At 42.5% G+C, this 71,587-nt stretch overlaps 4 protein-coding genes across 6 annotated transcripts in view; 1 reads left to right on the top strand and 3 right to left on the bottom strand.

Moving 5' to 3' along the window:
* Nucleotides 1-18,681: 18,681 nt before the first annotated feature.
* On the bottom strand, nt 18,682-20,133 carry CH25H (cholesterol 25-hydroxylase). Its single transcript, XM_082308916.1, has one exon. The coding sequence runs from the start codon at nt 19,925-19,927 to the stop codon at nt 19,103-19,105; it is 825 nt and encodes a 274-aa protein (XP_082165042.1). The 5' UTR covers nt 19,928-20,133; the 3' UTR covers nt 18,682-19,102.
* Nucleotides 20,134-23,409: 3,276 nt separating this feature from the next.
* On the bottom strand, nt 23,410-39,822 carry LOC309588699 (putative lysosomal acid lipase/cholesteryl ester hydrolase). The gene is made up of 9 exons (XM_082308330.1): nt 39,604-39,822; nt 37,715-37,835; nt 33,684-33,882; nt 33,178-33,287; nt 32,405-32,541; nt 30,779-30,925; nt 29,834-29,905; nt 28,694-28,765; nt 23,410-27,929 (listed from the first exon to the last, which is right to left on the bottom strand). The coding sequence occupies exons 1-9, from the start codon at nt 39,706-39,708 to the stop codon at nt 27,696-27,698; spliced, it is 1,197 nt and encodes a 398-aa protein (XP_082164456.1). The 5' UTR covers nt 39,709-39,822; the 3' UTR covers nt 23,410-27,695.
* Nucleotides 39,823-44,939: 5,117 nt separating this feature from the next.
* On the top strand, nt 44,940-49,091 carry LOC309589087 (interferon-induced protein with tetratricopeptide repeats 5-like). The gene is made up of 2 exons (XM_082308947.1): nt 44,940-45,041; nt 47,075-49,091. Exons 1-2 carry the CDS (start codon nt 45,037-45,039, stop codon nt 48,510-48,512), a joined length of 1,443 nt encoding a protein of 480 aa, XP_082165073.1. The 5' UTR covers nt 44,940-45,036; the 3' UTR covers nt 48,513-49,091.
* A 6,376-nt stretch (nt 49,092-55,467) lies between these two features.
* SLC16A12 (solute carrier family 16 member 12) overlaps nt 55,468-71,587 on the bottom strand; it is a 35,866-nt gene continuing 19,746 nt past the window's right edge. Inside the window, exons 3-10 of one of the 3 annotated variants that reach the window (XM_082310613.1) lie at nt 68,520-68,684; nt 67,485-67,716; nt 65,092-65,303; nt 62,903-63,006; nt 61,563-61,706; nt 58,552-59,143; nt 57,163-57,422; nt 55,468-56,043 (exon numbers count right to left, since the gene is read on the bottom strand). In XM_082310613.1, coding sequence (XP_082166739.1) covers nt 55,781-56,043; nt 57,163-57,422; nt 58,552-59,143; nt 61,563-61,706; nt 62,903-63,006; nt 65,092-65,192 — 1,464 coding nt within the window. In that variant the 5' untranslated portion in view covers nt 65,193-65,303; nt 67,485-67,716; nt 68,520-68,684 and the 3' untranslated portion in view covers nt 55,468-55,780. Of the gene's footprint in view, nt 56,044-57,162; nt 57,423-58,551; nt 59,144-61,562; nt 61,707-62,902; nt 63,007-65,091; nt 65,304-65,623; nt 65,831-67,484; nt 67,717-68,519; nt 68,685-71,587 lie in introns of those variants that run through there. The other 2 variants (XM_082310614.1, XM_082310615.1) reach the window with 2 other exon arrangements.

Here is a 71,587-nt window from a genome sequence, read left to right as displayed (position 1 = left end):
CCAACTAACCCCATGTAAACACTCCAACTCATCAGTCATACAATAGATGTCACAGAAAGTCTTTACTTCCACACTACAAACTGGCAGCTTCAGTAAAACTAACTAGAACACGTACATTAATTAATGGACTTCTGCTTTTGACAACAAAGAGAAGAAACCTTCACTAAGTAGCTCTCCAAATGGCTTGTTTATGTTCAAAAATAACAAAGGGTCTACTGTGAAAGGAATAATGAAGTTCAGATGTCTGTTGCAAAGTGTTCCCAAAAAAGCAAAAAGAATATTACTATATTTGCATCCTCAATAAAGCTTTTAATTCCTCTTATTCTCCTGTCTCCTCACTTGAAGCTATGCCTTTTGTCTATCCAAAACCAAGGGAAGTTGGTTCAAGTCTTCAAGTTGAGCCCACAGCTAAATCACAGCAGTTCTTTCTGTCTACGACATTTCCTACCCAAGCCAGCCAGCCAAAAATTCTATCCATGTTCTCATCATGTTGGGTATTGCAACATCCTTTTCTCGGGAATTACCAAGCACAGTCTTGTCCTGCTCCAGTCCACCTAGAAAGCAGCTGAAAATATCAGCTCTCTCATCTTTTTCCCATTGCATCTTTCCACTGTTGGCCCCCACATGAAATTGAAGCTCTTTATCTTCTCCTTCAAGGCCTTTCTGATTTCTGCCTATCCGTCTATAGAGAAAGATTAACTCCCAGCACCAATCAGCCTATTCATCACCACTGTTTGTCTCAGGAAGGCACCTCTTGCAAAAAATTACACTCACAAGAAGCTCCCATTAAATAAAAGCAAAGGCATTTTGCTATCCTTTTCCAAGGATACACAATCCCTTTTGCCATGGTACACAGATGAGAGTGGTGACGAAAATCACCTCCCTGTCTCCTTCCAACTGCTTGGACCTGTTATCCCAGGCTTCATACTCAGTGCAAACACTGTATTGGAGGGGGTGTGAGAAGAGGAAGGGAGGATGTTGTAGGTACCATATGTTTACACAGTTCCAGTCACAATAGAGGTCTTCATCCATAAGTGCAGTTCCTAGACACTGATAATAAACAAAGAGTAACAGCATGCCTGGCAGAGACAGGCTTCTCGATCCAGGCTGTGAGCATCAAATCCCTCTCCAGCACAGTGCAGATTTCACACACAATTGCTAGCTGCTCTCTTTCCAGCCTGGTTCCCCTGAAGAGGCCATTCCTGGTGTCTCCAGCACTCAGCCCTGCCTGGGTCTCACAGCCCCGCTCCCACCCGTCACACGGGAGCAGCCAAAGCCATGACAAAGCTCCCCGAGCAGCTGGGGACTTGGAGCAGACCCGTACACTGATGCGCTCCAGCTGCTGGCAGGGCCCCTTCCTGGCTGAGTGGGTGGCAGGAGCTCCAGCGCTTGTGGTGAAGAAGTGAAAGCATGCCAGCAGCCCCGCAAAGTGATTCACAGCTCCCCCGTAAGCATTTTCCTGTTGAGATGACTGTGCTCCCTGCCTTACACATGCTCTGCTGACAGGCTGCAAGCAAGTTCAAAGGGTCAGCAATCCTGCAGCAGATGCTGGGGGAAGACAACCAGCAGAGCCAACTTCAGCTACATCACCAAACAGGAGGAAGAGTGGTGCCACTGCATCACATCGCAACAGGAGCGGGAAGAAGGGGGTCAGGACTCCTCTCAGGGAACATCACCAGCCAGTTTTCCAGTTTTGTAGCTCCGTGAACAACATTGTCAAGGTTAAAAAAAAAAAGGTCATCTACCTGCTAGCAAAAAGTAATGCATAAGTCTCTGCACTTGGGAGGGGGTCCTGCTGGGGTTCCTTGCTCCTCTTCCAACTGTGAAGGCTGAGCATGGGTAAGGGTGAGAAATACTGGGGGGGGGGGGCATCAGAGAACTGGAGAAAATTCAGAAGCCACTCGTGTCCCCGAGGGACCAGCAGTGCCTAGCACAGACCAGCACTAAGCTGGCTGGTTCAGGCCCATCTGGAAACAGAGGAAACCACATAATTCTGGAGGCTGACAGGGACTCCTGAAGATCACCTAGTCCAACCTCCTGCTCACAGCAGGGCTAGCTTCAAACAGCACCCATAGACCTCAGGGAGTTCTTGTTTCCATACCAACCTCAGACAGCTCATGGGTTTCAGGGCCTGAGCTGAAGTCAAAAGTTTGTGGTAATAGAAAGTGGCTTAAATCAGGCTGAGCACACCATGTGAATGCCCAAGGTGCCATAATCACAGGGACTGGGGATACCGCCACCATATACACGCATTTGTCCTCCACCCTTCTGCTTTCTCTGCATCTTCGGCCAGATGCAGTTCACTATTTGCTGGAAAGCCAAGCAGCCTCTTCATCTATGTGTGAGAATAAAAGGACAAAGAGCCAAGAGTCATGTGCACAATGAAGACATTATGTTCCAGTCTTCTTCATTATCTGCGCTGCTCGTGAAGGAACTGGGGGCGGGGAGGACATCAAAACCCTCGGTATGGGAAGCATTTGAGTTGACATTCAAGTACAAACAGCTTTGGTCTATTAGACTTTCTGCCACCAGAAGTGATTACATCAGTCAGAATTTGAATACACTCTGACCTAGATTTTCAGAAGCCCATAAAGAAGATGGTTGTCCCAATCCACTTTCACAGGTATGTACTGATTAATTTAGGATTTGCTGTTCTATTTGTTGAAAAATAAAATAAAATAAATTTTTAAAAAATCAATGTATACAGACAGTGGGTTGAGAGTTGGAGTTTGGGTGAGGACGCAAATGATCTGGCTAGGGAGTGGGAGCAGTAGGATTTTTTTTTTCCCCAGAAAAGCCTGGGAATTTATATCTTGTGTCACTGTTTAAGTATCGGCAGGAATGTTGTAAGCAGATTGATCTGACAAAGTCAATTAATTTCCTGGTCCTGCTGCTATGTTTGTTATTAGCCAGTGTCAGCTGACTTTTGGACAATGAGTCATGTCATACTTATTATCAGCAATATGTCATTTTTCCTTGTCAACATTTCTAAGCTCACCTGGAAAGCAGAGTACACTGGGAACCTTACAGGAATCTTCTGCTGCTTCTTTTGGGAATTTACCTGGCAGATCTGGGCCTTGTGCCCACCATCAAAGATCTGCTGTTGTCTTACAGTGATTTTATGTAACAACACATTAGTGAGGAGCCATAAAAAGCCATACTTCTCATAACATGAAGATTGAAAAGTATCAGAAGTTTTCTCCAAGAAGTATTAAATCAGAGTTCTAGGGTGGATTACATGAACTTAAAATTTTTAGTGGGGAGGACAAGTGAGATGATGGTGCTGATCTGTTTTCTTTGACAATTTTTTAGTATCCCCTTTTAAGTTTTTAATATATAAGAGGAATGTTTCTAATTAAACTGAGTTGATGGGGAACACATCTCTAACCTCCATGTGAGAAAATGCTTCTATGAGCACTCAAAAATTACCCACCATTGCAGTCTGCTTTTATTTTCCTTCTTGTGGGTGTCCATGTCATAATGACAAGTTAGCTTAGGCAATTTAGCAGTAAGCAATTGTAGCCGACTGTTACAAGCCTCCTTCCCAGCCTCACTGGTGATCCAGCAGCTCACCTTAAACCATCTTCCTCCTCCTCCATAAATCACACCCTACAGCCCTGCTATTCCAACCTCCTTTCCTTCTGCACTGTGCTCAGTTCCACTCCCTGTTTGTGATTTCCTTCAGCTCCACATGCCCCATGGCTCAGCTGGTTTCCCAATCAAAATAATCCATCAGGATTTTGTCTCACTCCTCCCTAAGGAAAATGGTAGCATCTAAAGCTACTAAATCTTCCTTCACAGAAGCTTGCTTTTTTTTTTTTTTTTTCCCTTTTTTGGTTTTGGTGGGTTTTTTGGTTTTGTTTGTAAAGAAAATAAAAGACAACAATGCCAGGGCACAGTTTTCCTTCAGTCTCACATTCAAAATGTCTTTAAAAGTTGTGGAGCATTGTTAGGAGTCTCAGCTCTGATTCTGACCACACTTTTTGCAGAAAGCAGTGTCCCAGGCTGCTGAACTCTACGTGACTTTTAAGTTCTTTGAAATATAGGCCACCCTCCCCTTCAGCCCATTTCCAACAGGCTGATGCTCTACATCTCTCTAATCGAGCTCTGCCCAGCATGTTACTGGGAGTTTCTTTGCTCAGTCTCGCCCTCGTTCATGCGATAAACAGTTAGAGATTACACTGGCCTTCAGAAAAGAACAGAGTTCAACAAAAGAGCTTTGTAGACCAAAATCATACAAGATTTAGTGAGCTCTTCAGTAAAGAACTAATGATTAGTTTCAATTCTGAATTATATGTGATATTTTCTATGGGATCTAGCACGTATGGTTATGACTCTTGTCAAATTAGAAGACATGTAATCAGAACAGATTAAGCAAGCAGGAATGAAATTGCTTTGTATGTGGCAAAATAATTCTTGGGTACAAAAAAACCACAGCAATTAGGGTAAAAAAAACCTCAGAGTGTATGTAAAATAAACACACAGGGATGATTCAGCTGCAAAATGCAGAATGATCAACTGCTTTTAGGAGTGGTGGGATGCAGGTTTTTGCTCTCGCCATTAGAAAACAGAAGCAGCATTTACAGGCTTTACTTCTAGATAATCCCCAAACTCAAAATAAGTCTCAAGCAAAATGAGAGCCCAGTAGTAGGAATGTCATTATTTTCAGCATCTGGTTTATGTAAATTCAATGTACAAACTGTGCACAGCACCTTCAAAATAGACTGCATTTTTCGTTCTCTCCTGACATCAAATCGTCCATCCAAATAAATTAAAGGATTAAAATATCCAGTAAACCATAATACACACTGTCAGTAGCCCAACTAGGAAGAGCTTTTCATTAATGAGGTTATTAGATGAAATACACATAATAATATGTGGAAAATAGATGTCTTGTGTGCATTCCTGGTTGCTATATAATATCAAAAAGAGAAGCCAGAGTAAAGCAGCGTAAAAACAGAAAGGAATATGCACTGTCTTTTGATGTCAGAGTTGAAATATGAGAACGTATCCTCCAGAGATGATGTCATGCATCAAATTCTCACATAGCAGCTAGGTGATTTTTTTCAGAATAAAACTAAACTTTTATTTGCTGAAAAGGTACATATTTGGATTATTAAAAACAACTAGGAAATTTATATTATTTTTTGCTGGGACTAAAAATCAATTTTTTAAAGTAACACATCTGTATGTTTAATTTCCATTTTTCAAAATTAAACACTTTTAGTTTTGTTTCCAAATTAAGCTAATAATTGTGGACTAATATAAAACTTTAAAATACCAAGAAACAGATAATGTAACTTTCCTTCGAAAAATGGAAAGAAAAACACCCCACTTGGTTTGATTCCAAATGCCTGTTTTTCTAAGCGAGGCAATTAGAGTCACAGAAAGCTCTGATTTTTCTGTGATGTGTGCAGCTGTTTCTAGACAGCTCTGCACATCTGTGTACCCCTTCCCGTGTGGCCCCCAGAGGAGGGAGACCAAGGCTCTGGCCCTGCGGAGGCAGGTGGAGACACCAGAGCACTGCGCTCTACTCCAGCCTTGAACCTGTCCCCCTTGCAAGCTCCTCTGCTGCTGTCAGGCTGTGTCCTGCAGAGCCGCCACGAGTTATGGCTACACTACGCTGTGGGTTCTGAGAGGACACGGGAGCTTGAGGCGAGAAACAGCAGATGTTAAGGAGGAGAACAAGAGTTTGAGGACAGAGGAGTAAGAGTCGTGGAATCGGTTGTTAGGAGCAATGTGGAAATGGTGTGGGAAAACGGTACAGGATGGGATAAGATGAAACAAAGAGAGGAAAAAAAAACCCAAAACCCCAAAAGACATTTTTAGCAAGTACTTTTGAAATGAAGTGCCAGAGCTTTGCATTCCAATGAGGTCATAATGTCAAGTCTCTGTTTTCACTTCAGAACGAGTTTTACATAAATGTAAATTATCTAAATTCTTACATTAATGTAATTTATGTAATTCTAATTTCCTGCAGAATATTTGCTTGTCATTAAGCTGATATGTCCCAGTACTGGCCAGCTTTATTCTCTCAGTCCTCGGCTCACCTGACTAGGAAAGGAGCAGGGAGACAGGCTCTCTGTTTCTGCAACCCTTAGAAAAAGAGGTCAAACTGGATGCTAGGCATATTTTGTGCTCAAGCTGCAGCTTCACTGTCTAGAAAGAAAGCAGGTCCATCACTAGAAGCTGACCATTTGTGGGTTTGTTTCTTCTCAATCTTTTATCCAGACTGGTTAGCTTTCCTACACAATCCTAGAAAAATCACACAGTCTCCATTACAATTCTGGACCATTGCATCTTTAGCATTGAACAACCCTCTTCAAAATTGAATCCACCCTTTCCACTCCACCCGTGGCCAGCCTGCATCTTGTAAAGTAAAATACATGTAGGCAATACCAATCATAGATCTATGCAGAATGTATTCAACTAACATTTAGCATCTATGTTGCTCATTACTTCCTAAGGGATCAGAAATGAACATTTTCAGTCGAATGAAGTCCAGTCACCTAACAGCCTTAGTACAGTTTGGAATTTTCTTCAGTTGTGCAGATCTCCAAGAAAATCTTTCAATTATCCCAATTTCCAGAAAAATGTTCCAAAAAGTTATAACCTATCCATTCATTTTAAAAAGTATACGTTCACGAGTCAGGCTTTTTTTTTTAAACAAGGCTGACAGTGGATAAAAATAAGACTCACAAAATCCTGACAGACCCAAGAGAAAGAGAGGATGAATGAGAACTATAAGTACAAAAATATCAGTATTCAACACAGAGCAATTCTCCTTGCTGCAAAGACAGAGAGAGTTAACCTTAGCCAGTGTTTAGACTAGTCATTTCCACAGATTTTGTTCTACTACCTTCACAATGCTGCTTGATGTCTAACACAGGATTTCACGTGGACAGGAAACTCCCCCTTTGCCACAAGAAAAATTCTGCTCTCTCTGGCCTTAAAGACTGTGATTCCCCTTTTGTATTACAAAGTTGAGAAAACCCCAGAAAACATTTCAGATCCTTGTACTTTTGAGTAAGCTTCCCCCCCGCCCATTCCAGATTCAGATGTTAGTTTTGGCTCATAGGAAACACTGCTGAAGTCTTCATCAGCACTTCCTTTTTTTTGGGTGGGAGGTTTAATCTTCATCTTGACATGCTGCAAGCCAAAACCAAGCTTCTACCTGGGAGAAAGGATTAGGGCCCACTCAGGTGTGGGTTTTTTTCATTCTTTCTGTTCCAGATGCAAAGCAACTTACATCAGCTAGGATGACACAACTGAGATCAATGCAATACCCGCAGGTGAGGGGGAATGCTTTCAGGGTATTGCTCAAGCAAAGTAAGCGCAGCTCATTTCAGCGGATCTCCAAAAGAGGAAGCATTTCTGAAACTGGTAACACGATGCTTTAGCCAGCTGTCGCTTGCTCAAGCTGACAGCAAAGTGCTAAAGAGAAACTAAATTAAGAAAAAAATTTTAGAAAAAGCTGGAGTGTTTTAATTTTCAGATATGCTCCAGGGTGCTTCTCTCTGACAGGTGCAGGGATGCACTAAGCCATGTAGGAGCAGGAGAAGGGGAGTACGGGGAAAGAGCTGGAACTACCTTGTGCAAGGAGGATTTCTGGAGGTGGGGATGCAGAACGGGGGGAACAGGTGAGGTGGTGAGGCTAGGGCTGGTTTTGCTAGGGTGCGGGATTCAGACATTTGTAAGATCAGGTGTGGAAGGGAGTGGACAGCATGGATTGCTACAAAGAGACTGGAGGTCAGAGTACACAGTTTGGGACAGACCACTCTGTTTGGATCTATGGGACAGTCATGTAGAAGAAGAAAAAGCCAGATGAACTGAATCTACACATAGCTTCCTACTAGTCTATTCAATTTTCAAAGACCTTACAGTTTTAGAGACAAATAAAAGCAATTTTCAATTTCTAGGAAAATTCTTCATAGTGATTTCATCTCCAATTAATGTGGAATACCTTTCCTCTCAGAAAAGGCTACTTTATTTGATGATTAGTGTCTCTACTCCCAGAATTTATAATGGTTTACATTACTATCATGCAAACTTGGGTCTTAAACTCATCTGAACTAGATAAATTAAGAGAGAAGTGATTGACTTAGAAAAAAAGTCTACAATAATGATACTGCAAACATTTTTTTGGTGGACAGTGATGATTAAAAACACAGAAAATTACATATTCATGCAATTAAATCACAACATTTCTGTGCCTTCACTTAGAACTGCTGCCATTCTATAGCAAAACTTCATTGGCTACAATTATCAGTCCTAAAATGACGTGGGCTCTGAAGTTCATGGAAGTCCTTCCTTCATTAACTTCCATAGACTTTGGAACTCGGTTTTAGGACAAAGATTATTTAGTCAAGGTTGAAGCTACCTTTCTCAGTAAATGTCAGATAAACTGCAACTCTCCTAGTGTTTTTAGCCACTCAAACTACCACTGATCTCTATGGTCATATTTCTGTCTTGTTCTGCCCTTGGTGTGGTTTCAGAAATTGAGCATCCCCAGGAGGTATACTGTTTCTCTTTTTTTTTTTCCCTTTCTTCCTTTTTTTCTTTTCTTCTTTTTTTTCCATCCTCTTTTCTTAAATCAGCTCCATATTTGTTATTAAGCCTCACTGGTTGAGCTTCTTTTTAAGCAGCATATTCTTACTGTGACTATATCAGACTTTTTGAAGACCAACAGCAAATACATGAACTCATTCAAGATCACTGTATCTACAATGCATTACACTATTTGAGTTAGCTAATTCAAATAGGTTAGCATGCAGTGAGAGCCAAAATAAGAAACACAGCAACACAGTTTTACTGACTGCCAGTCCTCTTGTTGCAATGAAAGCTAAAGATAAGATTCCTGTCATAAAAGACTCCTGGCACTATAACATATCAAACAGACTTCCAGAAATAAGTGCAAGTAGGTGTTTAGTGTGCATAGAATGTCTCTCATACAAACTACCTCCTAGAATTCCCTCCAGGCTTCCCACCACTCGCTTTTCCATGTGGTCAGTCTGCCACCGTTCCCTGTCCTACAGCACTGACCAGCACCTCTTGCAAGAGCTGCTCTCCCTTTTTGCACAGCTCTGGAGTTCACCTTCTTGTGAAGAAGCATGACACTGCTGAGCTCATCATTAGGTCTTTTCTGCAGAACTGTTCAGTTTGCATCACAAGTTGACTCCCTGATTTTGTCACGTTTATCTCCACCCCTTTTCAATGAAAAAAGAGGGGTATAGTTCAAATCAAAGAAACTGCTTGCAGGTTGTAAATCCTCGTTTCTTGTGAATTATTGTCTCCATGAGTTACACACTACAACCACAAAAACCACAGAACCTCTGCCAGGTCCTCCCTGACACAGCACTATCTCCAGCTACCTCCAGGTTTTCTATACTGGCCCAGAAAATCCTCAGTCCTCTCCCCTGCACATTTCTGCAGGGGCCAGCATACTGCTTTTACACAGAGCAAACCAGGGTTGGTTCCTCCCTGCCTCTTTGTAAATGGGTAAATAAAATGGTGTAAATACCTCTCGCCTCTGCCCAGCTAATGATTTTCATAAAATGTGAGAGCACTTAGTATCTTTGGGACCTCTCCTGCCCTGTCCAATTCTGCCGACTTGTGTAACAAGTCCACAAATTACTGGAAGACCCTGACAGATGCTGCAGTTGCATAACTGTTGTTTCCTTCTGAAACTGAGTGAAAAATGATGCTACCACCACCACCACACAAGTCTCAGCTGTCTTGTTCTCTGTCAGCATGTCTTGACTTGGGGGGAAAACCCTTAGGTTGCTCCTGAGATTGAGTGTACATATCCACATCTCCCCATCAGTGCTCCCTCACGGTCCTTTGTGGAGAACATTGCCTCTATCAGACCACCAGCCACGACTCTGGTTTACTGTCATCTCCAGCTTTCTTACAACATGCCTTATATACCACAGGTTTAGATAGATACATACATATAAAATAAAGCCCCATTGTTGTTTTGTTTGGGTATTTTTCTATTTATGTCTATTAAAATTATTTATATATATTTTATATATATACTTTACATATATATATTTACATATATATAATGTATATATATTTATATTATATATTTATGATATATAATTAAAAATATTATATATATTTATAATATATCTTTACATTATATATATTTATAATATATAATTAAATATATTATGTATATTTATAATATATATATATTTATATATATAATGGGTATATATGCACTATCATGAGCTACCTCACATATTGCTGTACAATCACCAGAAGTGCCACACATCCATGTCTAATAATCTCGTCCTGGAATTCCCACCCAAGCAGAATGAAAATGCAGTTCTTCCCTGGAAGCCACTGGCAAAGGTAGTTAGACTAAACACCAGTTACCTTTGTGTGACTTGAGTCCAAACCTTGCTTTGGATCCTATATTAATTTTTTTCTATGCTGCTGTCCAGAATATTTACATTAAAAGGCAGAAGTAGTGTAACTATACAACTGTAACAGCGTAATTATCAGAAAGCCCTTACACTGGATTTTACGCCTTTTATCACATGTATTGCAACAAGAAAAATGAACTTCTAAATCCCTCTCCTTGCCACAGCCAGCTAGAAGTTAAGCAGGTGCTACATCTACATCAAATAATCAAGATTTGTAATAACAGCACTGGGAAATAAATAAAGCCCCATTACTTGTTTTGTTTGGGTATTAGTGCTTTGTAGATAACGCACACCCATCAGCTTTTCAGGTATGTGAAAGGACCAGTTACTGCCAAGTCAAATTTAGATGTTTGTATTGAGAAAGTTTTGATTAAATTCTTCTAACATAGAAGTGAATACAGCTTTCACAAAATACGTGTGTTAGATTTCTTCACTCTTACTTCACAACTTCACTGTAGCCACCAGGAAGGTGTAAATACCAAGAATGTTATTTGGCATAGCAGGGTAAAGCATAAAATTGAACTTTTCTGCTAAAACGTGTCGGAGGGAAGGAGTGAATATTTACTTTCCACTACTATCATCACATATTTTGAGTCAAAAACCTCCTGCAGTTATAAGTTTAGTTCTTGTTTCTTACTTTCAGACCTAGTGGGAAAAATACATCAACTTACAGCGGATGAAGAACATGTGTATTGATGGATTTTATTCTTCGTTTTGCTTTTCTTCAACTGTAATGATTAGAAACATAATTCATTCTCAGGGAATGCTTAGGTCTCAGAAGAAAGTTTGGCAGCAAGAAGCAGGTGCCATAACTCATTTCTGAATGCAGAAGGTCCGTACTACATCTCTAGCCTCCTGGGAGATAGCTTTTTCCTCTGTGTTTGCAGAGCTCCTGGCATCTAGAGTTTGGCCAGGGTTTCAAAATTATATTAGAAATAATAGTATTTGAAATAGTGCTAATTGCAAATTATTAGGTTCTATCAGGATGGTTAACTTCTAGAAACGATACTGATGCTAGTACATGAGCACTAATTTATCCCATTACCCTATGATTAAGAGGCCTGAGAGAAGAGCAGGGAAGCAGTAAGCTGAAGCTCAATAGGCAAAGGAAATAAAACAGAGAATCAGCTTGTTATGCTGACATGGCTGAGTGCATGTGGCTTTCCACATATAACATACTCTGCTCTTTTTTTGTCTGTCCATAGCTTTCAAAGAAACAGTGCTCCTCTGCTAGCTGTGCCGAGTGTGGAGGGAAATTAAATTCCTTCTTCTAAAAAATTATTCAATTACTTAAGATACAAATATGAGTCACAAAAAGAGAACAAAAAAACCCCAAAAAGTGCATATAGCATATGGGCTAAACTAGGCAATTAATTTCCAGAAAGAAAAGGACGCAGAACAGTAGGCTTAGGGCCTAGGTTTAACAGTGGTGGGAGAAGGGTTTTGGTTGTAAAAACAGTGTCAGAATTTGCTAGAAAGCAGATAAATAGTAAACTAGCAGTCATGGTACTTGCAGAAGAGCGTTGCTACACAGCCAAATTGTCCTCTAGCCAGTTGCAAGCTAGTGATTTTGCTTCAGCTTTCTAGCTTAGTAAACATGCGTGCTATGGAGCACAAAATGGGAGATGTCATAAACTGGAAAAGCGCTTTCCCACAGGCGAGTTGCAAGAAGCATCAGACACTGCTGAATCCAGGCTGAGCCATGGCTGTGGGAACAGAGGAGAGACACTAGCTGGAAACAATCAACCCCACAGGATAAGTAATTAAATGTTCTTTTGCTTTCCTCACCACATTAGTAGTGGAGCTACTAAGCCATTATGGACTTTCTTGAGGCTCCAACTTTGGGCTGGGCCTGATCACGCTGGAATTGTCGCTGGCGAGAAACTTCGACACCCTCAAACGCTGCATCCCGCCGCCCTACGTCAGCACGGCCCTGCTGACCCTCCGGGCACAGACCTACCAGAGACCCTTCCCCTCACGCACAGCACTCTGCTCGCCTTCCTCACCAGAGGACCTGGCACTTGCTTTGCATCCAGGGAAGAAACCACCCATGGGAGTGTTTCAGCTACCCTGCCACCCACAAACACACTTACTACACAGCAGAGAAGTCCAGCGTGAGTTAAGGTCACTTCAGCGAGCATAGTGAGGCAAACCAAGATCTCCCTGGACTAGGATTCAGGAGGGGAAAGCCTTCTCTCCTGCTGCTTTGAGCTGGGACGAGCGGGGCTCAAGTGGGCTCTAGAGGGGCAGGTAACAGGAGGGGGAAAGACCTAGAGAGAAAACACCTGAAATGCCAGCCAGCCTGCATGGAGCTGAGTAGGAGAGGAAAAGGGACAGGGGAAAGTCCTTGCCTTCTCAGATGTAGTATTCCAGGACAGGTTGTGAGGAATAAGCCTCTGTTCACAGCAGGACGTGTGTGCAATGGTTTACAGGCTCTCAACTGATGCAGGCACAAGGGAGTGATCATCTGACTGCCTAAGTGAAAAAACACTGCAAACCTGGCAAAGCAGCTGGCAGTACTCAGCCAGTTTTCTTAAGGGAGGAGGGGAGGCTATCAGCAGCTGCTCAAGGGAAGTATTCTGGGGTTACCAGGAAAAGAGAATACCAGTGGAGAAGATTGCTAGAATAAAAAAAGAGGGAAGGCACCTAGTAGGCATTTGCTCTTTCCGGAAGCTCAGCTGACTAGGCCACCTCTGAGCTTGCAGGTTTTGTAAGCTGCAAGCGCCAGAGGCACATGCTCACACAGTATTAAATCATTCCAGCCCTTAGCACCCGTCTATTTCCTGTGTTCCTTTTTTTGGATAGCTTGACAAATTCTGTTGTGTCAGCTATTTAGACTAGCTCCTGAAGTTTCGTAAATAAATCACTTGAAGAGGCTTTGCAATTACCCAACGTGTTGTTTCTTAGGGGTGTAATCTTCCACAGCTTCTGTGAATGTCTGAAGAGGTGCATTAACAGCCTTGCCTCAATACCATTTCTAGCAGTGCTTGTTCATATTCTTTTGATAAAGAGGGTACATCTTGCTCACCTTAAACACAGATTTTCTATAGCTCATCCTAGACTTCAGGCTACTTCATCCCCTGAATTGCTTGCTGCTTAGTTCTGAGGACAAATAAAAGTACCTGCCATCTAAACTCTCCCTGGAAGTACAGGTAACACATCCTTCCACATCCCTCCAAATCACATATCTGTAGTACGAAGTTTCTCTCAGTAGACTGAAACCAAAGTAGTCATGTTTCTGCACACCTGACCTACTAACCATCCCACTTGGTTTGTTAGCTTTTTGGTTTCCCACACATAAAACTTGTTCTCTCCAAACTGAGAACAGAAGACACACTCCAGTCCATGTGCCTGCAGGGGTTTTTTTAACTTAATCTTATATCTGATGACACAAAAGTGTGTTTGCATTTATGCTGACCAAAGGCTGAGTTCCCTCTTGCAGGTCGCTGTGTTTTGCTGCTGCGGGAATTTCCAGAAAGAAGTAGATAACAGAAAGGAAAAGCTATGTGCAGATGTTCAGTTTGTACCACTCCAGTGGTAAGAACCTGAGGGCTGAAAGTATCTGTGCCGCAGTGGGGAGGACATGTCAGTGCAGCACTCCATCCGTACCTGCCGGGTAGCATGCGCTCCACCGAGGGACAGGGATGGAAGTGCCTGCAGACACACCAGTTTCCCTTTCTCCTTTCTCCCCTCCCCCTGTCCACACCTACAGCCTTGATCACGGTAATCATTGCAGTTTGGGGGACAAGGTGATCAGTAAGCTTTTCAAATCTTCTTTTTAAAAAGACAAAAGTTTGAAAAGAAGGATTAAAAAAACTCAGCGTTTTCCACAGCTAAAGGCCCTTCTGCATTATTTCTGTGCCCTTTAAAGTCTGGAATGCTTGTGTTGGTTGGGTTTGGGGGGTGTGGGGTTTTTTTTCTGTGCCCTAAGCAACTTCAAATTTCCATAAATTAGAAACACATTTAAGTTTTGGAAAACAATTTTTGGCAGTTGTTTTTGCGAGAAAAACATACTGCAAACACAATTTCAGACTGTGCTACAAAGACCTTTCAGGTTGGACTGTACTGAGCAATGCAGGACCAGCCTAAATATTTGAGCAAGCTGGCACATCAGCCAAGCCCAGCACACAGAGCCAGGGTCTTAGACACAGTTTACATGTAGATGTGATAGTAGGCTCACACTGATCAGTCCTTCAACCAAGGTAATCTGGGAATAAATCCATGGGGGTTTTGTATTTTGAGAGAGTCCAAGATGACTGGATTTTTCAGATACAGAAGTGTAACTGGTTCCAAAAGGGTTGCATGGATGTAGGCAGGTAATAGTGGAAGCTTAATACTTGTGCATGAAAGCCAGAATAAGTAAAACTGCTGAAGTGCCTGCTGAGTCCACTAAGATAAAGCCACATCAAAGAGTTATTCACTCCTTCCAATGATGTTGAGGGGCAATGGGTGACAATTAAGTGCTCTGTCATTACAAGTTGCTTCAAAACTACTTTAGAGATAGCATAGTCTCGTAGCCCAAAGAGATACTTGTTTTTCATTTAATCCAGATAACACACTAGATTAACTGAGTCACTAAATTCATTAATGACATGGATTATTTTTCAAATCATAAAAAGTCATAGCTGTAGACTGTAGACTGTGTTGGTTTTCCCCTGTAAAATACTTGTATTTGATCAACATGAATAAGGACAAAACCTTTTCCAGAAGTGAATATTGACTCAGCAAGGCTCTAAACTTCATACACTCCCTCCGAAGCACCTGAGGACCACTTTCCAGCAGCACTGAGAACGCACTCACTAAGCAAAAACCTGTCCCTTGGCAGTGTTGTATACTGTTACCTCAAAATTGCCAAACCAGGTATCATTTGAAAGACTCAGCCTAAATTTCGAGAGAAGTATGGTGCTAAATTGCCAGTGAGAATTTGGGAACTCCTGCAATTTGTAAGATCAGACAAAGAGTTCAATATTTAACGATGTGCCTAAGAACTAAGATACAGTTACAAAGAGAAATGCATAAAATCTTACTTCTTTGACCTTTGTTAAATTATGATTTTTAAAGATATAAAGTGGACAATAGCAGCAGCAAAAATCTCATTTTATAGCTTCAAGGGTCTGTGCAAACATCCTCTGTTTACTCACAAATGGCAACAGATTAGCTTTCAGCAGATTAGATAGGAAGTCTGTGGCACATCATGTCACATTATAATAGGGAAGGAAGCTAGGAGAATTTTGGAACAGAAGAGAGAAAGTTGGTTTCGGTTTTGGTTTTCTGACATAAACCCTTATAACATAGCGTCATGCCGTTCCATTTGTCTGGTAAAGACTGTGATGGTGCACTTGACCCCTTGCCCAGACTGGCAGTAGTTTGGTGCAGGCTCTGGAAGAGGTAAAGGCCTGAGCCATAGCCGGGCCCTGAACCTCTCTACTTTCAATCTGTTCTCTGAAAACCCACAAAGGAGCAAAGTGACAAGGTGAGCATCGATGCATATGAGCTTGGAACACCAATCATGCGGCTGACACATGAATAACGCGTGGCTTTTCTAAGACTCATTTATCCAGGAACAAAGTAAGTTGTGGGTACAACTTAACTTTGTTAAGTCAAGTCACGTTTTTACAGCATCATATTAAAACCACTTTTGCTAATAGCTTTGTCAGTGATTCCTTAAACATTCTAAATCACCCATTTGTGACAAAGACTTGTGGTAAAGACCATGGGGAAATGCAAATATAGGAAGTAACATCTGTAAAACCCTGTTTTAAAATCTCAGCACCATGTGCTCTCACACTCAGTGGTACAGTATATGCTGAACTTTCAAGGAAAACAGGAAAAAAAACAACTCTTATTTGCTTTATCATCAGTATATGTTTTTGTCTATATTTTGCTTTTCATTGAATTGCAAAGTCTTGAAGTTACATGTTTGTCTGGGTCTTCTGCTCATGAGTTTTTCTCATACATACACCTAAAGTTATATTATAGCACACTGTTACAGACAGTGCTTCAAAGTACACACAATACGCAAATGGTTTCAATCCCTCACGGTTTAGAGCCTAAGTTACCTTCAAAGCATTGGAGAAATAGGGACAAGGTATGCTAGGATTATGTCATGATGACAAAGTACAGGTATTTGTAGCATGGAATTCAAATAAGCCATTGCAGACACGTACTAGTCAAATTTTCATTTGACAACTATTTTTTGTTTTGTTTTTTGGTATTCCAAGTTCATGCAATAAGGAGCCTTTAAACTGAGATTCCAGGTCTGATTGGCAAGAGGTTCAGTACAGATATAACCTGGGGGAAATTCCATATTTGAGGAAATGCATTCTTGGTGTGTGTCTGAAGTCATGCAAATGTTGCGGATGTGAGGGAGAGAGGAGTAGGCAGGATCATCATGCAGTACATTGCCTCCTTCTATTGTCACTTTGATCATCCTCACTGCTGCTATGCTATGTTGTTGATGCCAAATGAGACTTAACTCACTTGACTTGACAAGAGCAAGCATAGTTTTGCCTGCAGCTGACTAGGACTCTTTCTCAAGTAGTAAAGTATTTGTTATATCAACTCTTAAGCTTCACGCAAAAAAGCAGAATAATCCCCATGGGTTCAGCTACAACTTTTCTTGTGGGATTTGCTCATAGGCTTCCTATAGCAACATATCCAAGCACCAGTTAGCCTTAACCCTGCTTACTTAGAGAGCCAATAGTACATGAAACAGACTGTTATAGTGTATAGTTACAATATATAGTTATAGTATAAGGTATAACTCATTGAAACCACAGAGCACCCCTGTCAGATGCTCAGTATTTGCCAAGCTGAATTAAGTGGGATTTCTAGAACTGAGAGGGTGACTTTAGGATACCTCAAAATGGCTAAGCAGCCCAAAGAAATCAGAGACTGTATTTTGCCTCCTGCATTTGGCAGAAAAACAGAATACTTCCTTCTTTTTGTAGCACACCCCAAAATACTTAAGATTATAATCATGAGAAAGACTGAGAATTCTTTCTTTCGGCTGAATGGCATGGCAAAAATTCCAGTTTTGTATTCTTTCAAGGCTCAGTTTTTGCTCTCAGGATGTGTCATGTTCTTACCACTGAAAAGAAGGGTTGCTCTTCTGTGATATCCAGAGAGCAGAGGGAGTAGTTGAGTATTAAGACTGCAGCATTTCGTACTGTTTATGATGATGTTTATGAAAATTATTTCCTGTTATCAAAAAGATGCAGTGCCCAAAAGTGCTGTTCCCTTTATAAGTTCACATTGTTGGACATACTAAGGGTTCTCTCTTCTCCTGGACAAACAGCCTCTGTAAGGTCACACAACCCTCTAGACATAACACAATGACAAAGACATTTTTGGATGATGATGTGTAAGCGTTCATTACACATTCTCTACATTATTTGCACTTTCTCTGTTCCCATCACTATCCTGAGAATTTTATTAGTGATACAGGATAGAAGATTATACGCATTAAAATGTTATGTAGTGGACATAAGAAGTCCATATGGATCTCTGCTGAATGAGATGTGGAAGACCTGCTTATCTCTTCATGCTTATTATTTTCAGTGTGACTTCTGTGAGACTACATGGCAATGTTTTATATAAAACTGTTCTTCTAGCAACGTGTAGCCATTTTGTTCTATGGTTTAGGATCCTGAAAAGTTTGATTCTGTTCCTCTGAAATCTACTTGAAAGAATCCTCTATTTTGTAGAAACCCTGTTTATATTCCTTGCCAGGTTTTTGCATGCAAGTAACAATTAATTGATGTGGTTGTGAAGGACCAATGCTCCCTTTTATTAGGGGGCTGCTTAATGTTCTGTTCTCCATAAATTTAGTGACAATTATTCAAGCTTCTCACAAACGTACTAATAAAATTTCACCATGGCTTTTTAAATTGCATTCTTCAATATTCTGTTTCTACAAAATTGAAAACTATTTAAAAATAACACATGATTCTGAAGACAGAGTAAATGGTTCGCTTTTGAAATAACATGACAATATTTTAGTAAGAAAAGTCTGAAACTCTGAAACTCAAATAAATAACACCTATGCAAAAGGAATCATACCTGTTCCTAATGTGAACAAAGCAATGAATAAAATGAAACAATGTTATTTTAAAAGAATGACCATATTTATTTTCTATTAAAAACAGACAGTACATCAAAGTTTAAAATATAAATATAAAAATTATTCCAGAGTTAGCCAACTAGCTTTGTTTGGCAGCAATATCTTACAACATCATTGTGCAATAATATGCTCTGGCAGATTAAACTCCACAAAATCCATGATGTGTACCTTTTCTGTTTACATCATAAATCATCCTACAACAGTAAGATAATTGTTCTGGCGTATGTATAAAACATCATACAATAATACAATATATGCTTTATGAAAGCTGGAAAGAAGGAAAGAAGAGAGAATGTCTCTTAATGCTTCCCTTACACCTTTGACTCAAACAAATTTAAGCAACAGATATTTACCCTCCCATTTGCAGTCATTTAACATAGGCAGTTCCAAGTAAACATACAAATACACATATATTAAGAGGATTTGTTATAAATAGCTATTGCTTTTATAGGCAGCTTCAAATATACAATCTTCCGTATGTCTTTGAAAAATGAATGTCCCAGTTTAGTCTATAAAAAAATAAGAGTTCATCCACAGGTAAATATCCTTAATTAGAATGTGACTCTGTGAATGTCCCAAAGAGTTTGTCCCAGTGGGTGAAGTAAGGAGCATAGTTTGATTTGAATTTCAGATGATGGAGATCATGATGTGGTGCTCCTCCGTACAAACCAAAAGGCACAAGTCGGTGAGTTGACCACGGAAGGTCGTATCCTGAATGGTCCTCCACTGACAACCAGATGTTTACAAGGAAGAAAATCATTTCTGTCAAAGGATGGCATCCGAGGAGCACTGGGTTGATAGCAGCAAAAAATCCCAGCGAGAGCAATTCCCATACACTGGAATACTGTGTAGTAAGAGCAAATGTTGACACATGCTTGTGATGCACCTTGTGGAAGGTCTTGTAGAGCCAAGGCACCTTGTGATGAAGCAAATGCCACAGGAAGTACTCAAAATCAAACAGAAGCAGGCAAACTACTACTTCCAGCAGGGCCTCAGGCAGCTCTGGAGCGGTCGCTGGTAGATTCATTGGTCTCCAGTACCAGTGGAGAAACGTCACCGGGAAGATCAAAACAGCATGGTGATACGCACTTTGAATAATGCAAGGCACCATCATTCCAAGAGTTGGATAGTTCTGTGGCTGGATTTTGTATTTTCTCAAGTTTGGTAGTCTAGTGCTTAAAAAGTCCAGTGCAATATATGGAAGACAGAAAGCCATGTATGCTGTAAAAGAAAACAGCACTGGAAAAAATGGTGACCTGATCAATGGCTCCTTTGCTGTGACAAAGTCCCAAAGAGACTGGAGGCACGACCTGTCTCGCTGTCCATCCATCGCATAGCTGAGCAGCACTCTCTCGGTCAGGCTGCAGTTCATGCTGATTGCAGTCTGAGAGGTCTGTAAATCCTGCCAGCCTTTATCTAGCCTGCTCAAGGGAAAACTCCGCCCATCAGAAATCCTCCTTACTTAGTAATGCATAGCTTTAAAGAGGAAGTTTCCTTTCCTGTTATACAGATATGGTATAATGCATTACAATCTCAGAACAGAATTAGCTGGCCAGCGTAATCACTGGAGCGCTACAAGAGACTTGCACGATAGGAAAAATAAGCAGAAACGCAAAACTCTTAACACTGGAATTCAGAGAAAGAGGGTAGGAACATTTTCCACTCCACTTAGTGCACACACTTGCAAAACTGCTGTCTCTCACTAATTTTAAATTGTGTCATCCTTTGTTATCCTTTTGCCTTTACAGGTAAGGAAATACAACCTGCCATTGATCTTTTATATGACTGCTACCAAAGATGTATGTGTACCTAAACCGCAGGTCTGACCTGTGGATGTTCGGTGAGTAATGGATGTGTGCAAACACATTTTCTTAATGATCCCTTGGATATACAACAGGCTAAGTCAAAACCTTGAGGAGATCTACACTATGCTTCCAGCCTGAATGTGATGCCTGTGACTTATCTCCATCTACTTTTGAGGTCATGTTCTCCTTTATGCTCCTGTATCTACTTGACATGGCAAAATCCACCTGACTTGACTAGATGCAAAACTGAGCCAACAACATTTGAAGAACAAAATATCCCCCAGTTGCTGGGAAGAATACAAGGTAAAATCTCATTATGCTTCCAAGCAGACGCTTAGTGACAAGTATTATTGCATTATTACAATACTCACTCCACATCTCAATAGCTCTTTGAGCAATATGTTATGGAAATCATCCTTTACCCGAGTATCAAACTAACTTATGCAATTAAAAGATCCATTGGTTAGACCTATGTCCTTTAAAGGATCTTCCTTTGACCGTAGGTAAGCACACAGCAGACAGAAGCTAGCAGGCTCGACTCCCAACGTTTCTGATTTGCTAAAAGTATTTTAGGGGTAAACGAAGATTTTGATTTAACCACTAAGCCATCACTTCTTTTATGCTTTTAGAAAAAGACAAACAAAGCTTTGAACATTTACGGAAACAGAGCTTGCCATCAGCTTCCTGTGAACTCACCTCTTTTGTAGGTACAGCATTTATTCTAACATTGGAAATGAGCTCAACTTCCTGGATGGCTTTATTAGCTTGTTCAGATTATTTTAGTTCTTTGCTATTCAGAAAAGAAATCTGATGGGCGGGAAATGGGAGACAGAATTTCCTTGCTTCTCAAAAATTAAGAGTGATTAATTAGCAGCGACCTTTTCTGAACTATGCGTGGACTTCTCCTAATACATAAGTTTGCTTTCAGTCCTAACTATTTTCTCTTCAAGAGATTCCGCTCTTAAGGAAGTGGAGATTTTGCTCTCTCCTTAGACTTTAAGGAGTTTACTGAAACAGTAACATTATCTGTGCTATTATTCAGGCAATCAGAAGTTCTTTGTTAGAGACAGGTATGGTACAGCCTTCGAAGACTCTACCTGTTGCATATACATTTTAGAAATAGATTCAGATTCTCTGCTATTGTGAGACTGTTCTGTTGAACTCAATTAATTCAGACTGTTGAACGTAGTGAAACTAAAACCCAGTGAGAGACACTAATTTAATGGATGAGGATCTATATCCAAGAGCTTCATTTCAATCTTCTGGTTGTATTTTATCCTGACCTCCACTTCACAATAAGGACATGAAAAATGCATTTGTAACTGAATCACCATCTGAGTCTGAAAATATTCTTGTGAGAGATGCTTTCTGTTGATTTATGTAGTTACAATCAGAAATTAAGCCTCCCAGATGGGATACCTGATTCTCCATTTCATTAGAATTATGCAGGGACTAAATTTATTCTATAATGTATTCCAAATCTGCCTAAACAGAGATTGACAGAAATTGCTCAGCTGCCCTAAAGACACTCCTCCGACTAATCCCTAATAGCCATGTGAAGTCCCCAGAAGTTTTAGAACCACTGCTGCCTGCAAGCTAAGATTTAAAGAACAGGCATTTTGCCTGCAGATTAGGTCATAGAAAAATATTCTTAAGTCCCTTAAGGAAAAATAACGGCATTCTGCAGTCTTGTTGCTAGCACATCCTGCAACATAACGCCCAAAGAAGGATCAAGGCCAGCAGCACTCACCTGGGCGGCTGGCACAGCCCCAAGCTGGCCCGGAGGCCACGGGGCCAGCAGCGCCGCCGCCTGCGCTCCGCACCCCATCCGCCCGCACGGCTCGCCCCGGCCGGGTACTGGGGCAGGCTCAGCAAGTGAGTAAGCTCAGAAAAAGGAATCCTCATGCATCAGAGAGGGCAAACCCTTATTCTCCAGAAACTGAGTTCAAGCTGTTCGGCTTAGCCACCAAAAAGCACTTACCACGTATTTCTGCTCCGCTAGCTTGGGTTTCTTTGTCACCGCAAGGTACAATGTGAAGAAAAGACGAAGTATACACAAATCCTTTCTGCACTCAATTCAGCAATACAACCCCAGCTTTTTTCGCTCAAGCTACGATGCTGCCAAACTTTCTCATGTGTTACAAGACTCTAAACGGGTCTCAAAAAATCAAGACTCCTGCTACAGAGTTTAGGTTGAAGGGCACATAGTTTGGAATGAGGCCCCGCAAAGGGTCTTAAATAGATTCCACATGAGCGCAAGACGCAGGCCCCTACCCCAGGCTGCACCGTTAGGTACAAGCTACAAGGTAAACAGCAAAACACCAAGCGGGTAGGAAAACAAGGAAAAGTGAGCAGGAGGAAAAACCAGGATCAACATGCTGAAACTGATGTCACAGCAGCAGAGGCAAAAGTTGTTTTTCCCTCCTCCTCTTCTCCCCCTCTGTATGGTAGGATTATTGCTGTACCAGAGACAAGGCAACATCCCAGTGCGTGCTGAGCCTCCCACCAGAAAAAGGGCGCTGGGGAAGAGGGTTGATAACTTGTTCAGGGCAGTAGCGGGGAAGCAGGAGAGCAACCAGAGCAAAGGCAGGCAGGGGCAGCCCCTTCTCTCATTTTAAAAGAAATTGTTACCATGCTGGAAAAGCAGAATAAGCCCGAGGCCCTGCCCTCCCAACTCACCTCGCTCCGAGGGCCGCAGCGCCCGGAGGCGCGCTGTCCAGCAGCACCCGCGCCCGCGCCGCGCGGGCGCGAGCCCCGGCGGCCCCGCGTGCCCCCGCGCCGCCTGCCGCCGCCGCCGCTCCGCAAGCAACAGCGCCCCCGCGCGCCGCTCGGCTCCCCCCGCCCGCTGCGCCGCGGCCGGCCGCCGCCTCCCCCCGGGAGCCGCTCCCCAGCAGCTGCCGGCGGCGCCGCGCGCAGGGCGTGTTCCCCGGGCTTTGGTCAAAACCTCAGGGGTAACAAAACGCGCTGCTCTGCAGCGGGGCAAAACGTCGGTGGGCGTAGGTCTGTCACAGGTCTTACAGGTGTCACAGGCTGGGAGGGAAAGAGGGAGCCGTGCGTATTTGCATCTTTTCAACCTATAGCCTCCTTATGTTTAGGTATACCGAGATTCAAGTCCAGGATCTGAATCCAAAGAAGGGACGTGAGCCTCTGCTCCTCCCTTCCCAGGCAAGCAGCTCGAACCCTGAGCCCACGGGCGCGCTGAGTGCTGGAGGATGAACCCGCAGTCCCCTGCAGTTTCGATGAAAAACTTCAGCCTAAACACAAAATACTTTTTTTAACAGAACTAACACATTTTCCTAATCAAAATATTTTCATACCAACGTTCCATCTCCCTAACCAAGCTCCGCTGAAAACCTGTCCAGCCAGCACAGAAAGAAAGCTTAATCAAAAGTCTTTTTAATGAATTCCTAAAAATGGCCGCAGATTGAAAGCTGCCAGCACAGTAAACTGTTAATTCTCAAGCTTTACCTTAGCAGGATCAGTTTTCAAAATAATAACCATCAGGAAAAGATCCTAAAATTCTTTCATTCAGAATTCCTAATTCAGTAGTAAGAAATTGATTCACGTCTTCTACAACTACACACGCACATCATTTCTGGAGGAGTCACTATGCAATACAGACACGTTTCAGCTCAGTGTCCTCAGAAAATAGGACCTAGGCAATCATGTTACAGGTGTGGCTACTGTCCATCCAACGTTCGTAATTTTTTATTTCATTGATGGTTCAATGATTTTGTTCATATAAAGTTATTTGAAAATGGGCTACTGGAGAAGGGAGGCCGTTATTAGCATGCTCATGATGTGCAATGCTGCAGCATCAGTTTATATTTTATAAGGCATCAAAGAAAGGCAGAAGACATTATAAATGCTTTCATTATAGGAAAATCTTCTACCAAGAGCCATGTTTTATTCTGTATCAGAAAACCTATTCAGCCATCAAGGTTTCTCTCTCTTATTTTACAGATTAAAGCCATTTGTAACCTTTCACGATATTAATGTGTTCATGTTTCCTTTTTTTTGTATGGCACATTCACCATAAAGAGTAATTTCTAGAAAACTGGTTTATTTTATTCCCAAGCTGACAAAACTGTTTCTCTTACAAGGCCCAAAGGAGTAGGAGCTCTGTTTTACCGCCATTTCCTACGCTGAGGCACTTCTATGTTGTTTGAGTTGATGTGTAAACTTTTGTCAGTGTTATCACTTGCTACAGAATCACTAACTAGTGTAAAAATGCTCTGCATTGAGCTAGCACATCATTCAGTATGCACCGCTAACATACACGCCCTCTACCGTCCTTAGGCCTTCTGCATGAAATCCACAGTGTGAATATACTTGCAGATGACTACAAAAAAATCCTTTTCAGGTTCCAAGCACAACATGTGGACAAAAACACATGCCTTTATGTCTGCATAAGCCCTCGTATGCCCAACTGTGTTGTACACCTCTAAGTCAAAACCCTGGACTGTGCCCTCACTTCAGACGCGCACAGGTCTGTAAGTCTGGCAATCCATCAGCTGAACGGGGACTACTTTCTTCTGGCTTTTTAGCATAGTTTGATCACATCGCTAAATGCTGAGACTAAGTCAGCAGAAGGTGTCCGATGCCCTCTGCTGTGCTAGTACGCTTTTCTATTATCCAAAGCTGACGTTCAGCTAACCTTCAACATCATACATACACACCTATAACACAAAGATGTCTATAGAACAGACACGAAGTATGTGAGATCTGCTTTGAAAAATGTACCATGCATCATTGCTCATTCTTATTAGACCAAGCTTCTCGCTCTTCTCCTCTATGTCCAGGGCACCTTATTTTGCACATTTCTTTCCATAGACACCTCTCCAAGTTTGTGTCACACAGTGCTTGTAACTTTACCAGGCCGGGGAGAGCACCGCAGCTCGCAATTCCCATAGCCATCCCTGCTCCAGCGAAGCAGAGAAGCTCCACAATGGCTTTTGTGTAAAGCTTGCACTGTTCTGGCTTTATTTGCACGCACGCAGGGGGTTCATCAGCTGACAAAGCTGGCAACACAGAGGATTGAATACATCTTGCTACCTTGACTGCACATCCACTGTATTCAGAATGTACAGAAAGGTACAGCCTGAGCATATTTATTATTGAAGATGACAAAGGTGAAAAGCTGGGTCAAATGTACCACGGCAAAGATTAGTTCTCTGCCTCATTATGTGGTTAAATGCTATTTATGAGATTACCAGACAGTCCATTAAGCAATCCAATTACCCAAGGTTTAAGAATGTGATACAAGAAGCTTTCCACCATGTCAGTGGTTTGAAAGGAGCCTTACCTGGAGGCTTAGAAAATGACTCCGTCTTGTGAGCAGTTATTTACGATTGGTACCTTACTTAAAAGTCTCAGAGAAGTCCCCCAAAACAACATGAATGGCCTTTTAGGCTTAGGAAAAGCCTCTTTCAGGACAAAAGTAAAAATGGAAGCTCACTTATTTTACTTTTTTATTCTACTTGTTCTATGGATGAATAGTTGTGAAAAACAGACTCAGCTTTCTGGATTCTGTCCCAAGATTCACATGCGTTCATGAAACAACAAAAAGTCAAACACAGCAAATTGCTCCAAACTCCAAGCAGGTCTCATGTTTATTGAAATATCTCAAGCTTAACAAACATGATGCACATGGCTGTTGCTGTGTCACATACCCTCACAACTGCTAAGTTAGCCACTTCAGATTCCTACAGAAACTTCCTTTCATCACAGCAAAGTGAAACAAATATGGCTGCTACAAAAACAAAGCAAACTTAGAGGTCCTGCTAGGAATCGCAACTGAAATACCATGAACCGCTTTTTCCTTTAACAAAGCCTGAGGATTCCCTGAGTCTGAATTAGGAATAAAAAACCCAACCAAACAAAACTCTAATTTATGGCTTATGCATCTTTTTGTGATTTTTTTTTAAATTTTTTTTACAAAAAAGTTTGCCTCAGTTTAAAATGCACTATTTTCTATGCCATGTAGAAAAGGCTTTTTATCCTGTTGGGATTACTGACAGAAATCTGGGTTGAATCCAACCATGGCACAGAAATTATCATCCGGACTGAGGCAACTGGCTCTGGAGATCGTTCATACCTCTACATTTGGCATGGAACTTTTGTACAATTCAGAGGAGCCAAAGTCCTCTGCATAGTCAATGGAAAGAGCAAGGCACTGATACTACAGACAATTACAGCTCCAAAGTCAGACCCCTGAAGCAGATGTGAATCCTCTCCCCCCATTAAATGGGGGCTTAGCCCCATTTTGAAGTGGCAACTGAGACAAATGGAAAGTGCCGTTAATACTGCCAGGCTTCAGCAGGGTGTTGCACAGTTGCTGAACACAATGGTGGCAAGCACCACATAAGCAGCTAAGAAGTAAACAGATCTTCAAAGCAGCAGATGATTAAGGGGAAATGTTCACACACATTAAGTCACTCAAGCTATAGAATTAATGCTTTGGCTCTTCCCTCACCAGTAGTATACTGGGGGAGTTTGCTCTCTAGTGGTCAGTGCAAAGAAAAATAAAACATGAGTGTGTTACATCATTCTCCTTGAAAGCCCTAACCTATTGACAAAGCTAACTGCAAGTGGTATTTCTTTTAACCGCTTCTCTTGTTCCAGGAATCTGCAAGGGCAAATAATGATCCTTATCCATAGCTGGTATGTGAAACACGAAAAGCTTCAGGGACACCATTAAATCAAGAAAAATGCAGCAACGAATCAGTCCCAAAATAGGAGATTTCAACTGACAGTGGTATCTTCTCTGGCTTCATGACAGTTCTTCTGGGCAATATTGAAAAAGAAAGTCATCTGATGTAGTCATCTTGTATGTGATGGCTAAAATAATAATGCAGCAAAAAGTCACTAAGTGCTTTTTAAAGTACCAGCACCAAATGGGTCACTGCAGTACAAGGAGTACTTCTGAAAGGTACTCAGAAATGGCAACGTACTGAGAAATGGCAGTGTTTTATGCACAGTGAAATACTTATTGTTTTAATTGTCAAGCACCTGAGGTGCTGAATGGACTAACTTGTCTTTCAGACATGTCACTAAATTTATATGCACTTGACATACTCCTTTTGTGCAAAGTCACACTGCTGGTTTTTGAGTACCATGTCACTCTGTGCAAAATCAGCAGGACACAATGAGGATTTCTGCAGGAGAGAGAAATAATACTGAGAAAAACAAACCAAATATGAATCCAATTCAGTAGTCATTGCTGGCATTTTAAAAATGCATCATAAATAAACAATGTAGCATTATTGCCAGAAAAGCATATGTTCTAAAAAGACAAATTCCTGGTGAACTAATACTCTGAAATACCATGCCGCCTTAGAGATACTTCCTAATCATGTTAATTATTTCATTATACATGCGGTAAGGTGCATCAAGACCCCAGATGAAATCTAAGTGTTCCCATTCTGGAATGTTTTTGTGGTAAACCAAGTTCGTGATCTGAGTGAGCAGCATAGCAACATCCTTCGGGTCTGCCAGCCAGTCCTGTCCACCAGTCCACACCGCGGTTGGTACAGTCATGTCTTTTATTTTGTAGAAAGGGGGAGTAGACTGAAGAGGTGGAAAGTGAAAACAAAAGCATTAGAAAGAACAAGTCTTCAGTGTGATACTACACTGTAGTGTAACATACTAGCAAATGCAAGAAAAATGTATCAGATTCTCATTTTCTTTTCCTCTCTTGGGCAGCTACAGATGGAGATGGAGTCCTAACTCAACAGAAAACATAACTCCAAGAGTCCTGCAATACCATAGCACACACAGCAGTAAAGATGTGGTTTGAGGAGCTTATATGATGGCAGGGCAGCACAAGTCTCAGAGAATGCATCCCATTCAAGTTATTTCTAAACCCTAATCAAATACTAAAAGTGATTGATTGCTACTCTGAAAGTATGATACTGCAATCTTTCCCAGTCACTAAAGTGACACGGGCCAAAATCTTTTCAGTATTGCACACAGCAATTTAGAAACAAACATGCATGGAGATTAAACAGTCTGAAGATAAGCAATACACATGAATTGACAGTCTATGCCTTATTGTGAGAAGTGCAGTGGGGTCTCATGATCTAGGCAGGCAGGACCACCCTCAAGAAAGTGTGCCATCACAACTTTGTACCCAGGCGTGGGCTCCGTACTGAGTTAGGACTACCTCAGAGCTCTGTATTCGTCTTTTTTTTTAAAAGGCAGATCTCCAGTTGGTTACTGGGCAACACTAGTGGCTCTTTAGCATGCAGCATAAACACAACACCCAGAGAAGCGCCCAAGGACTTTTTTTTGTGACACTCAAGAATTATAACATATCCATAAAAGATGTCTACCTGGTTGTAGTGAGCCATATTTGCAGCCTTGCTTCCCCAGTCATAAGCTTTGAGTTCTCCAGTCTTCACAGCCTAGAAATAAACAAATATTCACACATACAAAGAACTGCAACACTTCTATTGCAGGAATAAAAAAGTATAGGTCATCTGGAGAACTGGCAAAGGCAACTGACACAAGAAACAGTTAAATGCCAAGTATTAACAAGGACAAGTGTCACTGCTTTGCCAGTGTCGCAGGAGTAGGAAACATTAACATTCAATACCATTAGACTTTGTCCCTTAAGATTTCACACTCTTTCACAGCAATGGTAGGAAAGATTAAGGAAAAGAGTTTAATGTATCCAAAGTCAGGATGTGGCAGCTCCATGCTTACTTCTGAAATATTTACCTTGCTGTCAAAGGTTTATGAACACAGCATGGAGCTTTCTTAGAAAGTCTACTCTGTATGATTTACCACCTGTTATTTTTCAGAAACAGAAGTCTATATAGCAGGGATCTGGAAAAAAAAGAAGTCTTCACAGATTTCTTTCCAAGCCAACACTTGAACAGCTATGTACAACAGAACGTATCGCTTCTGAATAGATGACCAAGTTCAGTTACAAGATCACAAGTAGCACTGACCACTGCTTCCATGGCAAATATCTTCTCGTATTTGTCAGCCTGCTGAGCAAGCTTCAGGCACAATAGCACACAGGCATGAAATCGTGCACTGAGGTGAAATTCAAAATACACTAATAAAATAGAAAATGAAGCCAAACAGAATAGAACAGAACAGAGATCCTGCTGCTTTTCACTGGCTAAAAATATAACTTGTAATCAAAACAGGGTTTGCTGAAAGGGGAGCAAATACTTGTTACAGCATCTCTGAGTTAAGTTATTCTGTTGTATTGTTTGTTGGGCTGAAGTACTTACAGTTAGCCTGTCTTCAAAGAAATAGGGGAGAGGGGTGAGCCACCATAGGTCAGTATCATCAATGCAGCTGCAGTGAACAGTTGCCATTCTGACAGCTGGCAGTTCCAGAATTTCACTTGAGCTATATTACGTATATATTTTGGCATTTTATTCCATTTAAGTATCAGAGACACCCATATTCTACAAACAAGCTAGAGTCATGGACATTTTAGATTCTGGAAACTCTACCTGGCTCCAGTGGATCATGTTTTGTACAGATGTGCCCGCAGGGCAGTGTGTCGAATACACATCCACTCGGCTCTGCAACAAGATAATTAATACAGTTTACTCCTCCCAGTGCAACAATGCAATCATTATTGCTTCTTGAATAACTAACAGAAAATTTTCCATTCCTCTTAGAACTGTTATAAACAAAAGTTAACTGGAGCCATATATACAGATGAGGTAAAAGGTTCAAATGTTTTGGGGATTACTTACAATTAACTGCAGAACTTTAAAGCTGAACTTTAAACCTGATAATGATATCCCTTAAGCATTTTTAATATATTCGGAATATCTTTTTAAAAGTGCTAGTATTGTAAGAATTGGGAGCACATTAACTAATATTTAGATGGACCTCCAGGGAAACCTTGCGTGACTTTACATCTGAACTACTAGCTGTCAGTCCAAAGTGATTCAGAACTTCATGCACTTTTGAGTTTAGAAGTACAAAATACCCAGGGGAAACTTAAATCCTGGCAGCAAAAACAAAAATTTTCCAGAAACTGGGTCAGAAACTGGGCCCAGAGAAAATAATTGCACACGTCCACCGAGAGACAAGAAAACTTCAACAGTTCTCTTGAAAATGGTTGAAAACTGTATCTTTATTCCTCACTTCCTTGCAAAAGGACTTAAATACTTGCACCACCATATTAATTCACTTCTCTTACCCACTTCCCCAACAGATCTAAAATAATGTATTTTAGCTTTCCAGTAACATTTAAAAGGTTAACTCTATCCATCCAAGCCGGGAAACTACATCTATACCAAGGAAAGATATTCATCCAAACTCAGTATGAAAGCAGCATTAGTTTTCTTCTAATTACATGTAAAGGACAATGAGTACAGTGATACACAGTCAATACTGCGTTAGAGTTCACAATAACTCAGCTATTAAAAGTCGCCAAAACATACCATATTCAAGTTTCTCTCATTAAAACCACACAGAAGAAAGAATATGTTGCCACAAAGGTCATCAAGTATTCTGTGGGTGCAAACATGGGTAGCAAGCCACTTCAGCAAATAATTCTGAGGGAGGAATTGTTTCTTTCCAAACATGTCCTGCAAAATAACAAGCACATAGGACAAACATGTAATTGCATAGAATGACCTGGGTTTAGTTTTTATAGTATAACATTCTTAAGGTAATTATTCCCATTTGCACGGGTGACAAGTGTGTCATATGAAAATGATTTATCTCCTTATCAACCTTGCTTACAGTCCAATGGGAAGGTCACGGGTTAGTGCTTCTGCTACAAATGATGCAGTCCACTACCCCCACAAAAAGTATGTGGGAACTGGGACCATCATTAAAGAATTCCAAATGTCACCTCAAATTCTAATCAGTTTTAAATTCAGTATCTTACAAGAGTACTACACAGCTTCTTGTCATCAAAATTGTTTAAGGCTAAAGTATTTTAACCTGCATCAGCTAATGTTAAGTGGCTTTGTACTTGCAACTTTGTCTCTTCAAACCATGTAAGAAAATCAAGTTGCATAAGCTGTGGTGGCCACTTCCTCTTGGTGAGTATTTTTAAAATGTCCAACGATTTGAAAATGGCACACGGATTTGAAAATGAGCACTTCCTCAAAAAGTGACACAGCTCTTTAAAGATATGCCTGACCCATGGTTTTGTGGCTGTTATGTACTTCTGCACTCCAATTTTTTTTTTTGCAAGTCACCATGAGACTCAAATTCCTCAGCACAACATGAACATCTGCACAAGGCACTGATCAGCTACTAGCCTCATTAGGCAAAGCTCATTACACCAGGAGCAGGAGACCACAACTGTTAGTATCACTTTTATATATCTGCCTTTGGAGGAGGGAACTAATAATGCAAACAGACATGCATTAAATGTGTACAAGGTACATTAGAGAAGGGTTTATCTCACAGAACAAACAGCTCTGTGTGGGAATCTCCACAGGTGGTGGAAAGAAAAGCAATGGTTAAAAATGACAGATAGCAGGGCATTCACAACGTCTGACTTCAGGCACTTACTGCAGCCTGCCAGTCTGCCTACATTCCCTTTGTTGTTACTGGGCAAAGGTAAACTCCTCCAGAGGATGATTCACAGCATCTAAATAAAGCTGCTGCTCTTAATCACCCTCTGAAAGATCCTCTTGTAATACTAAACAGTTAATTGTGAAACAAATCTGTTAAAGTTCATGACAATTCAAAAGTATTCTGTATAAAGCTATCATATGACTCTTCTAAAACAGACCAACTATTTAATTCATCATGTGATTTCTGTAGCGTAAATTCTAGAAACACGTAAATGGAAAACCATAGTTTTATTCCATCTATTAAGTTGTAATTGTAAAATACTACTTTAAACTGATGCAAATTGTCTCATTAGACAGCAGTAAAGCCAGAGAAGCCACTGCTTACTTCCATAGATTATTACGGAAAAACTGGCCCGGTATTCTTGTCAAACATGGCAATCTAATCACAGCTATTAACATTCTTTGCTATGCTGTTTTCAACTAGAAAGGGGGGACACCTCATTTGGCTTAAAACATTTACACTCAAATACAAACCTTGAGTAGCAGGTCAGGAAACACTCCGAATTTTGTCAGAGGGCTAGTGGCAAACTTGACCGTAGCTACTGGTGCCAAGGCAAAGAACATTTTGATTTTCTTAGCCAGCTGTGGCAAAGTCGAAAAAGCAATGAAAGCTGTAAATAATATGAGAATAATTAACAAATCTCACTGACACAAGTTAGATGAAAATTTTACCTGGCAGTGACTCTATAAAATCTAAGATATGTTGAGTGTGAACAAGTATTTTTAGATTAATAGTTTGACTGTTGTCTCTAGGATCAGTTTAGATATTTTAAATTTATCTAGTTACTATGGAACACAAATTAAATGAGGCTAATCAGAAGGATTTGTTTTCTTCTGAAAAACAAGTTCATGCTAACAAACCCAACACTCTTCCAGCTCTTTCTACCTGCAGGTCTAAAAGCACCTGGGCCAGGCTTACATACAGCAAACTATTCTGGAAATGGGAATCTTTATTCTACATGTCTGATGATTCTAATTTTATGATGCATAGTTCATCAATTTATTTTAATAGAAACTGTACTGGTGGCTGCCTGTGACTTCAATTTATCATTTCAACAGCTTCCCACTTTAAGTAAACACAGAAGTTAAGTTTTTTCTTTTTCATGTTGATGAATATTCCAGGAAGCAGCTAAAACCCAGAAGCAGTAGATTTCAAAAGCCCTATTTTTATATCTTTAAACCACATATGTGGAACTTGAGATCATTTCAAACACAATATATTATAACAAATGCATCTGTTCACATACCCATTGTGGTGCCCTGTGAATGGCCAACATAAAATACTTGTTCCTGGCCAGTCTTCTTCAAAATAAAGTCCACTGAGGCTGGAATGTCATACTTAGCCATTTCATCAAAGCTACAAAGCAAAGATAAAAAGTCAGTTGTGTACGTAAAGTTATCAGTGTGGAACAGCTGCACAGAGCTTTACTGCACTGCAGACCCATTGTCTGGACATAAAGAAAAGCTTCCTTTGGATGAAGCAGAACACTGGTGATTGAGTCTTCACACCAAGCACCGGCAAACACAATTAGTGTTCCACTAACCACGTATGAAGGCTGTCTCAGGAAGCTATACTGACCATAAAACTCCCCTTTACTGCCCCTACATATGTGACAGCACACGTAACCAGAAAAAAAATATCTTGTACATTTACAATGTGACTAAACCGAGATGATGGGCAAAGAGTGGAAGAGAAGCCTGCTCCCAAACAGGATATGTAGTTTCTCTAGTTTCTCTAGCAAGACTAGGATACCTGAAAACCCAGAATTCTTCTTGCTTCACTGTGAAGTGTGTATGTTTCCTGGACCAGGTGTTCCCTCTGCTGTTTCCCAGCCATACATCATAGCCAGCGTCTGCCAGCATAAAGCCGAGGCTGTTGTAATCCAAGTTTGTGATCCAGTTGCTGGCATCTGCAAGCAAGCCATGCTGCAGAAACACAGCAGGCCTTGGACCTGAAAAATAAAGCATTTATCATAGCTTCCTGTTCATCTGGAAGTGAACGCCTAAGAATAATTCAAGTGACTTATTGAAAGTCTGCTTTAGATTTGCACTTTGAGTATGTAAACTACTTGACTTAATCTACTAAGATTAGCAATTTGTGTAATATTCATAGTGCCATGAAATCATGTGTTTACACAAAAAGCTACCTTTTATCATTAAGAATTTTAAACTAGCAACTTGTTAGTTTCCTAACTAGAGCAAAAGACTCCTTGAAGTTCAAAACAGACAGCAAATGTGCAATAAGCAAACATGAGAAAAGCAGGAGCTACAAGAAAAATACAGGTAGCCTTTACAACTGTTTCAAGCTCACAAATACTGAGCAAAGTGGCCCAAACACAGAGACAGCTGAACTACTTATGACCCTTGCCTTGCCCCTAAACCTGGGGAAGACATTCCCATATATATGCTACTGAGATCTTTGTTTTCCAGTTAAGACAATGCCAAACTAGGGTGCTGAGCTGTGGAAATCTCTGCAACTGGTACTGATGTTATCTCTATGCAACTCTCTTCCATTACCAAAGCTGTGGCAGAACCTGAAGAGCAGTACATGTAGCCAACAAGGGAATCTATGTTTCAAAGGACTTTCTCCCCTTGACTTAAGTAGTTAAAAGAACCACAGTCAAGACCCAGGTGGTATTTAGGAAGCCTCTCTCCTGAATTCCCCACCCTGAAAAGGCAAATGACACCTTTATGTGGAATACAGATTAAAAAAATTGAAGGTTCCTGTTTCTACACAAAGAAAATAAACTAACATATAATCCTTTAGGAGGAACATGACTTTCAGAAAATCCAAAGACCTGTCTCTGGATCTCGCAGTAGCACAGGTGTTTTGAGGCTTTTTTCTGCTTTAAACCTGATAACATGGTAACTTTATCTCAATGCCAGAGATTACTCAGGAATTTACCTCCTCCAATGACGCATCATTCTACTACAATACTAACTCACGCAATACTTCCTCCATTGATAATTTAGACTTGGATCGTTCAGCAGAAACAGCCAAATCACAACTGTTTCAGTCACATACACACTCCAGGTCATGTCCATAAATCCTTGCTGCGAGTTCTAAAATCCAATTAGCAATATTCCTCCCTCCTGGCAACCTTTATATCTGTGACAAGGAACCTTTTCAGTGCCTGCTTTTCCCATTTTGTTAAAAAAACGTGTTGTGGCAAACTGTCCCTGCAACCAGAACAAATCTCCAGCAGTGCCAAACTGGCACTGGAGACAGTACAGTTCAAAGCACCTGTTTGCTGCAGTAATATACTTCACTGCCTTACGAACAGTGTGCAGGATTTTCAAGCCTAACATTAAATTTGTTTTCAGTCATGTTCACTTTTAGCTTTGATACCTTCTTCCCTTTTACTAAACGCAGATCAACCAACTTCTGATTTTTTGAAGAACAGGCTCTCCTCAAGCTGCTACTTGCATGTTTCATAACATAGGAAGAGGAAAACTGTTTAACTGCTTTAATGCTTTAATTCTCTTCTCTTACTAGCCTCCAATTTCTGCCAGTTCCTTTTTCACTTTACCAAACAGCCACCAGATCTGCACATGAATTGCACAATCACATGACAAACTGACTTGGACAATAATAATTTTGTATCACCTCTGATCTTAAAAACACCAGAGGGGGAATAAGAAAGGCAGGTCCTTACATTACCCTTTCTGCTATAAAACATTTTGTTCTCTTCACTGCATGCCCACGAAGTTGAAGACAGACTTATTTCCATGCCCTTCTTACCCACGCTATGCAGTTGTTTTAGATTTTTAGTTAATACTAAAACCAAACATCATTGATGTTTTGCTTTTAGGTTCTCTGGACATGTTCCCTTTTTTTTTTTTAGCTGAAGAACTGTAGGCTTTGTTCCAAAACATCATGTGATACATAATTCCAAGGGATCCTATTCACATTATGCAGGTATTGCAAAAGAAGAATTATGACACATATATGCTAAGTGAGCAGTAACACATCATTGGTATCTTTCTGAGAAAAGATACCAAGTCTATAAAAACTTAAGATCAACATGAACTTTGAAATCTTCATTCTTCTAGGAGATCATACTTCCCCAAGTGTGCTCAGTAATCCTTGTTTTTAAAATTAAGGCACTTTGCAAAACATGAACTTGGGGTCGAGGGTGTGGCAAGGGGAATGTGGAGAATTCCCACAGGTCAGGAAACTTCTGTTTGCTTATGTCATCGATGAAAGATTCGACAAAATCAACAGGTACAAAGGCAGCCTGTCTTTTTCCTGTGGGCTTCTCTGAAATTCTTAAGCACAAAGACACCTGCCAGGTTTGACTGGCCTGCACTGATCTTTACACACCCACCTTGTGAGAGACAGCGGACAGCACAAACATCCTAACTCATACAAAACCAACAGATAATGTCAGGAAGACTGCTGCTTGGCCTTTGGCAGAGGAGAGGGTTTTTCCACGGGTCTTGTTCACACCCAAGGCTATAGGACAATCAATGATTTCTTTTGTGAGCTCCATGTTTTTACGTCTCATCCTAGGTTTTTCCAGTCCAAAGAGTTCTGAGGCAGTCCTTAGAATGCGTACAGTTTCTATGTAAACAGGCTGCTGTTGTATGCATGCAATTGTCTGTGGGACCTTTTATAAGGGGTGCTGACAAAACTGGTATCAAATTCAGCTGCTGCTCTTCAAATACGCTGCTAATTCCACACGCAGTGTACACGGATAGCAAGTCAAAGACTACGTGTCTCTCCTCTTCCACATACATTTGTCTCATTTTTAAAGCATCCCATCATTCAGTCCTTGCAAAAACCTTTGCCCATATCACTCCCTTAAGTTTCAGCTGACATTCCCCCTATCCATCCTCTCCCCCACCTCCTCACCTGTACACCCCCTGCATCCCTTCCATGGTTTTACACCAGCTTTCACAGTAGTTCTTACAGCCTGTAACAGTGCTCTGGTGGCACATGCCAATGCTCCTCCCAGTCCCCCATCAAATCACATCCATAAAACAACCTGGTCGGGGCTGACTGTTGTGAACTACCTGTTACATATCCTAATTTGCAATATATTTTTAAATGTATTGTACTCAAGATGTTCTGAAGGGATTTTATCTTATTATATTGTTTTACCTATTTAAGCAGCTGTGTAAAATGTGACACCCCAGTAGTATGTAGTATTGGTCTGGCTTGTACCTTACTGCAAAGGGAGCTTTAGAGAGGTTAAAACTAACAAATGAATTCTTATTTTATGCCGAAATGAGGCAAAAATTATTTTGTGAACATTCTAGTGGGAAGTCTTGCAGTTTAGTTACATTTCACCAAAAGAGACGTGTGAACTGCCCCTACTTCTGAAAATGGTCAGGCATTTTTAACAAACTTCTTCGTTATAAAGAAGCATTTTTAAAAATAGGGTTTGAAATAACACAACAATGTTACAATCAATCTCTTTTCAAGAGACTTTTTTACTCCAAAAAACCCAACAAATCTCAACCCTTATTTTCCACTTCCTAGAAAATCCAGGCCCTCTCAGCCCCTCAAAAAATCAAACAACAATGAAGGGCTTGTATTAATGTCACAAAAAGGCAATGCCAGGAAAATACAGCTTTCTAACTCCTTCTCCCTTCCTTTACTCAAGTCACTCCACATGTACCTAATCAATTTTGGCCATAACATTCACCAATAAAACATTCTAACTGCATAGGTCATATAGTCTTTAATCTTTCTCTGGATTATTACAGGAGCAAAAGTTTTATAAATCGAAGAGAGCTTTTTCATGACTTCCCATTTTTCCAAGCAGAGATAAATCTTACCTTTGCTCCTCTCACGGCCTTTTCTTCCATAAGGAATTCTGTTAACAGAAAGGATATACCCATCTTCTGTTGTCACTTCGTACTCCTCACTAGGGTATCCCCTGAAGGTAATAATTTGACTCTGAAGAAAGAAAAGAAACCAGCTTGGAGTAAGACTGCCAGCTTCCTCAGTTCATTAACATGTGCAAAGTACTCTGGGTTCCTCCCAAAGATGGCGATGTGAAATTAAAGGATGTGGTAGGAATGTGCCACACCACCCGCCTATTCGATGCAGACAGGTTTTCTTATAAGACTTATCCCAGTACGGAGTCAGGAACCAGCCAGAGCACAAACCTTATCCCAGGAATTTGGGAGGACTCCCTAGCCTGTCCCCATCCACTGTCACACTAGTTACTCACATGCTGCTTACAGTGAGAAAGGAGATGGCAGTGTTGAAAAGGAGATGGCAAAACACCAAGACACAGATTTGGCAGACAAACATTGAAACTGTCTGCTCTCAAGGAAAGCAGTATCTTCCACTAACAAACAAGCGAGGACAGCAAAAAGGCACTGGCACCACAGTGGCATATGGAAGAAGAAAAGGGGGGAAGAGTTCACCTCTCCTGAAGGGAAAGGCTTCTTTAAAAGCACTTCAGATTTGTATCTGAGCTTTATGCCAAATTCTCCGTTATACAGAGGATACAATCATGTTTAGGCAATGTGCTGAAATGAACCACAAAGACAGCAGCTTTAAAACACTAAGGTCTCACTCCTCACACGTGTGAGCTGCTGACGTTGCCACCTCAGCTCATAGGTTCATGTCCCATTTCTTACTCACCTTTCTCCTCAAACCTTGTCTGTTGCAGAGCTTTTAAGTGACTTTGCTGACAAGCCGAACAAGAAAATAATAATAAACCCCCCACGCTTGTTCAACACTATGATTTCATTAATAGGTTTATCTCCCGTCTCTTATGTCTCAGGCTTTATGTTATTTTCATTTGATGCAACTCCATTAGGACAGAGAACTTGCTATTAAATTGGGTTTACAACACCGACGGTGCCTTGAGAAAATGTAAGAAATGGAAGACATGATTGGAATTCTACTCTTAGGCTGCTGGGCAAAGAAGAGAAGGGGCATTTAATTAAACATGCTATTTATTTTAAATATATCTTTAATCACCTACAGTGACATTAACACTCCAAAATTATTTTAAGGCTAAATTCAATTCAAATGCTATTCGCCCTAGACTAAATGACTATTTTCAGTCCTCGAAATGATACATAGATGACACTGACAGCTCAAGCACTTCTTTTCTTACAGACCTTAAGCATTTCTAGCTTGAAGTATCTTTTCGCACATATGAGAAAATAGCACAGTTTAGATAGGGCAGAGGAAAGAGCAACCAATATCAGTTACTAACAGCAAATATTTTCTGGAGTTGGCTATTGCAGTAGAAGGAGAATAAAGTTAAGAGATTAAATGCCACATGGGGAGAAAAGCACACAGGAGCATCGTGCTAGCAGCACAAGTGTGCTTCACAAACATGTGCTTTTCTAGCAGTGAAGAGGGTCCCGACTCTAGCAAAAACCACAGGCCTGGATCAGAAAATACGGGAGAGAAGCGTCAGCCACAGGCAACAGGGGGCCGAGAAGGGCCTGGAAGGAGGTGAAGAGAAAGCCGCCGTGTAAGCGGAGGGTGCAGGAGCCGCAGGCTGGCCGCTGACCAGTGGCTGAAGCCTCCCGGGGCTTTCGCCGCGGCTGCCGAGGGCGGGAGGCAGCAGGCTTGCGCCCGTCGGGCCGCGAAGGGGCCGCCCGCAGCCCCCTCTGCTCCCCTCCTCGCCCCGTTACAACCCCGCGGCCGCAGCCGGTGACAGTCCCGGGCGCTCCTCCCTCACCGCCGCGCCACTCACGATGTTCATGTTCGTTTCGGGGTCCACATTTCTCCTCCCTCTGGCGAACGCGCCCGAGCCGGCGATGCTCTGCAGCAGGAAAGCGGCGACCACCAGGCCCCGCATCCTGGCCCTGCGGGAAGGAGGCGGGAGGCCCCCGCTCGCCGCGGCGAAGCAGCACCGGGCGCTGAGGCGGCAGCGAGCGGGCCCCGCCGAGCCCCGCCTGCCGCCTCCGCCGGCCGCGGCACCGGCACGGGACCGCGTGACAGGGGCGGGGGCGGCCGCCCGGCTGACAGGGCGAGAGCGGGGCGGCCGCGGTCCTGCCGGCCGCGGGGAGGCAGCCGCGGGCCGGAGGCGTTGTCCAGCCCCGAGGGGCTGAACGAGGGCGGCCGGCTCCGCCGCCGGGCGCTGCCGGGCCGGGCGCCCGGGCGTGTCCCGCACCCTTTCGCGCCTCCCCCTGCGGGTGGCTGGGGCCCGGCGGAGCCACCCGGCGGCCGGACCGCCCGCCCTCCGCGGAGAGCTGCCGCCGCGCCGCGCCCGCCCTGCGCCCCCGCCCGCCGCTCCCCGGGCGGATGAGCGCAGCGCGGCGCGGCGGGAGGAGGGCGCTGGGCCGGCGGCGCCGCTCAGGCCACGCGGCGCGGCCTATCGGCGGCGGCGGGGCCCGCCCGGCCCACCTCGCCGGGCCCCGCGGGCGGGAGCCCGCCCGGGGGCGGTGGCCGCCGAGCCCCGCGCGGCCCCCGGCCGCGGGCCGCTGTTGCCTCTCCCTGCCGCCGGCCCCCCCTCGCCCGGCGGCGGCCCGGGGGTGCGCGGCCTTGGGCTGCCTGAGGCGGCGTGAATCAGCGCTTCTCAAGTAATACTTGTGTGGATCTCCCCCGCCCTCCCGGCTCCATTTTCAGACATCCTTCAGCCCCGAGAAGGGCGCCCATGATTTTTGCTCCCCAGCCCTCCGCGTCTTCTGCATCTGCTCCTCCTCGGAAGTCTCCAGAGTCCTCAGGGTGCCGCCCTGCGGGGCTGTGTTTCATTTTCGGCCCTGGTCCCGCCGCGGAGCCCGCAGCAGCCTCCAGGGGAAAGCGGCAGCAAGGAGCGGGTGAAGCCTCGCCCGCCGCGGCCTCTCCCCGGCGCCGGAGCCCGGCCGGGGGCCGCCTCCCCCGGCTGCCGAACGGCTGCGCCTCGGGGCCAGCCCGGCCTTCCTAAGGACTGTGAAGCGTTGTCAGCAATCGCTGTTACTCTTGCACAAAGAGAGCATCTGTCCACCGTTTTTGAGCATAGTCTAAATATATAAAGTCTAATACAGGTGGGCTTAAGTTTCATGCAGGCACACGGCTCCAGCAGGGTTATCATCCGCTTCCTGCAAACCTGTTTATCTTCATGTTCTGAGTCAACTGGTCGGCACTGTATTCCACACCTATCATTTCCCAGAGAAGCGTGTCTGTGGTCAGGGGATGTGTGACCAGGCTTGCAAAAACTTGGACCAAATTCAATCCTATAATATAACTATTCAGGTTACTACAGCCATAGTAATATCTTCAGAGTAATACAGAAAACTGATATAAAATACACAGTGGTAAGCAGGAATGTGTCAAGAGAAGTGTTTCTGTTTTTTTGTTTAGAAAGCATTAAGGTTTTAATCGAAAAATAATTGAAGTTTTCATAGCATCCCCTTGTTTTGATACATGGACACATCACTCAATATAAGTGACACTACGCAACCCTTTGCATTCCTGGATACCATTTCTTAGGGTCGTTTGGTTTTAAAGAACTTGGGTAGCAAAAATATTGCTCAGTGATTCACTGGGGTTTTCTGTCAAATTAATTACAAGGTACCCTTCCCCCCTAGGGGAAAACCCAAGTTATAAAATGCCACAACGGCTGCTGCCAAACACAGTAATTATATGCTAAACTAGGCTAAATTGAAACCAGAATAAAATAGGATATTTAAAGTGATCCTGTCATTTACTATGGTATAGTTCATTTACAATATTTTAATAATTAAAACTGCATTTCAGGCAATTGTTTGGCTGGGCTAATGCTACCAGGGGAGAATTCTTTGTCAGCAGGTACCCATTTCAGCTCCAAGGAAATGTACAGATATGAGTTTTCTGCCTAAAATGTGTAGATATTTTTGAAGCCATTCCCTGTTCTGGTGTATGTACAGAACACTCAAGTAAACAAAGTCTTTGTATTAAATATGAATGCAGTTGTTGTTTCCAGCCCATTTCTGCACAAGTGTTTTCCAAGAAGCTCTTGCATTTGCTGCTGTGCAATGCAGCTCTCCCTGATCGCAGTCAGCCCAGCTGCAGCTTTCCCCGAAGTGAATGCAGCAGGCCTGTAGAAGTATTTCTGACTTTTCCTGTGCTGTGCCAAGCGAGTAACAAAGATGGCTGCAGAAAGGCATTGCGTAACTGCTCTCTTACTTTCACTTACTCTATTTTAAGCACTTCCCTGCAGTTATTTTATTCAAGAGGCATTTGTGTCAAACCAAAACATGTAGATGCAACTAAATTTGTAAAAATATGGATACTAGGGCAAATTTTTGCATTCCACAAGGAAAATTCCTGCATTTTCCCATATATGTCAAGCTAGGTACCAAGTAATGTACCAAGGAAAACAGACACCCAGGACAGAAGCAGAGACAAGAAACCCATAGATACTTAGCAGCGTAGTAAATCACTAGTGTCCACATTTGATTTGGGGCTTGCAGAAACCTTTTAAATACATTTTTTCTACAACTACCTGCAACCTTTGTTTTCCATAAAACACATGAATCTGTGTAGATGCCCTAATCCTTTTTCCTTCCCAATTCACTACCTCTTTTCACCACTTATGAAATACCTGATTGCTAGAAGGTTGCATGCTACTCAGAGTAGTATCTGTACTAACCTTTGTCTTGAGCTCTGAAACACCAGCTCCAACAAACCCACACACACACAAAAAAAAATCACCTCAATGAGACACAAGAGGTGTCTGTGTTACTAAGGCTCTCCAACTTCTTGTAGAAACCCGAAGTTCTCATATGTAAGACTGGTTTTGTTTTGTTTTGTTTTGTTTTGTTTTTAAAAGAAGGGGAAAGGGAAAGAAAGGAAAGGGAAAGGGAAAAGGAAAGAAAGGAAGGGAAAAGAAGGGAAAGAAGGGAAAGGCAAAGGACGGCCTTGCCCTGAAGAGTTACTGCCTACTGGGAATTCACTCCACGCAGGCTGAAATTCCCTGAACTGCCAGGAGCCTTCCCTGAGAGAGTGCTTCCCCAGCAGCTTGCGGGCTGCCCCGGCCTCCCCCCGGACAGCCCAAGGGTCACTGGAGCCGGCCGGACAGAGCCACAACCTGGCCAAACCCGGAGGATGAGTGCAGCTTACCACCAGATCCAGAGGTTTGCTCCGCCCAACGTAGATGCTTCCGACAGACTTGTGAGGGTGGGGATACGGACTGTTCATACCACAGAAGATAAACTCCAGAAAAGCCAGAACATAGAATTCTTGAAAACATACAAATTGGCAGTCAGAGATCATATAAATGTATAAATAAAACCATGGAATACTGTCAATTCTTGTCTGTAATTGCAGAGATTGGACATGATGGCAGCAGCAGCACTTCTGAGGTGATAATGAGGTTTGATATAAATGACTTTCTGGCTTGTTAGGACAGAGGGACAACCTTGTGCATCCTCCACTAAAAACCTCACAAAACGAGCAGAGCTGACACTGTCATATATCAGAAACAATGAGAAGCCTTGTGAGGCACCCTTATATACATTTTTATTTGCTTACTCCTACAAAATGGGGGGTGAGCCTCAAATTCTACAGATATTAATTATGAAAGGACATCAGACAGTATCTAATTAAACATACTTCTTAACAATATGCTTTCACGTTCTAAAATGGAATGGATTCGAGAACAGAGAGGTTCTGTGATGTTACTTAATAGATCTTGTTTATGGGTAAAGAGGAAGCAAATCTTATCTAGATAGGTAAAGACAAGAATTTTTTTGTTAGTATAATGAAAATCTTAGTCTAATGCAAGAATTATCGTTAGTCTAGATCTAATTATTACAAGAAGAGAAAGAATAATAATGCAGTTAAAGTACTTACTTACAGAAAAAGTCACAATAATGGTAATATTATGGTTAAAATTGTTATACGCACACACGCGCATGGGCACTTCTTAGTTTCTGTTCCTTCCTCTAGAGATTGTTCCTCTGGGCATTCAGACCAGTAGCTTCAGGCTGCTGGAGGGAGTAACACCAACAGGCATCAGCCACTGGTGTCCTTTCTGGGGAGAAACATGATGCTAATGGTGGTGGTTTCTTATTCCTCTCCCCAACATCCACTTTGGGTCATTTTTATACATTTGCTAACATGCTTTTACACCTTTTTCTTCACTGGTCTGCAGCTTCAGGTTACATCTCAATTTACTATATATAGTGCTATTTACATGTGTTAGATACTATTTCTTTGATCTCTTTGTTACCCCTAAAAATCCATTTTATCAAGCCAGGTTTGCATTTTTTTTTTAAACTAAGCATCAGTGAGTTGTTTTTATCCATAGGTGCTCCAGTACCCAACCTGTGCCCCATCTCTTTGTTAATGTGCAGCCCTGCAACCTGGCATTGCTGTTGCTAGCAACAGGCCATAAGCTTTGCACTGAGTTTGCATGGCCTCGGGACCAAGACTTGCCAGGCCTGCTCTGTTTGAGCTTGTCCTGACTTGCCTGCAGCTTTGTTTTGCTTGGCACAACTGTGACAGCAATTTCTTGAGTTGACTGTCTGTCTCTAATTTGTTTTACTTTCGTTTATGCTTGCAGAGTACAACTGCAGTTTTATGTAGAGAGCAGCCACAAACAGTTGTTCTAGGTGGGATGAGATATTTAGTACTCTCACACAAAGATGTAGCACAGAGAAATACAGGCCTGGTACAACAGCAGAGACCTTGCAACGTGGAGACGCAGGATGAAGGAGAACAGGCAGGGGCAATAAGATGTTGCACGAGTGTTCTGTGGATGGCACAATACCAATAAAACAGGAGCCTAAAGCATGGTGCAAAGTTCTGCAAAGATACATCAGCAGAGGCAGGAGGGGGAAATGACCCTACCCTAGCCTGTGCATGATTACCAGGTCAGCCTATATTAGCCTGAAATATTCTTATCATAGATGCCTCTGGATTTGAACAAAGTAAACGCTGGGAGCTGTTACCACATTCTTCACAACAAAATGTAATGCATGGCACAGAGCCAGGCTGAAAAAAGCAGGTTAGTGACTCTGAAGTTTCTATTCCCCTGCTGGCGGCTGTTCCAGCTTCTTTGGCAGATTCAGACATAAACTGAAGTTTCACTTTCTGGTTCCCATTAAATGACTCACCAACCACGTGAGGGCTGGAGCGCATAAAAGGGAAGTCATAACAACAGTGAGCAGCACTCCTTTGGCTTTGAAGCTACCTTAAGACAAGTGAGCAGAGAAGCAAAACCATGAGGTAAGCAAGCAACCCGGTCTCTTAAAGATGCTTTTTTGCTGTGCCGTGGGAAAACAATGCTTATTATTTACATAAATGTAAGTAGTGAGGGACTTGGGGGATCCAAACAGCAGAAAATATTTTAGAGAATATTTACTGGAAGAATCAAAATAAAATAAGGATGCTATTGAATACTGTAAGGTCATTGCTTCTCTGACAAGGGCCAGTCTCTGTGAACAGAACTGACAGTCAGAAAAACTGTGTGCATGCAGTTCAGGGATGAAATCCAGGCTGCATCCATAGCTAGTGCCCAGCCAAATGGGTGGCTGGCACTGATGCGTTTGAGAATTTACTTTCTGATCTCTACCACTGCAAGGACCAGCAAACAGGGCAGTGCAGGTTCTGGGCGGCAGCTTGGAGCGTAAGAGTGGGGGTAACATTTTCTGAAGACTGCCACGCATGCACAGAGGTGCGCACACACACTCAAATAGGGCAAAGCCAAGGTGTTTATGACAACTTTGGAAATTGCATTTACCAGTTATGTGTTGAACTAAGCTAAACTGTATTTAATCTGCGTTATAAACTCTCCACTGTTGTTTTCAGCCATGGACGTTGTCATGGTTCTCAGTTGAGGCAATAAAAAAACCCACACGTTTCATTTTGAATTGAATGGGACTACTGAAATGCTTCAAGCTATTCCTGCTGATTTGGGAGCCAATATCTGTTCTGTGGTATTCACGGCCAAAGGTTTCTAACAAGATAGTGATAATAACAGGAACTTACTCTCACTTCCCCTTCATCCCAGAAAAACTGTAATTACCTCACTTACAGTTTTCTAATTAGGAACAGTTGTTAATATCAAAAACAACAGTTAGGCAGAGGAGATTATTTGAGAAAGGCAAAGAAGTCTGTAAGACAAATTATGCATTAACAGCATTTAGAAATACTTTTTCTGACTGACGTTCTTCCAATATCTCTGTGCCACATGGTTTGGGTGGAAACACGTATTCAGTGTTGCTTTCCCCAGTATCCTTCCCACTGTCCCAGAACCTGTAAGAATTGCTTCCTGATTCCTCCTTGATTTGCCTCCTCATAATTTTCCAGTCTTTCCACTCCTTATTTTTTTACCCATAAGACATCTCCTCTCTTAGATGATTGTGCAGTTGAGCAGCAGCACACGTTTTACCACACAGGCTGTTAGACCCTCTAGGTTTTACAGGAGGGAGAGAAGGAACAAATGTTGAAAAATAGAGAGGGATAAAGGGGTATTAGGGACCAGGTGTGTGTAAACAGGGTCTAGTCAGTACGCGTGTGTGCATGTGTCTCGGGGTGAGGCACCTGGGTAGCGAGAGGATCTCTGACCGGCTACTGGGTGTCCAAAGCCAGCTTCTGGGGATCCATAGGGTTAGCGAGCGAGTGAGTGTGTGGTCTGTACCAGCAAGTGGAGTGGGGTTGCACCCCTGGGGGCCTGTGCACCCAAGTGCCAGCAGCTGGCGAGACTGGTGGGATCTAGGAGTCAGCTACTAGATATATCAGTATAATCATAGAATGCTTAAAAATAGTGCTATGATCTAACAAACAAGGATTTACAAATGCAGGAAATTCAGGATTAAATTTATAATCCAAACCGTAAAATATACAGAGGCATGGGAAAAGCACTATATATCACTTTCCCTATATTGTGGGGGAAGTTTTGTATTTGATTACCTCTTTTGCGTAGGCTTCAGCAATTGTTCCTGGCATAGGTAATATGTTCCTGAGGCCCAGAGGTGTGCCAGCTTTACCATAGAGACTAGCCCTCCTCTTTGACATCCAGACCACCAGCTCTGTTGCTATGTAAGAGGTGCCCTCATACGATGGCAAGGAAAATTAGTAAAATAACTATTCAGCTCTTTAGACCTATGGCTTCCCACAGCTTTGGCTTGTTTGAAGTACTGTTGACTAGTGGCACCAGGTGAGGTATTGCCTGCTTTTGAAGTACATTATGCCTGGTCTAAAAACAAGAGTAGGAAAAAGCAAATGGAGTATAAGTTTTTTTCTTTGATTTCTTCTAGTGCCATTTCCAAGAATTCCTTGAAGAGCTCCCTGCTGCAGCTAGAATGTCATTTTACATGGACTTTGCTGAAGCAAGATGTGGATCTCGATGACCTAGAGGAAACAATAGACAACCAGATCGAGTTTTTAATGATATCCAACACCACAAATTATAATCTACTATCCTATGTGTGCCACCTAAAGAATTCAAATGAGGAAGCCCTGAGAAATCTCCAAAAAGCTGAAGAAGAAGTTCAAAAAAATCATCCAGATGAAATTGCCAGGAGAAGTCTTGTTACCTGGGGGAACTATGCCTGGATATATTACCACATGGGGAGATACGAAGAAGCTCAAACTTATGTAAGCAAAGTGGAAAACAGCTGCAAAAAACTTTCAAATACTGCTCAATTGAAGATTCAGCTTCCAGAGATCTATGCTGAGCAAGGATGGGCATTATTAAAGTTTGGGGCAAAATACTACATGAGAGCAAAGAATTGCTTTGAAAATGCTCTGAAGGATGAACCCAAGAACCCAGAATTTAATGCCGGCTATGCAATAGCAATGTATCGTTTGGAAAGTTTTTCTGAGAGACAATGCGAAGATGTAGCCCTGTGCCTCGAGCCCCTGAAGCGTGCAGTGGAACTGAATCCAAAGGACACCTTCATTATGGCATTACTTGCATTAAAACTTCAGGACTTAAACCGAGTTGATGAAGGGGAGAAGTACATTGAAGAAGCAATGCAGAAAACCCCTGATCTTCCTTATTTCCTGCGATATGCTGCTAAATTTTACAGAAGGAAAGGAGAAGCAGACACGGCACTGAAGATTTTGAAAAAGGCCCTACTGGTGACACCAAAATCTGCCTTTTTGCATCACCAGCTAGGACTCTGCTACAGAGCAAAGCTGTTTCAATTGAAAAAGACTACAAGATATCCACCTCAACAGCAAGTGGAGGAACTCATCCGACTTTCAATTTTTCATTTTAAAACAGTGACTGACCAAAAGACAAAATTTTTTTCTGCCCATACTGACCTAGCAAACATGTATGCACAAGGAAGGAGGTATGAAGAAGCAGAAGAGACATTTCAGAAAGCGTTTCAGATAAATATTCTGTCCTGGAGTGATAAACAAGAACTCTACTACCATTATGGCAGTTTTCAGTATTTTCATAGGAAATCAGAATCTGAAGCCATTAAGTATTACATAGAAGGGCTGAAAATTGAAACAGAGTCTTATGCAAGAAATAAGTGCAGAAATGCTCTGAAGAAATTGTTGGAACGGAGAATTCAGGGAGGTTTAGGAGATGCAACAGATTTTGGTACACTTGGACTCTTTCACAATCTAAATGGTGAGAAACATGAAGCAATTGAGTGCTATGAGAAAGCCATTGCCTTGGATCCCGACAATGAAGAATATCTGAATGCATTATGTGAGCTACGACTTTCCATCTCAAACTAAAACTCACAAAAATCCTGCACACCGAAAAAAAACCCCAAACCCAAGTACATTTCAATAGACTCTCAAAACTTTTTTTTTTTTTTTTTTTGAAGGTTGAAGTTATAACCAGATGAAACATCTGGTGGCATCACTTTCTAGTGATAATGTAGAAACCGCAGATGATGATTGTTCATTTTTTTGTTCATTCACCAATAGAGAGCATACTTGGAAAGACTAAATAATAGCTAAGCTTTCTTAATCTTTGTTGCTAATGCTGGTATAAAGTTGTGTTTAAGTGGTGATCTGTAGAACACAGAACTTCTAAGCTGGAAATCAGATCTTACCTTCTACTGAGTAAAAGATAAGGGAATCATATTGTAGTATTTCACCTATCCACTTGAAAGGCATGCTTATATACAAATGCAATTTCTGGTGCTTTTTCAGCTATTTAAAAATGTCTTTTTTATTGTTATTTAGAAGAAACTCCTATTGAAGACTTGTTCAGTTTACTACCTGGTATGTTGTTTAACTATGAAATATAACCACTGTTTGGCTAGTTCACTGGAAAGCTTACAAAACATATATTATTGTTATGAACTATTAAAGAGCATTGTATCCATCAAGTGTTGCTTCTGGTATCTCTCTGCTGACCAATCCTCATGTTAGCAGATGAAGAAAAGGGAAATGGCCATTCAAAAAAGTAACAGGGATAAAGGTTTGGCAGGATATGAAAGGGTTAGGAGATACCACCTCATATATTTTCCCAAACTCTCAGCAAAGCTGTCTTCAGAGGTGCTGCACCAAAGAATTAAACTGTGCACAAAACAACATCTGTCTAGTTTACCCAAAACCACACCCTCAGGAACCACTACAGCAAGCATCTGGAGAGGAAGGAAAGGCAGTCTTTGAGATGCCAAAGAGATGGCTGCCTGCAGCCATGCTTGTGAAACAAGTCAGGGGTAGAAAACACACACAAGAAATATACTGAACTGGACGTGCAGGGCAGAGTGCAACGAGAGCAAAGAGTTGCACGAGCACCGGAGAACAGACCAGCAGAACGCAAGGGGCATGTGGGAAAAGGGGTGGTTGCCCAGTGCGCAAAGGCCGGTGCAGGGGGGCACGCGCCACAGTATATTATAATATACAGTGTATTTTAACATACCTTAATGTACCTAATGCTTTCTGAGATGAGACTTGTCTGACATTCAGCCCTGCGTCTTGTAATGCAGAGGCCTGCACAGTTTACGCTGCGTCTCTCGTGACTTTGTCGTACCTCCTGTCGCCTCTGGAGAGGCTAAAACAGAACAGACCGCATTGAAACCCAAATCCAACTGCAAAACCCATCTGAGAAAGGCTGATGAACCTGCCTCCCTTTCCCAACCATCCCCCGGTCCCAAAACTTTGGAAAGCCCTTACCTCCTTTCTTCAGGGAGCTCATTCTGCTCCTGGGCTTCTCTGGTGTCAGTGCTCTGCTGTTCCTTCAGTTGGTTGCAGCTTTTGAGCTGTCTAAGCTGTTTGGGTAGGTGTGCTTTGACATTTAGAGAAGCAGAGGTGTCTGTTTGAGGTAAGGGCTTCAGGACCAGTCAAGGTTCAGCAGCATATACGGTAGAAAGTACACTTGTATGCAGCTTTTTTTTTTTTTCAGGTCAGTAATTTTGTATTCGGTGTTCAGGGGTGGCAAGATGGTTTAATAGTATGTTTTTGGTTTTAATTCTAAAAGTGCTCTGTATTTTCCTGGACTTCCTGACTTTATTGAAGATGGAACCTTGTTTTTCTCACCAGTTTTGCTGCATACTGTGCAAACTGTTGACAGCATCTCTTACTAGGACTGATGGTGAGATGATCTAGCACGGGTTAAGGCGGGCATCTTGTTTGCGTCTGTATATATAGAGTTTCAGCATTTCTCAAGAAAACAGCTGGGACATAAGGCATAGTGTCTTTCAAGGTACGGAACAGCTCACCACCTTTCCTGATCGCCAACTGAGTACCATGTTTTCCTAGAACCTTTGCAGCTTGCGGCAGGCCCCTCATAGATTATAAGCATCAGGACTTCGCTTATTTTATGGGCCTGTAGCAGAGCCCAGAGCCTGTGGGAAGATGGAAGAGAGGAGGTGCTCGCAGAACACAGGGCACAGCTCAGAACAGCAGCTCCCGAGGAGCAGCTGACACAGGGAGTTCAGGGGTGCAAATACAGGGCAGGAGCTGTCAGGAAGGAGTGGGCTTCCTTCCCTGAAAGTTCAAGAGAAGAGAAGGGGTTTCTAAAGTTTTGGGACCAGGGGATGGTTGGGAAAGGGTACCAGAGAAGCCCATGGAAGAAAGGGCTGAAAGGACAGAGAGAATGGGTAGAGGATGTGGTTGTCTTCAGAGAGCCAACTAAAAGTCAGTATTCTTTACAACAGGCCGGCCTAATTCCATGGTATTGTACCTTGGTATAATAGATCACGGTGCTCAGGGAAAACTAATGCTGTACTTCCAAAACACTTCTGAGCCCTAGCCAGTACTGTAGAATGAAGCAAACTGGTGACAGAGCCCATCAGGAAGGATGTGCACTTTTGTTTCCAGCCATCCTGGAGCATTCCTGCCCCCACAATAGCAGTCCCATGTACAGACAGGATGACAGGCCTGAAGGAGTGTAAAACATGATGCCAGATCACGAAAGAAACCTCTTTCTTCTCAGCTCTCCCTCAAAGAATCTTTCATAATACAAGCAAAAGTGATCAGGAGCTTAACAGTGTACGTAATACTACCACACCTTCTTCCTAAGAAAGGGCTGGGGCAAAATCCATCCTTTTTTTCCAGCCACCTGAAAGCTTCTCTTTTACAAAGGTGGCCCTACCTAGGGCAAGAGCAGGGAGGGAGGAGAACAGGAAGGACTGGGAGCAGGACTGACGCACCACTCCTGAAAGCTGGTAAGAGCAACAGCAGGGTTGAAGTCAGGAACTGGTGACTACCTATGGTGTTGTGCTCACCTATGTGGGCAAAAGGGTACGTTAGGCGACCTCACTGCCTTTCTCCATCTTGAGGCTTCTAACGGTAGCATCGTTGCCATCCAAACCCTCCTGAAGGCATGGAGGGCAGCAAGGAAGAATTGGAGGAAGAGGTGGTGCAGGTTCCTGAAGCCGTGCTGGCATATTCATGCTCCCCTCCACACCCTGCCACCAGGGCCTCTCCTGCCTCTCTCCTGGAAGATGAACCTTGTGGAAATAAGGAGAAGCAATAAAGTATTTTAAGAAAAATGTGAGCCTGAATTTTTATGAAGATTCAGAGCGGCTCAACCTTCTCCACAGCAAAGAAATTGACTGTGAGGCGTAGTGATGCAAGAAATCTATTTATTGTGCCTTACCTTCTTCGGGCTCTGGAGGATTGCTCTGGGCTGCAGTACTACCCGGGGATACTCTGTGCAAACACTGCCTTCTAGCTCGTGCCTTGTGTCTTGTAAATGAGGAGAAATGTTATTTCCCACAGGGTGGTGCTGCTGCATTGCCTGGCGTGGCAACACAGGGAGGAGGCTGAGCTTGAGCTTGGGGAAGTGGACAAAACACACATTTTGCAGTGTCCAAGTCCAATGGGCAAAACCAGAACCACACAGAACCTGAACACCTCTCAATTCACACCCAAGTATGAATACATTCACTGGAGCCTACACTAGTGGTGCAGGGGGAAAAAAGGAGTGAAGATAACCCTTCAGGAAGTGTTCATTTATGAATCAAAAGCACCTTATAAATGATATAGAAAACTACTGGAACACACCAGAATAGTCACTTAGAAGAAGGTATTATTTATTGAGGTGATCCTGACTAAGGACTTCATTATGCTGACCATGAAGTACTGTTACAGCTTAACTTAAACAAGCTCTTCCTTCTCACATAAATTTGTAACACTTTGGAGAGCAAACAAGGAATTGTTGTGGCAATATAAAATATATTCACCATATAGTAGCACAGACAACCTTTGTTTTTCAGGAGATAAATTATCATCCAAGCTGGCAGAAATATTTCAGGCTCAAAGTTTTCTCTTTTTTTCTGAAAACAGGATTATTTTTCAATAGAAGGTACTTGACTTTTCCAATGCTGTTTTCACACAATTTTTCAAGGTACAATTTATTAAATGTTCCAAAGCTGATCTGATAAAAATTATTACTAGAGCATAAGCAATTTCAAATGATTTCCCCATTTCAAACCTCATGGAATGGAAACAGATGGGATAACTTCAGCCGCTGTAAGCAGTTTCACTTAAACAGAATTCCTGTTCACTGCACGCAATAGAGTATTATCCCAGGCAGGATTCATCTGAGGTAGGATCTGCCTGTTTCTGTCTCGGACAGGTGTTACCCCAGCCAAGTCAGACCACGCTGTCCCGGGAAGCCAGACAGGCTCAGGGGTGCAGTGCTCCATTCAAGCTCGTATCCATCAGTGCTCAACAGGGCTGGTGGGAACATGCAGTGTTAGCCCGGGAAATTGTTCACAGCCAGCCCAGGTATCTCTGCCTACCGCTGCACCGTGCCATGCCAGGAAATATCCTCTGTGGAGAACAGCCTGAATATTATAACCTCTGAAAAAAACATGGCAGATACAATAAACCATTTTTTTAAAACGGTATAATCCAGAGACTTCAATAATGCGCCACCTGAAACATTTCACATGGCAGGATGAAGACGAGCTGTTCAGTTTGGGTTGTGTGGATCATGGGGTAGAAGTCTGGCACGAGGCTTTGCAAACCTGGCTTGCATTCCCATTTCTTCCACTCGCAGGTCATTTCTTGTTATGCTTCCTCCTTTCTGTTTCTGAGCTGGGGAGATTCATAACAGGGCTGATTGATATTTCACAGTGTGTTTTATGCACAGAAAGCATCATTCTGAGCAGAAACAGTGTTAGAAAATCCTGAAATAATTCCATCATTTTCTACAAAAGGTCCATGTATAAAACCAGTTGAATGTTTTCTGCTGAATTAGATATTTAAAACAAGAAATACTGCCTATGAAAACAAGAAAAAGCCTATGAAAAAATATCTTGAAATAAAAAAAAAAATCAAAAAGTGCTAATAATGTATTACACAGTATCATTTACTAGGATAAAATGCATATAGTATTATTCCAACAGACTTTTATAAGATGCAGTTGTGGCATGAGCAACTGCTGACATGTCATGATGTGGTAAAAAAAGTAATTAAATTTTTGTAAAGTAAATAACAGTGGTAAATTATAACTTGTTGAAATAGCTTATCTTCTTTGTAGACCACATATTCCCTACTTTTTGATATAAACTTTTGCATTAAGATCTAAAACAATATCTTTATCGCTAGTAATAAATAAAGCCACCTTTTTTTTCCTCCCAAATGTGCATATTTTTCCTAACTCATTAAGAAATACTCATGGATAATTTTTGTCTTTTTTTATGAATGTATGTTAAAATCAAAATTAGGGCCACGCAGAGCTGAAAAAAGGTTATGTCATTAGTTTTAAGCAATTTTTGCGCTCCCATCTCTTAATCTGTGCTCTGGGCATGTAAGTCACGCTACTGGCTCTGACTACACTTCTGAAGCAGGGCAGTGAGAAATGCTTTGTTTGAGCACAGACAACTAAAGTAAAACAATTTTAATATGTTATATTTGAAATATGCATGAATAATAGAACTACTTGATACACATACTATTCATATATATAAAAGAATACATTATACCACTATGAATGTACTCTTGATCTAAATCAAATTTGTGATCATCATCCTATTTTGCTTTCCCTTCTGAGGCACAGACTGGAATAGGTCACCATGAGCAACCACTGAATACACTGCAGATGATTAACAAAACTACTAGTTCAGCATTAAGAAAGATTATTTGGACTCTGATCAATTTGCTAATGAACAGAATGCAGCTTTATACAGCACCAAAACACAGAAGTGATTTGCATTGCAGAGTGTGAAGTTCCTCCATTGCTGACAACAGTTTCACTCTGGAAATGCAGAAACATCCCATTATTTATTAAATCATCACATCAGTAATTTACCCCATGAGCTACATTGAGTCTATAGCTGCCATGAAGCAGCCAGCTGTAGTATATTCCTCACATAAGTAGCAGGAAACCATCAGCAAATGGCAGCTGTTGTGTTCTGGCCATCCAGGACAAGTGACCTGATCAGCTCTTCAGTTGGGACAGACAAGTAATTTGCACCATCTGAAGATACAGCCCCTAGGTCCAAGAAGAGACAAGCTTGCCACTGGGATACACATAAACAACTTTGTCAGCCAACATCCTCTTTACTAATAGCCTGTGGAGTGGGCAGTTTCTCAGTCATCTGCTTGCACAGACTCTGAATTTCTTCAACAGCTGCTGATTTTACAGGAGGAAGAAGCTCTGTATTTGGAAAAACACGAGCCTCTCCTCTGATTTCCCAGGCTGCCTTTGGGCTTCTTCCAACTAATGCAGCTAAAGCAGGTTTGTCTATCAGCATGCCTAGTCCCCTGGCACAAATTTACTCCTTTTCAGATAGCAGAGGAACCACAGTACCTCTTCCACCCTCCCAGACAAGGATCAGCTGGAGGATCATACCTGGAATGTCAATGTTTAGAAAGTCAAGCTTTAAAGATATCCAGAAAAAAAAGCAGCAACCACCTCAAAATCTTGCTGTAGGGGGCTTGGGAAAGCAGGCCTAAAAACATATTTGAAATTCAATTGCAACTTATGTACAAAACTCAGGCACACTGTAAAAATTAAAGCTGCTCCAGTGACACTTTCAGCATAAGTCACAGTTTCCTGCCAGATTTTCTAAAAAAAAAAAAAAACCAAAAAAAAAAGGCTTTGGCATTTGAAACCGTTATTTGCAAAGAGTTTAATGCAGACTGATAAATGTGGAGGTGTTTTGGTGGTGTGTGCGATTAGTCCATTGAAACATAATAGACCAGACCACCAAAAAGCTTATTTCATTAACACTGTTTTTGAAATAATTTAAACTTTATTGCTAAGTTTTGGTGACTGATGACTTTATAGTTTTCTTTTGATTATAGCCAATTATTATTTTTGAGATTACTTGTGGAGTCAACATGTTGCATTTCAAATAAATCTGTGAGCATTGGTATCTATGAACTCTATTTTCAGTCTAGCTTTCTTCTGTTACTACATTAACTTGGTATTACTGTTGCTGTATGTAGATTTTTAGCCAACTAAAACACGACAGAAAAATCTAATTGAGAGATGCCTTTTTTCACAGGAGTAATGTCTTCAACAGCATAACACTACGGAGCCACCTCCATCTCAGTCACGGCTGTGCAGTGCTGAATCCTGACGGTGCTTGTCATCTGTTGCTGTAGCTGTTTGTATCCACAGCCAAAAATTCAGCATCCTTTTGGTCTAATTCTGCTGTGACAGAATAAGCTATTGCTCCATTTGTCCAGATGTGCTGTTTGGTGCCAGTATCATTGGTGAGTGACCGCAAATGTGTTCTTTTGATTTTCTTTGCTAGTCTTGCAAAGCACAATAACGTTGAACTAAATATCATAGAAAATCCACACAGGAGGAATGATGCAGTATAGCTGCCAGTTGTGTCCACAAGCCAACCTGTAGGAAAACAAGTCATGGGTTTTTAAACGCCCACCAAAATTCTCATCATTTACAAGTCCTGTGATCAACAGGAGTTTTATAAACTTCTGGAGTTATCAGATACAAATACAATCAAACAGTATGGGTTTACATCACCGTCACTATACTTTTACCTCCTGGGGCAGAGAGGGATTTGTCCTCAGCAGGCAGATAAGATTTTTATGGGCTTTTGTTTAGAGGTCAAACCCATGAGAAAAGGCACAGCAGTCATCACCACAATACTAAATAAACATCTTTCAATTGCATGGATTTAACTGGCAGTCATTATAGTCATTTAGACATGCTTAGAGAGCCCTGGGATTAAATATTGTGTGCATGAGATCCTCATACAGAAACATCTAGTGAGCTATGCCCTAGACTGATGACTTAATTCCATTTTGCCATATTTTTTTGCTATGGAAAATTAAATTAAAAGCTGCAGGAGCAGAGGTTAATTGGGAATTGATGTGAACAGCAGACAAAATATGCAAGACATATATATACACATGGCTGTTTGAAAAAAGATCTCTGTCCTTCCACAATATTCAAAGTTCTTTCTAAAGAATAATAGGAGTACAGCTCTCATCCTTACTTCACTGTGATGGAACCAATGGGGAAAATGATGGTTCGATATTACAGTGATGAGCCTGTGACCAAACAGTAGTAACAGCTGTCTCACCCACCTGTTCCAGGCAGTCTGGAGATGAAAAGATCAAGTCCTTCATACACAAAAAAAAAATCCTTGGAATGAAACTCTCTTTATATTACATTTTCAAAATAATGTAGTTTCACACTGAAATCTCTCGTTCCTTCTACTTACACAATTTCTCAACTACATGAAGCAGTGATGTAACAGCTCTTAGAAGCCCTGTTCCATACTGTTTTCTTTTTTAAATTTCAAGTCATTCTATATGTAGAAATCATCCCATCAAGACAGGGCTTAAGTGGGATTTAGAGTCTTCTGATGGTCTAGGTATGCTATTTCCCTGCCCAGGGGCTACCTCCACATGCAGTGTGCATTTGCTCTCCTTCCACATCACACTGATAGGTAAATCTGAAGTAGTGTTAAGATTATAGGAAAGTAATTTGTGAACTGACCTGCAACAGGCGGGCTCACTAGATATGGTATGGCATGCAGAAAACACACGACACCCAGTGCTGCTGATAAGGAAGAAGTTCCCACTACATCTGCCGTCACGACAGGGATCAGCGTTACATAGGCTCCATCGAAGTAGCCAAAGGTAAACGAGAAAGGCACAAGCAAGGGGAAGTTTTGGAGAACTGGCAGGAAAAGACAACAGAGGCCATCCATTCCCACAGCAAAGAGGTAGCAAAAGTGACGATGCTTCTTCAGACACCTGCAAATTTCAAAACAGAAAAAGATTATCACTGCACACAGCATCTCAGTTCGTATGACCTGGCATGCAGCACTTCAGTCTCTCTCTCTCTTTTACATAGCTCAAATTTACGTCCATTTTCTTACTCAGTCTTCAAGATGAAAAGCTCAACACTGATGAGCCCAGGTAGGGAAAGCTGCCCACCAGCAGCTGCAGAAACATCTGGTAAGCAGCAGCCCATGCTGCCTGTCGTGTTCTTTGGGCTGCCCCTAGTGAGGGGAGCCACTCTGCTGCCAAGATTTCGCAGCCCTCTGAATTTTCAATGTTCAAAGCAGTATTCCATCAGGCTTTACATCCCAGCTCAGCAAGGTGCTCCCAGTATTATGCAAAAAATATTACATTATAGCTCTCTTAGCTGTCATTCTTCACATCAGCCCTTAAACACTGGAGTTTGTGTGAGCTAAGTGAGATGGCAATTCCCTTTCTCCCTGCCCCGCAAAACCAATGATTGATTTTTCCCACAGATTGAATATGCACAAGGAATGTGTCCTTTAGAATCAAAATCCTTCTTAATTTAGCCAGTCTCTACTGATGTTACAGATGCTGCACACAGATGTTTGGAGTGAGCTGAATTAGCAAAGCATGGTGAGTTCTCATATAATGAAAAATGTGTAACAATTTTAGGTCATTTCTTCTGAGTATATGCCTGACAGTGTTAGGCCAGACCCCTGACCCTTTTCCATGAATTCTGTGCCTCCCCAGCAGCACAAAAGAGATGGAAAGCAGAGGAAGTAGAGTGAGATCCTCTAGGAAATAGGTACAGAGGATCACACTCAACGTACCTCAGGCAGGGGGTTACATTTCCACTGCCAAATGCAAGAGCTTTGCACAAACACATCATTTCTTCAGGAAAAAAAAAAAGAAATTAAATCAGCAGAATTGAACAAACTCAGAAGAGACAAAAACATTAAATAGTAAGCATTTCTGAAGGTTAGACTGTTTTTTGGTTTTTTCTTTTTTTTTTTTTTTTTGAAAAGTTACACATCCTACAGAAAAAGTCCATAATGTTAACTTTTATATGTATTACACCTCACTTGCATCCAGCCTCTCACCAGCTAACGCTTACACTTGCTTAGCCATAAGCTATTACCTTCTGTCTGTTAGCCATCCAAAGGTGATATTACCAATGATGTCTATGACACCAAGTATGGACATGAGGAAGGCAGCCTGGTGATGAGTCACTCCAACGCTCAAAGCATAAGGCACTAGGTAGACAAAAAGAGGGCTACAGCCATATGCCATAAATAAAACCGACACTGCCAGCACCATGAAGTCTGGCATCAGTAAAAAGTCATATTCCTTCCATGAACAGTAGCATAAACATTCATGAGACCATGCTTTGATTAAAGGTGAACAGATGGACATTCGCTTTAAGTCTCGTTTCTGTGCTTCAGGGACATAATCCTGTTCAAGAAACTCAGGAGCAGTTTTACGGTCCTCTTTAAGAGCAATAGGCCGCATCAAGGCACCACAGACACAGAGGTTTAAAACAAAACCTCCCAGGATGAGTAAAGCTCCACGCCAGGAAAACTGCTCGATTAAGAGCTGGACCACGGGGGCCAGGATGAAGGTACCGATTCCACTTCCTGACATGGCTATTCCATATGCCAGCGCTTTCTTTTTGTTGAAATATTTGCCCACCATTGCGATGGCTGGAGAATAACAGAGTGCAAACCCAAGTCCTAGAAGAGAAAGCACAGTGCAGATGGCTTAATACTGAGCATGACATATGGAATACATTAAATTAAACCACATAACCTACTTTCATTAGCACAAATGAATAGGAATTTTTCTGATTCTGTATCACACAGCTCAGTCACAGTGTGAAGAGAAACCAGGATGACTCCTTTCTTCCACTGTCAGGGTCACTGACTTGACAAACCTAACAGATCATCATTAATCCATGATAACAAGGCTCAGAAAGAAGTGATGGGGTTCACTTAACAAGAACAAGGACGATCAATAAGCATCAGAGAAATAGTGTGTCAGCTTCTCCTGGATGCAGGATGAGGTCTTGCCCCAGGGTCTGTGCAGATGCTGGCACTGGGCACACTGTCCTGATGAGGCACCACTTTGTGTTTCAGTCTGTTGCAACCCTGAATGTTAATTTTCAGGTCTCTGAAAAGCAGTACAGAGTCTGTCTCTGCTACTAATATTCTACAATAAACCTTTTTTGTCAGCTAAATAAACTCTACACAGCAGCTGGTTGGAGTCCTAACCATTAAATCCCTGCCTACAAGTAAAGAGGGGGGAAAAGCCTCAGAAAACAAAGCCATGTCCAATTTAGTAAACAAATAAGATCCATCTCTTGGACCGGGAAAAAGATTGTGGTCTCTGCTGCAGAACCAGAGAGCAGATTTTAATCATCAAATGCTTGCCCTAACACTAAAACATAGTTCTGAATCAGCTGCAGAAATGAGTTCCTGACTAGGTTTTTGGAGCATGTCCTGCATTGAGGGTAAAATGGTCCTCACTGCCTTTGGCAGAACTTGCCAATAGAGGAGACAATGACCCGGCGCCGAAACCAGCTTGCTACGTCCTCCTCAAAGGCTACACTGTGCCGGGCGGGCACTAAGCCTGCCAGGATGGGATAAGTGGATTAGAGGGACTCTGGGTGGCGGGTGCCCGCTTTGGCACCCCTCAGGAGGTGAGGGGAGGAGCAGGGCAGAGAGCTGGGGTTGGACCTGTGTGGACAGCAGAGTTGGAGGAGCAGCCCTGAGCTAGACATCATCACTCGAGAGCTGTGAAAATCATACTCTATTTGGCATACACACCATTTATTTTTTAGTGAGTTGGCAGGGGGAAATAGGTCCCAAAAAAAGCCAATACATGTCCTGTGAAAAGTGGAAATGCAAAGTTTGGGGCTGAAAACATTTTCATACCTCTTAGAAGAAACTCTACTACTTATTGCCACTCCCCCATCTCACCTCTGCTTCACTCCTCACAGTTTCAAGTCCTGCAGCTTTTATGGCTTTAGACCTTCGCCAGTTATGCTCCCACCTCCTCTCTGGGTGGGGGGACCACCTCTAGCTTTTACCAACAGTTCACCTCTCCATTAATCAGTCCCCACAGACTAGAAGCTCACTGCTTGTAGAATTGGCTCTTTACAACTCCATGTACAAAGTGCAACTGCTTTTCCACCTCAGTATTCACGGCGCTAAGGAAGCCTCAGTGGCATTAGCATGGCAAAGTCCCTCAAGTTACAAGGAGCCTTTTTATTTGTTATGAACACATTTGTCAAAGATTAACATTGTAATACAGGAGTGGCATGCACTACAATAAGGATTTTATTTTTTTTTTTAAACAAATAAGCTGTTGGCAGCATGTGAACTGCAGTAATTCCACCAACTTGTTACTAAACAGCAGGGAACCAAGTACAAGGGCTTATATTACCGTGGCTACCAGGTCAGCATTAACGAGGAAGGAATGTCAGTGTGACCATGGGCACATCTCAAGTTCCTCTGTGCACAGCAAACATAGGGAGATAGGACAGAGCAAAGATATTTGTTATCACCATACTTGAATGCAAATGGAGGAGCTGCTACAGCAACACTACCAACCAGCAATTTGTTTGCTTTTTAAATGGAATGGAATGCAGAAAAATAAGGTGCACAGGTGAGGTACCAGGTGTTCACCCAGTGGTCCTTTGCCCACTTGCTCTTTTGTTTTTATTTAATTTTTTTTTTTTTTTTAAATATGCAAATATTTTGGGGCAGTCTAGAAGTCCTACCGTAACAAACTCCTCCCAAATCACAGGCAAAAAAGGAAACATTTTGGGTATTACCTGCAACAGGAGTCCTTCCTCACCTCCCATAATTTCAGAACTTTATCCATAGTCCTCTCTCTAACAGAAGTTAAAGGGTTGCTTTTGCAGTGTGCTGCATCTGGGCTGTATGAGACTCACTGAGTGCTGAAGCCCTCACAAGGCCAGCCAAAGCCTCTCTTTTACAATGAAGGGAACAGGTCTGAGGATCTCTATTGACCAGTGCGGTGGCAATACAACATGGAGAAGAGATCACTCCTCTTGAAAGGAAGGACCATCATTTTTAACATTCCTGTGTTATTTTCCTGGCAGGAACAAAGGAGCTGAATGCCTCCTACCTGTAAAGACTCCTAATGATAAGTAGAGATGTTCCAGGCTGGTGGCAAACGAACCCAAAATTAGTCCAGTAGATGCAAGCAGGCCTCCTACCATTATACCAACTTGGCAGGATACATGATTACTGATTAAACTCCCAAGTGGGGCTTCAAAGAAACAAATAAAGCTGGTAGTTAATGGCAGGTCCTCACACACAGTTTGTTGCAACAGTCATCAAGGAAAAGCAGCAGTAGGCAAGCAGGAGAAAATGGTGATCACAGCTACACAGAGTGGTCTTCCAACGTCCCCTCTAGCACAATGGTGTGAGCACCAAAATACTTCTAAAAATCATTTTCCTGAAAGTCAGGATAAAACTGAAATTTACAGTAGCTTTCTCAGCAGCCATTTTAGTAGATCAAAGTCATTATGAGGGGCCACAGCGACAGCCCACACTGCTCATTGCTCCACGCTTACAACACTGAGGCCTTCCTCCACCTGGAATTTGCACTTCAACCCTCAGTAACTTCAGGCGTCCTTCCTCACTCCTCCCTGGCCTTGTGAGCTCTGCGTCAGACCCAAACAGGAGAGGTCTCACATCTTTTGGCCCATCTCCAGGGCTGCTACCCCTCTCCTGCACTTCTCCAACATTGATGGCTCCCAGATCACCCTCCCTCTACCATGGGGCATCATCACCAGCCCTCTTCCTCGCCGCTACCTGCAATGCCAGGGCAAGGCTATCCTTATTTCTCTTTTTTTCCCCAAGGTATAACCTGGCTGACACAGGAGAGTTCTTATGTCTCATTCTAGCTGTGTCCCTGTGGCTTCATAGCAGTTCTCATGGATTAACCCTTTTCCACAGGATTAGGACATGGATTTTCACCTAGCTGTACAGTTTTAAAGTAAACCCATGAGAAATTTGGTACAACTGCTGCATTGATGCATGTCATTTTTAGTAACACTGAATTTTCTTTTAAGGGAAAAGACTATTTGATGACCGTGACTTGATCTGAAGGTAAGATGTACATCCTGTGCTAAGTCTCAAATATGATTCCAATCAAAACGCAAAAGAAAAAAGTGCTCAGTTAGTAGCTCTCAAACACAACTTGTCCCACTAGACCTCAATAAAAGTACGTTTCTGAAAACTTAGCTCATTTGACAAAACAAAGTTCTGCTTCTTTTCTATAGTATGAAGACACTCCCTTCCTGCACAACTATGCTGCAGGAAGCAGCTTGGATATACCATACCCCAGAGAGCCCACAGTATCTATCTTTCCCAGCTGACTCCACCAACTTGTGAACATGCTAAAACCAGATGGAGCTGAAGAAAAAGCAGCCACATTAGTCTTAAAAGGGTAATACACACCACAGAGCATTGTAGCACAGTCAACAATGGAGTGGATCCAAGCCGTTCTGGCATAATCCTGCCCAAAGTATGCCTGGAACTCCACAAAAAAAATGGAGATGCACCTAGGAAAGAAAACATGAACACCAATCTGTTGAACGTGGGATATTTGCGTCACAGAAAACACCGGTCTTGCTCTTCAGGTGTAAAGAGTACCTACTTGAAGGTCCTCTCCAGCTCCCAGGAAAATCAAATCTGTGGTTTGCCTAAATCCCAACGAAATGGAGAAATTTTTAAACAGTTTCTAAGGGATATTGGAAACGAAGGGCTATCTTAATGAGGGACAAGACATGAAATGATGTGTGCAAGTTGAATAATTCCAACAGTACTCTATGTAAGGCACCTAGGCTAGGGTGATTCAACCAGAGGAGAATAGTTGCTTTGCACTGGCAACAACTGAATCACAAACTGGTGTCCAACTGTTATCCCAACAGTGGATTTAGACAATTCGGCTGATGTAGAACTTAATTCAGCCAGATAATTACTCCAGAGAGATTATGAACATTATAATACCACATGTTTCTCACTGTAGTATCTGCTGCTAGATTTTTATAACTCGTATTATTTTTAAATGAAATGAAACTGAAGTTGTAATTATCACCAGCTATTTATAGCCCACATCCTCATGTTGCTTCCCTGGTACGCAAAGCCCCAGCTCCTCAGTTCTTCACTGACCTGGTTGCTCACTAATGGTGGCATTCACATCTGCACAAGCTGGCAGGGCAGGGCCAGCGTAGCACCTATAGAGCCACCACCACCTATAGCTATGTGTTCATGGATGCACAAGTGCAAAGCAAGTGAAAAAACAACAACTCATGAACAGAGAATCAAAACACAGCAGGAGCCCATGGACCTTCCAACAGTTTATTAAAACGCTTCTAGGAGAGGCTACTTTGCTCTGGTTAACAAGTGTTACTGTTCTACCTCTCTCTGCAGGGGAACGGATTAAAAAGCTGCATAGTTTCATTCTGGTTTCTGGATCAGCAAGAGGTCCCTTTTCCCCCTCTCTTTTTTTTTCCTCCTGCAAATCAACAAACAACCACTTTCTTCAGCTTTTTTCTTGCACATACTTCATTCTTGTATGTACTCCAGATGTATGCCAGCCATTGGATGATTTCTTGGATGTTAGGCATTTCACACGTGAAAAAGGAATTAAATCCACTAGGAAATCTCTACTGTTATTGCGGAATTGGTACATTTGCATACATAAACTAACACTGTGTCAACATTTCCATGCCCCTTTTATGCTGTTGACACCAAGAACCTAGACTTTAGATCCCTAAACCTAGCAGCTTTATTTTAAAGGAAATGTAAAATTTAGGTAGGAATCACTGTATTTACATTATACTGACTGTCCAACAAGACACTGTCTCAGTGTTCCTCACTTACTAGTGTGCCCATCTCTCTGCTTAATATAGCTTAAATGTCCATGTTCACACACACCAGGCTCCTCTGTCTCCAGCTGACATCAAAGTCACCCAACAGCAGCTGTGGAAGCCATCTCACCCCAGATGTATACATTATGTTTATGCAAGGCAGCAGTCTATTCCTGTTCTTTCTATTTTTGAGAAGTATTTTTGAGAAAATATGTTCTGCATATTTTGGATACCAGAAGGGTATAGAGAGGGGCCTCCTCTCTAGGGCACGGACCTTCTCAAGCAGGATAGCACCCGAAATGCTTGCAGCAGGAGAAGCGGGTATTTACAGATTTCTCAGATAGACACAGGAGCCAAGCAAATCCACTGGGACTAGCAAAAATGAGCATGGCTGTGGGGTCAGAGGGACACAGCACACCCGAAGAGACCCTACATGATTCCTCCCTCCCCGACCAAACCACACAGCCTGAAATAATGCTGCCTGCCCGAGGCTTTGATTCTGAAAAAAAAATCAAAGAGAGGGTGTTGAGAGATAGAGCAGCTGTCAGAAGAGGCGAGACTAAAACCAGACAGCTCATAATCCCTCAGCCGTCCCCACAGCCTTAGGGATTTCCGGAAGCCTTTAAAACTGTAGCAAGAGAGAGGTTTGTAGCTAGCCAGAATAACCACTGCAGCTGTGGGACACCAGGGGACATCACAAATCCTCTTCCTAAGGGGGTAAAAAAAGGGGTAAGGCCGCAACCGGGTCAGAAGGACAAGCAGCAGCTCCTTTACCTCGTCACGGCCCTGGTACAGATAGTGACAAGGAAGCAGCCAGCAACGATCATCCACCCCCAGCCTCCGTCGGGAGGGCCGGCGTGCCGGGCCGAGGCCATGGCGCAGGCTGGGGCGATTCCTCCCTCCTTCCCACCTCAGTGGCAGGGGCCGACTCCGGCTGGCTCGGCGAGTGCCGGCTGGGGCTGCCTGGCACATGGGTTACTGGCCATCTGAAGGGAGAGAGAGAGAAAAAACAAGCAGAGAGGGAATCAGGGTATATCACATGCACTGTAACCTGCACAGCTGGGCTAGGACATACTGCTTTGGCTTTACTGCATAAAAGCGAGGGTTTTCTTTCAAATGCAGTTTATGAAAATTTGTTGGAAGCAAGAATGCCATCAGAGTTTGGCCCTGTGTCTGGTATCATTTATTTCAGGGTAATTTGCCCAGCAGTTACATCCTAGCACGATACCCTTTTCCCCCACAAATGTCACAGCACATACATCTAAGTCACATACTTTACTGGTGCCAGTCACTGCAGGCCATTTACCTTCAGTGGGCTCTCCCCACTCACACCAGTCCCGGGCCTGAATTGTATTTTCAATTGCAGTCTCCACTCAAAGCAGCTATTCTTCCTTGTACACAATTTAGTGCAAAATTTTCATTTGTGGGAATACAGTTTTCACCTTTGTATGAAAAGGGAATACTTGCTGCAAAATCAGAGCACATCTGATTGCAGTGACATGAAATGGTGGAGTTCAAGATCCTTAGAGCACTGAGGAGGGTGCACAGCAAGCTCACTGCCCTGGACTTCAGGAGAGCAGACTTTGGCCTCTTCAGGGATCTGCTTGGTAGAGTACCATGGAATAAAGCCCTGGAGGGAAGAGGCCCAAGAAAGCTGGTTAATATTCAAGGATCTCCTCCTCCAAGCTCAGGAGTGATGTATCCCAACAAAGAGGGAGTCAGGCAAAAATGCCAGGAGGCCTGCATGGATGAACAAGGAGCTCCTGGACAAACTCACATTCAAAAAGGAAGCCTACAGAGGGTGGAAGCAAGGACAGGTAGCCTGGGAGGAATACAAAGAAATTGTCTAAGCAGCCAGGGATCAGCTTAGGAAAGCTAAAGCCCTGATAGAATTAAATCTGGCCAGTGATGTCAAGGGCAACAAGAAAAGCTCTATAGGTATGTCACTGATAAAAGCAAGGCTAGAGAAAATGCAGGCCCTCTCCGGAAGGAAATGGGAGACCTGGTTACCTGGGATACGGAGAGGACTGAGGTACTCAACGACTTTTTTGCCTCAGTCTTCACTGGCAAGTGCTCAAGCCACACTGCCCAAGTCTTAGAAGGCAAAGACAGGGACTGGGAGAATGAAGAACTATGCACTGTAGGAGAAGATCAGGTTCGAGACCATCTAAGGAATGTGAAAGTGCACAAGTCCATGGGACCTGATGAGATGCATCTGTGGGTCCTGAGGGCACTGGTGGATAAAGTTGCTAAGCCACTATCCATCATATTTGAGAAGTTGTGGCAGTTTGGTGAAGTTCCCACTGACTGGAAAAGGGGAAACATTATGCCCATTTTTAAAAAGGGAAAAAAGGAAGATGCGGGGAACTACAGGCCAGTCAGCCTCACCTCTGTGCTCAGCAAGATCACGGAGCACATCCTCCTGGAAGCTATGCTAAGGCATGTGGAAAATAAGGAGGTGACTGGTGACAGCCAACATGGCTTCACTAAGGCTAAACTGTGCCTGACAAATTTGGTGGCCTTCTACGATGGGATAACAGCATTAGTGGAGAAGAGAAGAGCAACTAACATCATCTACCTGGACTTGTGCAAAGCATTTGACACTGTCCTGCATGACATCCTTGTCTCTAAATTGGAGAGATGTGGATTTGATGGATGAACCACTTGGTGGATAAGGAATTGACTGGATGGTCGCACTCAAAGAGTTGCAGTCAATGGCTTGATGTCCAAGCAGAGTGACGAGCAGTATTCCGCAGGGGTCGGTATTGGGACCGGCACTGTTTAACATCTTTGTCGGTGACATGAATAGGGGGATTGAGTGCACCCTCAGCAAGTTTGCTGATGACACCAAGCTGTGTGGTGGGGTCAACACACTGGAAGGTAGGAGTGCCATCCAGAGGAACCTTAACAGGCTGGACAGGTAGGCCCGTGTGAACCTCGTGAAGTTCAACGTGGCCAAGTGCAAGGTCCTGCACATGGGTCAGGGCAATTCCAAGCACAAATACAGGCTGGGCAGAGAATGGATTGAGAGCAGCCCTGAGGGAGGTATTGGTTGCTAAGAAGCTCAACATGACCCGGCAACGTGCGCTTGCAGCCCAGAAAGCCAACCGTATCCTGGGCTGCATCAAAAGAAGCGTGACCAGCAGGTCAAGGGAGGTGATTCTCACCCTCTACTCCACTATTGTGAGACTCCATCTGCAGTACTGCATTCAGCTCTGGGGCCCCTGATAGAAGAAGGACATGGACCTGTTGGAGTGAGTCCAGAGGAGGGCCACAAAGATGATCAGAGGGCTGGAGCACCTCTCCTACGAAGACACGCTGAGAGTTGGCGTTGTCCATCCTGGAGAAGAGAAGGCCCCGTGGAGATCTTATAGCAGCCTTCCAGTACTTAAAGGGGGCCTAGAGGAAAGATGCAGAGGGACTCTTTATCAGGGAGTGTAGTGATAGGACAAGGGGTAATGGCTCTAAGCTGAAAGAGGGTAGATTCAGATTAGATATAAGGAAGAAATTCTTCACTGTAAGGGTGGTGAGGCACTGGAACAGGTTGCCCAGAGAAGGTGTGGATGTCCCATCCCTGGAAGTGTTCAAGGCCGGATTGGATGGGCCTTTGAGCAACCTGGTCTAGTGAAAGGTATCTCTGCCCATGGCAGGAGGGGTTGGAATTAGATGATCTTTAAGGTCCCTACCAACCCAAACCGTTCTATGATTCTATGAAACCACCACCACCACATCCGTGTCTACTTAGATGGAAAACAAAATTCAACACTTTTGTGGGTGTCTGTGTCTAACCTAGCCACAAAAAAAGTTGATATCCAATCTGGCACGAAGCCAGAGCGGCACAGAGAGATTATACCCCTATTTGGCAATAAAGTCTCCCATTACATTATCCTGCCAAATTCATGTGAACAAGCAGAGCAAGTACCAGTGCTTTAAGCCATGTGGCCACCACACTTTGTATCTAACACTAAGGGCCTCAAAGGTGGATTTATTGTATTATTGCAAATTTAATATGTTATGTTCAACTGCCTGGATGATTGAATAGCCCATAAGAACCCCTGACAGCCACCTGAATTAACAGGGCACTGATAAAGTTCAAATTATTTTGCTCAAGGGTTTCCTGGCAATCACAAGTAATGCTGTTCGGTGGAGTTTGTATAAGCACATAATACATCACAGAGAGATCCTGAGCAATTCAGACGTACCTCTGCAGCACTTTTTCAGAGTCTTGGCAAGGCAGGCCTTCTTATTTTGGATCTGAGCAGTATCTTTCACTGTCCCTTCTGGAAGAATGAAGATTTCATTTCAAGTTCAGGTTACTAAGGGTGGAGGAGAAATTTCCAGGAATGCCAGAAGGGATAACAGTAACCCTTGAATAAGCAGAAATATACACAAAAATCTTTCAGAGGAGTTAACAGTCTCCACATACAGAGCCCTAACTGATTTTAATGCGCGTACAGCAATGGCTGGGTGTCAGGACCTCAGCCTAGATCTCTAGCCCAACTTCCCAGGCAAGCTTCAGATAGGGTCTGACACCCTAGTTAGCATTTTAGCTGTACATTAATGTACTTGGGAAGAATTTGATGACATATTAGGCTAAGCAAACATAGATTTGATTACGTGATCACTTGCTGTTATTTTCACAGAACCTTGCCTGCCAATGTACACATGAACGGCAAACATTTAATGAGGTTACCAGCAATCGAAAACAGCCATATTGAGAAATGCCTGGCCAACATAGAAATAGGCCACCCAACGTCCCCATAGTAGGATCAGTACAAACCTCATCTCTCTGACTTCACGCTCACTTCAGGGAGTACTATCCCTGTCATAGCCACTTAACTAATAGGTAAATTAAATAATTACCTTTCTTGTTGCTGCACATGTCTAATAAACACTTATTACAGCATCCTGGCGATTTTATTCTGAGGTTAGAAAACTTCATTTGCTTACACCCTGGTGCTGTTTTTTAATTATCCATATCATGGATGTGGACTCTGCAAATGAAGTCGAACAGGCAGAAAGCACATACTTTGTCTGAGCAATCATGTCCTCCGCTTCTCAGCCCTACCTTGGTTTGCTCTCATGTTGCATCTTTTTCTTAACCTTTCTGGTGCAGGGTAAGACTCTTATTGCATATCTGCTCCACCTTTAGCACTGTGAGGCCTGATGCCCACTGGCAGTGCTGGTTGCTATTATATCTCAGACGTGCATAAAAGTTCCTGCTACTTGAGATGGCTAAAGGAAAGCAAGGTTAAAAGAAAAGCTCATGAAAGAGCTCTGCACGTTGTAACATTTGCTAGATAATTTTCAGTCAAGCATTAAGTAAATGTGCTTTGCCATGAGTTCAAAGATGATGTAAGTTGGGTGAAGGTAGTGACAAATTCTGCTGATCCCTAAGAAAGCCTCAGTTACCCAGCATGCCCTGACAGTTCACTAAACAGTAACTCTGTTCCCCAAGTTAGTACATTAGGTTTAATTTGGCAGGATAAATAACCTATCAGTTATTTCAGCAGCTGTTTTTGAAAACTCTGGAAAGAAAATAGCTCCTGAGAGCATCTCCCTTACTCAGTCTGCTCAGCCAGCAGAAAGGAGTGGGTGAGGTTACTAAAAAGGCAGTACTATAACCTTGCACCTCATCACGAGGTCCCTTTTGCTGGAGAAAGAAGCACAGAAATCCACGGCAGCCTAGCAACTGGCCAGCACAGCGACTGACCTTTTAAAACACGGCATGCAGCCAGCAAAGCACTCGCTGCCCCCTCCATCTGCCCCTCCTTCCACTGTAAAGATTTTCTTCTTTAAACAAATTAATTCAATAACAATATCGCAACAGCGTGAAGTGAAGATACAAAGCATTTGTGTGACAAAGGACAGAGGAATAGCAGGTACAGTAACACCAGCCTGTCTGGGGCCCGGAGGGTTGCTTTTTTGCTACCTTGTTCAGCTGCTCCATTTACAGTGTTGATGTACCTGGGCAGCTCCATCATCTCAAGAAATGCTACCTCACCTGCCAAAGAGTTTGGATGCTTTTTGAAAATGCTCCATTTGTAGAAAGGATATGGCTTCAGCCAGAGCAACAGGCATGAGGTCAGGTTTGTATCACAGCTGCCCCACGGCGGGAGCACACAGCCCCCAGACCACACTGGGGGTCTCACCCTGCTGCTTTCTGCTTCTTCGCACTATTCTGGCTACACAAAATTAAAATGGCTGTGCATTAAGATGCCTTTGCAATTTCTTTCAGAACTGTATGGAAGGATTTTGTGCAGTTTATCCCAAAGGAGCTGGCCCAAATACATATAGAGCATAAATAAGCACAGAATCCAACACTTACTTTTAACTGTTTGACAATACAGAGATGCACAAGAGAAGAATGAGAAGGAGACTTATCTAGAATTTTCTTTCTGGATCAGTGTAAGATACTTACATACACATAAACAGTACATGCCATTTGCTACCTTCACAGCAATGATGGGTTGGAAAAGGCCTGAGAAACTTGTGACAATCCCTGTGTCCAGAACACCAGGACACGCTCCCAGAACAGGTTCATTTGCACCAATGAATTTAAACCCTATTTTTCTTGTGAACAACAATGTACACACCTTTCAAAGTCACTTTGAGAACATTCGTGCAGATTAAGTTTATGAAGAACAAGTATAAAGCAGCGTAAGCGTAGCTGGAGAAAATTCATTACTGCTTAGATTGAAAGGTAATGGAATTGCATATATTTACTACATTTACCATCCTATGCACCTAGCTCTAGGGCAGTCTTAATATTTTCCTATATTTACCCTATCATGTAGCTCTAGGACAGTTCTACTATCTTTCTTACTTTTCTTGACCTTAAGATTATACCAAGCATTAATAATTTGTAGTCATTTGCTACATTCATTCATGTTAACCTCTTGCTTTAATACTCTTGCTTTCTGTTCCCTTTTCTCTGACTGCTGCATCTTTAATAAAAAAAGAAAAAAAACCAGAAGAACTATGAATAAAAAAGAATAAAAAGGGCACAGAATGAGTAGCAAAGGACAGAAGAAGGGGAGAGAGAGAGAAAAATGTTAGATAACAAAGAGAAACATTGTATGTGCTATGTGACAGTGGATCATAAGAAATTTATAAGATTAAATATTTAATGTGTTTTGAAAGAGTTAATTTTTTAGGTCTTGAAGGATCAGGGATGACCTTATTTGTAACAATCTGCAGGAGAGAAATGAGCTTAAACCAAGTAGCAGGTTAAAGGGAAAACAGAAAACTAGCAGAATACTGATTACCA

Source organism: Platalea leucorodia (genome assembly GCF_965183815.1).
Source record: "Platalea leucorodia genome assembly, chromosome: 4".
Classification (NCBI taxonomy): Eukaryota; Metazoa; Chordata; class Aves; order Pelecaniformes; family Threskiornithidae; genus Platalea; species Platalea leucorodia.
This window is presented reverse-complemented; position numbering and strand designations above follow the sequence as displayed.

Bases quoted from the DNA above. Each gene is read 5' to 3' on its own strand.
- CH25H (XM_082308916.1), bottom strand. From the start codon at position 19,927: ATGAACTGCAGCCTGACCGAGAGAGTGCTGCTCAGCTATGCGATGGAT.
- LOC309588699 (XM_082308330.1), bottom strand. From the start codon at position 39,708: ATGCGGGGCCTGGTGGTCGCCGCTTTCCTGCTGCAGAGCATCGCCGGC. The intron at 37,836-39,603 runs GTGAGTGGCGCG...TTCTTTCTTCAG, and splicing joins CCGAAACGAACATGAACATC to AGTCAAATTATTACCTTCAG. The intron at 27,930-28,693 runs GTAGACATCTTT...CCACCTCTTCAG, and splicing joins ATATGGCTCACTACAACCAG to TCTACTCCCCCTTTCTACAA.